Here is a 72,089-nt window from a genome sequence, read left to right on the forward strand (position 1 = left end):
AAATTCTATGGTCGTTATAACGATCTAGTTCGTCAATACAACTTCGCATTTGGGTCAAATGCTGTCTGACGTGTTTCATACCGATTGTTAAGCCGTTCTTGGCACACTGATTTGACTGCGGATAACTCCGTTTACCTGAACAGGATATGGGTCTCACGGCGGGTGTGACCGGTCAACAGGGGATGCTTACTCCTCCTAGGCACCTGATCCCACCTCTGGTGTGTCCAGGGGTCCGTGTTTGCCCAACTATCTATTTTGTATTGCTTGTAGGAGTTATGAGATTGATCACTGTTCGTTATCTTCACTTTGCATCTCTGTATCTTTCACAAACAACTTTTACCGTTGGCATCAAATTTTCTGTATTAAAACCTTTACGATTTCAGCTGGATTAGAACAACTATAAATGACGCAATAACAAAAAGAAATCTGCAAAATGGACGTACATGTGGAATTCGGGACAAGAAGAAAATAGTTCGTAAACACGAGCAGCTTCTTCAAAGGGGCACCTATACACCATGGATGTGTATGTAAATTTACGTTTGTGTAATAATGTAGATTAATATGAAGACATGCATGATTGTAAGGTACCTTAGCTTGTATGTTTCCAATATAAATGTATTCCTGTAGTCAATGTATCCCTTTCCATGTGTACAGGAGCTTCCCACTATGACATCAGTATTTATATCAGGTTGATTTTTACATGTGTTGGTTTCTTTCACGTAAGTATTTCACTATGTATTGACAGTAGAAAGTACATTTAAGATTCGGTTCTTGACTCCCCTGATCCGTATTATTAGACCTTGATTGTCAACAAACCATTTTTTTTTTTTGCTCGCGGGGGTGAATTCTCACATAAATTGAATGCACTTCCGCTTGAAATCGCTACCATTATTATTTTGTAACTGTCATTATTATACCTGACATAATATAGCATAAAAAGGAAGGTCGATTGGGTTATATTGTGTATACTTTATTGAATTATTTGCAGGCTCCATCTCAATATTTGACGGCAATAAAGATGGTAGGTTTTACCAAATAATCATGTTCTTTAAAACATTTCAAAGCCCGAATTTATTTTTTCAGTTAAAACAATTCATATGTTGTAGTGCACTAATGTTCCCATTGATGACACCATTTTGCAGTAAATGTAAAACATGCGTCTTTCAATATTTTACTTGATGTGTTATTCTGTCACAAATACATGCTTTTCTTTTATATATAGATCAATGTCATATGGTGTAAACTTTTTAAAAAAGAACAATTTCAGTTGACACAGTTGAATGTAATTTCATGAAACTTGAGTTAGCATAGAGACAGGCGCTTACTGCTCACAGTTGATTTTGTCTTGACATTCCAGATTGCATTACCCCAGAACATCAAGAACCGGGCGTTCAATGGAACAAGAAAATACTCAGTAAATCACTAAATCTAATCAATCTTCAATTTTAATACATCTTTAAAAGTTGTATAGATACTTTGTTACAGGGACTCTGAGCTCACCTTACAATATTTACAATCAGTTTGAATACGAAAAAATGAATATAACGAACAGTGGTCAACTTAAGAAAATAAATGAAGGGTAGACACGTACACGCCGGAGATAAAGCCTGGTGTCTAAATGAGAGATGAATTACCCTGTCACAGGTTGAACCCGCCTTAAACTATACATCTTGTTCAGGTTAAAGGCAGAATGTGTAGAAATGAATTCAGTATACAGAGATTACCGAACAATTCACATATAACAAATATAATTTGACAACCTTCAGTGTGTACTTGTGTTTACTAATTAAACCATAGTGCGACTATGAAAACGCTGAATTTAAACAAAACTATTGAAACATCAAGTAACAAGTTAACTTCATTGTTAGTAGCTTACCTCAATTTAGAAACTGATCATACGCACAACATGCTCTCATTTTCGGATCAATTAAAGGACATGCACACCATATGCAGGTGATACGGGATATTGATACACAGCTATGAGACGTGGATGGTGAAAACACAACTGTAGTAATGTAAAACTAATACAGTACAATATGAGTGAGATATTGTCGAGAGGGACATTTAACATTATTCAATCAATGAATGAATCAAATTCCACATTAGTAATGCTACTTGAAATCCAAGATAGGATTTTACACAGACATATTCCATATTCAAATACATTGAATATCCCAGAAAATTGAAAAAAATAAATAAATATGAGTTATCGTACTTATGCTGGATTCCTAGACTTTACGAAAAAAATATTTTAGAAACCGGTTGTTAGATCTAGCAAGACTGCCGCCAATTTTCGATGGGTTTTTTCCCCGCCTCATGGATATATTCACTGCTATGTAGGGATAACTTGAAATGTACCGTCTCAACATCTGCGGAAAGAGTATAAATCAAATTTCAGGGTAACATTCACCGAACTTTGAATTTTGAATCATACAACTGTTCCCAACTATTGCTAATACAACCCATCATTGGGTGAAATGCTGCATCACGTCTTTAATGCCGATTGTTAGGCCGTTTATGGCACACTGATTTTTACTATGGATAACTCCGTTTACCTGATCAAGACATAAGACTCACGGCGGATGTGGTCGGGAGACAGGGGATGCTGACTCCTCTTGGGAACCTGATCCCACCACTGGTATACCTAATGGTCCGTCTTTATCCAACTACTCTTTGCATTGCTTATATAAGTCATGTGATTGATCACTGTTGGCTATCTTCATCGTTCACAGTAACAAAATGTATGACTATTCAATATTTCACATTATCACTGTTCACGATAAGGTTAAATTTTTGACATCAATAACAGCTGTATTTGCAATGAAAATAGAACAAAAAATATGTAGATCTTGTCAACATTGCTTTGCTAAACCCAGCTTTCGTTCTACTCAGAGGTACATTGAATTCAATATTGAACACATATATTGAACATATGTTTAAGTTTCCCCAATTACAATGTATACATACTCTTTGGTTATTTAATGAGGGCTCTTTGTTACCTGAAATATCTTCGAATTATCACAAGAAAGAAATTATTCAACAGTTTCTCTAAGAGCAGGATAAGGCTATTCTTGTGGCCTTCAATTTAAAAGTTAGATATAGGGGCGAAGTTTTAGCTATCAATATGTCAATTTCCATCCATACCTCTATTCGAAGTATTGTATGTTTTACATTACGACCCCTGGGTCGAGGCCTCTGCTGGTGGACTGTTGATCCCCAAGGGTCTCTACAGCGCAGTAGCTAAGTACTTCGCTACTAGCTTGGAAATACGGATGCATATTTAATTACTGGGTTAAAAATTAAAAATTAATTTCTAATTTAAGGATTATCTCGCTTATACATAGCTTTATCTTTGGACGAGTTTGGCTCCAGGTTTCGGCACTCTAGTTTTCCTTTTAGCTTGTTACTTCGAATTTCCAAAAAGGTTGGCTTGAGCATCACTGAAGAAACATCATTTGTCGAAATGCACATCTGGTGAATCAACATCGGTACCGTATGTTTTACATTATGACCCCTTGATCAAAATCTCAAAATAGATATAGGGGCGAAGTTTTAGCTATTGATATGTCCATTTACATCCATACCTCTATTCCAAATATTGTATGTTTTACATTACGACCCCTAGGTCGAGGCCTCTGCTGGTGGACTGTTGATCCCCAAGGGTTTATTTCATCTGATGATTAAATGGATATTATATTTAATAAAAATTGTGAACTGTTGGTCCTAAAGGGTATATACAGCCCTGCAGCTAAATACTTAGTTAATAACTTGAAAATACGGATGTATATTTAATTCCTAGGATAATATTTAGAAATTAATTTCAAAATTAAGGCTTATAGGAGTTATGAGATTGATCACTGTTCATTATCTTCACCTTGCATATATGGCTCATGACGCGTTTAGGTGGTCAACAGGGGATGCATGTTCCTCCCAGCCACATGCATTCACCGCTTTTGTGTTCAGGGATTCGTGTTTACACAACTTTGTATTCCTTTTGAGAGTTACGGGATTCATCACTGTTTATTATCTTCACCTTTTCATTAGTCAGATAAGGATGCACATGTAACGGTATATCTATTTTTCAGTTGTGGTTGGAATATATCTTATGTTGGCAATTGTCATCGCTATCGCCGTCAGAATAAACCGGTAAGATTATTTCATCTGATGATTAAATGAATATTGTATTTAATAAAATAGTAAATACAAAATAGTAATGAATGAATGACAACATTGTTTAACGCAGGATGACGAAAAGGCTAGATGTCGAGATCAAACAGATAGAAGCACGGATCCAGCGTGAACTGTTAAATATAACTTGCATGTTGTTGCATCGAGAGTTACAGCGTATGGTTCGACGAAGGCTTCGACAAAGGTCAACCAGATACCAATCTATTGCAGAGGATCACTATGAATTGACCCCGATTGTGAACGATCCATATGAACCTCCTCTTCGAAGATCTGCAACATTAGCAGAAACAGAATACCAATATGTTGCTCCATACGAAACTCCCAAAGAAGGCTGTTTTTGTAGATATTGCTTGGACCAAGCTGCCAATCATCCCCCAAACAGCTTACCAGAAGTAGATGGAGCGCATGGTACAGCAAGAGCATATGACAGTCTGCAAGGAATTTTCGCAGAGAAACCCTTCCTTGACAGAACTACTTCAGAGAAACATTCGCAGTATTCTCTTCTCAATAACCCGCCTGATGTTTACTCGCTAAGCGGCAAAACAAGAGCACTGATCCATAATGATCACTCCCAATCCACAGAACGGCGTCTATCCCGAAGAAGAATGCGCCGTGGAAGAAAATCCGGACTTAACGATTATGATGATGACGGCATTAATGGTAATTGGATAGAACTGGAGCGGATTAAGCAAAGACAAGAAGAAGCCGAAGATGCGGAGTTCATATCGCAATTGCTATCCGATGTGAAGAGAGAACCTATCACTGATGTTTTACCCGGTATCAGCCCATTCAAAATACCAAAAACATTGCCAAATTATAAACGAGAAGAGGCAAAAGAATCCATCGCCCTTTCGGAATTTAGCTTTTTAGAATTAGAAATACAAGAAGTAGATGATGCCATCAATGCCAACTATACTGAGAAAGAGAAACCCAGTTTCAAGAATGAAACATTATCGGATGCCGGAACAACTAAAACCACCAACGATGTACCTAACGAGTTGTTTTCTAGTTCGAATATAAAAAGCAAAGCAGAAGAAAACAATGTGGCACCTACAAAAGGAGTTTGCATTGCAGAGGTGAATTTTGATGTAGGAAACAGCGGCGGCGAGTCGAATTCATCAGACTACTTAAAACCAATGCCACACAAAAACATGGGAGATAATTCAAGCGAAAAGCAAACCAGTTTAACAACTGAGTTTTGCCTTGCAGAAGTAAATTTTGATGTTGAAGATAACGAGGGAGACTCAGAATCAGAGCAATATGGCAAAGAAAACGGTTCAAACGAAAAACAAATCATTGACATCGCTGGATTTTGTATTGCTGAGGTGAACTTTGATGTTCAAAACATCGAAGCACTCAATGTATCACCAAACAATACACAGCCAATGGCGGACAGAGACAACAAGGAAGATAACATGTCAATCGCGTTCTCTACCGGACTATGCATTGCAGAGATAAATTTTGACATTGAAAACACAGAAAAGGTATCTGATTCATCAGACTACCTAGAGCCAATTGAATTAGATTCTGGAACACACACACTGCAAGACGAGAAAACCGACATTGAAACATACGAAACATTGCAAAATGTCACCGACACCATGGTTAACATTCCCAACATTGAGACCGCCAATGAATATTCCATTCAAGGTGAAGATGCTGGTTTCAATATTTGTTTGGCAGATCTGAACAACTTCCAAGATATTTTGTCAGAAGTTGAATATATGGAAGAATCTATATTAGACATCGGGTATTCCTCAAGCAAAGAATACGAACGATTGAGGACGTCTACAGAGATCGTCATGAATGCACCGGAGGAAAAGCACAGGGAAGAAACAACAGTCATGTCTGCTGATACAGGACTCAATGTTTGTTTTGCAGAACTGCAAAATTTTGAACAACTGCTCTTAGAATCTGAGACAGTGGAAGAGACAGCATCGGACAAATCACATGAAAGTCATTATGACACAATTAAGATCGACGTCGACGTCAACCATAGCGATGATTCTGACACCATTTCTGAGTGATCACAGGTAAATGCCATTCGCTTTTGACTTGTGATAAAGAGTTTATTCTTCCTCTCTGCATTGAGTTCTATGTGTAAGATTTAAAATATGATTTCTTGACTATTTACCGAGTTATTCGGCATATAGAAAACCACACAAAACTTGAAACTTAGATATCTACTAATGATTCATTTTAGAGATGACATCCTAATGGCCGGGTATAAAGAGAACCATCTAGCGAATTTTATGAAGATATCCATCAAAAGACATGGTATGCAGAGAAACAGCTTAGACTTTGTATACAGAGAACCAGCCAAGACGTAGTGTAGAAAGAACCAGCTAAGTCTTGGTATACAAAAATGAAAATCAGTGTTTTGTAAAGGCTACATAAATGACAGACATATATTGAACAATTCAGTATGCTTTATGGAAATTCTATATCATTATCACATGTTTGTTTTATTTTGTACTTCTTGTGTCTTGGGTAGTCAACAGCACACTTTTATGTGTGGGTATTTTTCTAATTAGAAAAACGTACTTATTCACACACCGAATGTAGGGTTTTGTTTTGGAAATTTATTGAAAACCAGAAGTTTTCGTTGAAAAAAAAAATGCATTTGATTTTTACAATTCATTGATGTACCTTTTCTGACACGATATAAACGTTTGATTTGTTTACTGTAAATACTTGTATTAAGACATGATTGTACAATCTGTCGACATATGTTTATGCTGTTATACAATTTGCACATATTTTTCACTGGATATATTGATTTCATTTTATGCGTATTTGTGTTGAGCTATATGTATTTATGCAGACTTCTGTCGTTGGTATGGATGAACATCGTATTGTCTCCATAACTAGCAAAAAACAAAAAAAAAAAAAAAAAAAAAGAAGAAAGGACACATTCATTGAAGATGGGAGATGACTTTGTTATTATACTATCATTCTGTAAAAGAAATATGCTCAATATACTAACAAAGCTATTGCTTTTGTGAACGTTTGGCTTTGGGTTTTTGTGTTGGAATTCTTAAGATGACAACCTAAGCAAATATCTCCCATTGATCTAACAATACATTTTACATGTAGTTTGTTTAAAAAAGACCTGTCTGTATACTCACTGTTTGTTGTCCTCCCTTGTTTTTATTATTTACATGTAATAATCTATGCAACTTTGTGTTTTTTCTGCTGTATGTACATTTATGTATGTGCTTCGGATATATATAGTTTCATATTCATGTTTAAAAAGGATGTCAGCCAGTGTGAAGATGTATTACTCCTCGTTAAAGAAATTATATTTAATACACAAGTTTCTGATTAGATATATAACCATGTAGTATGTAGATTCAAAGTTTTTTATCCCCAGGTTTCTGTATTCAAAAGAATGGTTTAAAGTTTTAAATGTAAGTTTATAGGAAAGTTCGCTAAAACATGTATTTTTAATAACCAGAAGGCTACTTTTCCAAAATAAATAAATAAATATGCAAACATCCTATTGCACGGCAAATTCAATAGCACCCTAATCATTTCAACTGGGATTATAGTGGGGGTTACATGACTTAGATCAATATCGAGAATTAATGTTTCACATAAAAATAGTTCAGTTGAGCAATATGGATCACAGATGATATTTCACTTTTCTTCTTGAAAGTATCATGATTACTACTACTACTACTGCAAGTACGACTACTATTATTATTATTACTACTACTACTACTACTACTACAGTTACAACTACTACTACTATCAATATTACTACTACTACTATTAGTATTACTACTATTACACCTACTTCTACTACTACTACTAGTTTTATTATTATTACTACTTTTACAACTACTTCTACTACATTGTACTTCTATTATCATTGTTGTTATATGGATGTAGTATTATCACTGCTATCTTTATCATTACTAATATTATCACTACCCTTATTACCAAGGTTATTATTATCATCATTGCATGTTGTTTTTTCCCATTGCTGTTATTTTTATTATAATCATTATTATCATTGATTGTTATACTATGTTGTTTCTATTAAGATTATTGCATGTTTGAGTATTTTTATTGCATTTATTATTATTATTATTGCTATTAATATATCCGCTATTATTAATATTGTTGCATTTTTATTTTCCATTTAGTATTCGTATTATTATGATTATTATTGATTTTTACTAGTATATTGTTTCTATTATGATTGTTGCATGTTTTAATATTTCCTATTGTAGTTATAATCACTATCCTTATTGATTTTTCTATTATAGTATTGGTTTTATAATTAGCTCATGTTTACTTATTTTTATTGTATTTAATATCATTTTGTTTTTATACTCATTATATTCAATCAAAATCTAATTCAAAAAAATGTCAAATATTTAGCATGGTATATTTAATAAAGGCTTGTCAACGACTGAATCATTGTATTATTTTAAAGCCACATTTTCAAAGAAAGAAAACACGATTCCCACCACCTGGTTACTCCCTGAAAATGTCAAAACCTGGGTCTTAATTGGTTTGTTAATGTCAAAGATCAGTTGTAATTATCTCTCAGCTAGGAATTGAATTCGTTAGCTAAACATTGATCATGATGAGAAATTGGCATTCTAAAGGAAGTTGATTATGAAGGGTACACGAAAAAACAACCTGATGTTTTGGACAAAGTGCAAACGCGAGATGATTCTCATTTGTAAACCCGCGAAAATCATATCTGACTTGGGGGAAGTCATGGTGGCAATGACTTTTTGTGAGGGTTGGAAAATTGCAATGTTACTTTCCCTTGCATACAGTACTTGATATGCGTGATGTGTGTTATAAAGCGTTGCTTATAAACATGTGAACTTTACACTATCTACAATTGACCACACTACTAGTTTACAGACGTCCTCATTAATCGGCTTGATTCACTAAAGGAAATGTTACAGTAAAATGTAACGTTCATTCCATTTCATCAGTGACAGCAATGAAGTTTGTACAACTGCAGACATTTTTTTGCAAGATAAACACTGCTGAAACAGACGTAGGGGGTATCAACGATACATAAGGGAGTGGATATACAGATGTTACCATAATTTATATCTGATGTAGTAAATAAAATACAGAAATAACACAAGAATAAGTCAGTGTAAGTTCACTTGTTACCAGATATGTCAAAGCAACGTCTTTGTCTATGGTTATCCTTCATCGAACCTCTGGATCAGCTCTATCATAATCAAAGTTTCGATCTAGCTATCTCGATCCTATGTCACCTGATTCTTAACTACGGTGTATATCAATTCTAACGATTGAAACAGTTGGTCCAAATTTTCGGTGGCGTAGATGAAATATCCGGAAAGCAACATCGTCTATTACTGGATCTTGACCCGAAATTCCACTTTCTCCAAACGGAATAAGTATCACGGTTTTCATCAGGAAATCAATACACAATACACAGTAACATGATAGAAGATTTATTAGCAAACAGCGATGAGAGTATGGAATGTATTTGTTATGTTATCACTGGTTACACCCGACATAAAACAAGGACGACTGTTATCAGCAGATGTTAAATAGGACGATCCTACACAACGTTTATCACGTGAATACGACGTCACAATAACCGTTAAACATCACATGGACGTCTTTATAATAACCTCTAAGCATCACGTATGTCGTCACAATAACCACGAAAGGTCATATGAACATGACATCAAGATAACATCTAAACGTCATATACTAATGAAGTTAAGTATCCAAGATAATCGGACAGTCATAAATTATCATACATTCGTACATGTATCCAATAAAAGCTATACACATACATGTTTCACGCATTATGGCCATCCATACATGATATGTAATGAATCAATTTTCATACTTCAGACATAATGGGCCATTCTTTTACGTGTATCACAATATATATAGCATTATACATCACTGATCCACATTCATATCACCAATAAAATAAAATAATACATGTCATTTAAATACAAAAAACAACACATACACAACGACAGTATTCTTTCACATCCGATATTCTGCAGGGATTTGAATATAATTCCTGAGTTGTTTATAAGTCAACATCCATGCATCCATACAATACACAAATACTTGATGGGTGTGGTAACATGTTTGTGACATACAAGATATTTCCACATCCGCTAATGATACTATTACAATTTTGTATGCATAGACACGCTTCTCGCAGGGAACAGCGCAGGAGGTCGGGGTTTCAAAAACTGAAGGGTGAATAGGGAAACAGACAATCCATGAAACACGCACCTGTCTATTTAAAAAAATCACAGAATTGAAATACCAATCCTGAATTGAATTAATATAATTCCATAAAAACAACATTAGGGTCAGCAAAACATCATCATAAAATATAGATCACCTGGCAATATCAGTCACACTGCCCTGATGCCTTTGCTAGGTTTGAGAGAAAACTAACATTATCTGACCACTAGATGATTGCACCATTCTGGTTTATAAGACACCAAGTTACTGATATGTAGAGTATTTATAAAATGTTTCTGAAATCATTCTCTTGATAAGTTGGCAATCATAATATATATATTTGTGTTGCACAAAAAACAACGTGTTTCTCATCAACCTCCAGTGTAGTAGAATTATATCATTGTATTGTGTTAATTGTTAAATTGCAGTATGTAGTATATTATAGTAAGCGAATTATCAATAAAACATCAGTAAAACAATCTGTTTCTCTGTAAACTCTTGTACTAAAACTTGAGGCAACATCATCTAAACACTCTTTCTACTCCACACGGAGGCAGGTCAAATGCAGTAATTTCATTAACTTGCGATTAAAGATAGTAAGTGTGGAGCCAGTTATTACACAGATTACTTTCTCATAATAGACGGGTTATTATGATAAACATCAATGTTTAACCTTAACCTCTAGGCACCAAATCTAAGCACATTTCCTATTTTACGAGGAAATAAGTCAGTAGCAACTATTTCTTAAATTTGAGATGAACAAAAATGAAATAGTGTTTTAGTTAGCGGGATCTCAATACCACTTGTCATTGAAACTCCGTCTCTTGTCACCGGGGATAGAAAGGTTGACAATATTTAAAACATATCTCCTTCATCGAGGAATCTTAATGCAAGGTGAAGATAACGAACAGTGATCAATCTCAAAACTCCTACAAGCAATACAAAATAGATAGTTGGGCAAACACGGACCCCTGGACACACCAGAGTCCATTTCAATCATCAACACAGACTTCACATGAAATCCCATTCACAAATTAAAACCTTTCAAGAGTAAATATTTCCTTTAGTTTTTTGGTCATTTGTTGAGACTGTCTCTGAAATAACTTCAACTTAGAATTTTGCAATGTACTACAAAACTCACGAAAACCTAAAAAAAAAATCAAACAGATACATGTGCACCATATTTACATATGAAAACTACATATATCCAAATGTGGTGTTGAAAACATACCTAAAGACTTGGTTTCAGCAAATATAAAATATTGAATGAGCCTACTTTCTATCTCGTTCTCATTCTTACACTATTTGTTTCCCGCGTTAAATTGAGTCCAAAATCTGGCTTGGATTTCATAAAAAAATCTCAAACTTAAGTTTCAGTTTTCTTTTATTTAAGCAGTCAATATTTGAGTAAACTCTCAGACTTTAGTCCAAGTTTCGACTTCAGTTCTTTTCGAGAAATCCTGGCCTGATGTAAGCTCATTTACATGACATAGTCGGATAATGAAGATCACATCTAAACACTCTCTGACACAGTCCTACTCAGATAGCGCAGCTTTCTGTCCAATAAAAAGTTGAAACTCACTTTCACAAGATCCCAAGAATATACATCTTTTATCATACTCAATTTCACAGCATAAAAAGTATGTACATGTGTACAGTTTACTTCACACTCAATTTCACTGGAAAACAAATTTGCACAACTCTTATCACACTCAATTTCACAGGATCACAAGTCTATACAATTTTTATCACACTCAATTTCACGGGATATCATGGTTGTACAGCTTTTGTCACACTAAATATCAAATGATCTCAAGTCTATAAATCTCACTAGCATACTCAATTTCACAGCATTTGAAATCTCTACAGTCTTAACACAATGCATTTCACAGGATATTATGTCTATACAGCCTTTTATCACACCCAGTTTCACAGTATATTCAGTTTACATGGCCGTTTATCACATAAAACAATTACAAAATCACTCCCATTATAAACATTCACCATTTGACCTTGACACTGTATATTTCCATGGGATTCAAGGTAAGGTCACTATCTAGCGATGTGGGGCCTTTGTCGTGTAGTAATGTCAAGGACGTCCGCCGCATCTCCTTCACCCCTAGCGTGTCACTGAACAGATCCCGTAATCTGACCTAGATAAAGTGTTTGAGAGAGCATGTACCTGGGCAGTAGTGTAAGGTATGGTAGATAACTCCTATTGCATGTACTGGAATGTTTACATCACAGGAACCACACTAATGACGCAACTCTCTCTTACTGTTCTATGAATGTAAACTAATAGAAAACGTTTAATAGAGGACCAGTGAACAAATGTATATCACAGGTTTAGAGCCTGCTATCCCACAATCCTCTCCTGTCCTAAACTAGGTATCCCATAATTCTGTATCGTTATACTCATATATACCACTGTCAACGTCTCAAAATAAGCAATGTTTTTCCACATGTAAATACACCTTTTTACGGCTAATAAAACTAAGAACTACTTTATAAAATATCAGGAAAATGTAGGACAAGCAATTATTTGTAGTTTTTCCCCATTACTATGCATTCTCCATGTACCTATGTATAGCCTTGGTGGAATAGAACAACCCCATATCCGCGTTTCGACCCAAATCAATGTTTCTTGTGTCACAAAAAGACTTGACATCTGCTCAGTATTCATCTATTTACGTATATTTTTGTAACTGAAGCGAAACCATACTTTATTTGAGCATATATGCCATTTTACGGGAATAATGTAAAACCTTTGATACGTTGACAGAGGTGTATGCGAGAGCAAAGAACGACAACTCTGGGTAGAGATTGCCCCAGCCCTAAACTAGGTATCCCATAATTCTCTGTATCTAAAGGTGAAGATAATGAACATTGTACTATCTCATAACTCCTATAAGCAATGCAAAATAGATGGTTGGGCAAAAACGGACCCCTGGACACACCAGAGGTGGGATCCGGTGCTTGGGAGGAGTAAGCATTCCCTGTCGACCCGTCACACCCGCCGTGAGCCCTATATGTAAAACTTATACGGTACCAATTTAGATGCACCAGATGGGCATTTCGATGAATGCCTCTTCAGTGATGCTCAACCTAAATTTTTGAATCCTGATCCAGTAAACAACAATATGTGTCCAACAATATCCTACATTGTAAGTATAGCCCAAAACTAAGCATCCCATAATACCCAATATATCTAACTCAAAAATAAGCATCCCATAATACTCTATATCTAAATCAAAACTAAGCATCCCATAATACCCTATATCTAACTCAAAACTAAGCATCCCATAATACTCTATATCTAACTCAAAACTAAGCATCCCATAATACCCTATATCTAACTCAAAACTAAGCATCCCATAATACCCTATATCTAACTCAAAACTAAGCATCCCATGACACCCTATATCTAACTCAAAACTAAGCATCCCATAATACCCTATATCTAACTCAAAACTAAGCATCCCATAATACCCTTTATCTAACTCAAAACTAAGTACCCCATAATACCCTATATCTAACTCAAAACTAAGCATCCGATACAACCCTTTATCTAACCTAGAGCCCATTGCTAAATATCCCACAATTCTTGATGTTCAGTCACTAGTTAGATATCCCACAATCCCCTTGTATATAACTCAAAGCTACGCATTCCGCAATTTTACATACCTAACCTAGAACTCAGTGCTACATCCCCCACAATCCTTGGTGTCCCTCCCTAAGTTAGATATCCCACAATCCTTGGTGTCCCTCCCTAAGTTAGATATCCCACAATCCTTGGTGTCCCTCCCTAAGTTAGATATCCCACAATCCTTGGTGTCCCTCCCTAAGTTAGATATCCCACAATCCTTGGTGTCCATCCCTAAGTTAGATATCCCACAATCCTTGGTGTCCCTCCCTAAGTTAGATATCCCACAATCCTTGGTAGCCATCCCTAAGTTAGATATCCCACAATCATTGGTGTTCCTCCCTAAGTTAGATATCCCACAATCCCCTATATCTAACCCTAGTTTCGGTATTCCGCCTGTCTGTTGTCTACTACATATCCCACAATCACTTACCTTCCCCTGTGTCTCAGTACAAGGTAATCCATGTCTTGAAATCCCACAATCCAGTCCTAGTATGTGTAATAGAAGTGCTGAGTCATCGCTCTGTGTGATTGGTCCATCATAACTCTGCTGTAAGGACCGAAGATTGAGTAAGTGCACATCACACGGTAAAGATCCCGACAGGAAGGAATGCTGGGAAATCAATGGCGGCACACTGACTGAGCTTTTCTAGGGTAGAATCTCAATGTTATCGACTAGGTGCAGTGAGCTTGGAGTGAAAGAAAACCACTTGTTTTGTCCTTGATCTATAAAAGAAAATTAGCAGATGGGTCACACCGTTTACGTGCCTTATGATGCTAAGGGAACATTCTAATTCGTATGTGCACCACTCATTGACTTTACACAAAGGATACAAAAACTTGTCATTAGCTATATTCTGAATATGAATTAACTTCAAACTAACTATACTCAAGTCTACAACAACTATGCATTAACTTTGCACTGACTTCTAACTAACTTTGCATTAATCATACATTAAATTTATACTAACTATATATTAGCTTTATACTAGCAGTACAATAACTTTACATTAACTATGCATTTAATATAATATACTAATTTACACTAACCATGCATTCAATATATACTAACTTAACACTAATTATACACTAATTTTACACTAACTATGTACTTAATATATACTAACTTTACACTAACTATACACTAACTATGCATTAACTACATTCTAACTTTACAGTCTGCCTGTATAAACTTCACATTAGCTTCACACATAATACACAGAAATAGTGATTGGTAAAAGTTGTTTTGTAATAGAACGAAAAAATGCTTTGTCAAAATTTGATCACTTACGGGGGGAGCACTTCGGGACTCAAACATAAGCTTGAATATGTTTGGGGTCAGCGTGTTGTCTCGGACACCCTGACCTAGAACTCTCATGTCGTCCTGATTCAGCGTCCTGTCCAGCATAACCTGGATATCACCTGTCAGCAAGATACATATATATCTATAAATACAAATATATATTCATATCTATATATAAACATAACCTGCATCTCACCTGTCACCAACATACACATATATCTATAAATGCAAACATATACATTCAAATATATTGTGAATATTGGGATGTTTTGTCCTCTGTTGAAGAATATTGAGTTGTGTTGTACTTTGTGGATTGTGAATATTAAGATGTATTGTCCTTTGTGGATTGTGAATATTGAGATGTGTTTTCCTTTGTTTGTGAATATTGAGATGTGTTGTCCCTTATGGATTGTGAATATTGAGATGTGTTGTCCTTGTGGATTGCGGATATTGAGATGTGTTGTCCTTTGTGGATTGTAAATATTGAGATGTGTTGTCCTTTGTGGATTGTGAATATTGAGATGTGTTGTCCTTTGTGGATTGTGAATATTGAGATGTGTTGTCCTTTGTGGATTGTGAATATTGAAATGTGCTGTCCTCTGTTTGTGAATATTGAGATGTGTTGTCCTCTGTTTGTGAATATTGAGATGTGCTGTCCTCTGTTTGTGAATATTGAGATGTGTTGTCCTTTGTGAATTGTGAATATTGTGTTGTGTTGTCCTTTGTGAATTGTGAATATTGAAATGTGTTGTTCTTTGTTTGTGAATATTGATATGTGTTGTCCTTTGTGGATTGTGAATATTTAGTTGTGCTGTAATTTGTGGATTGTGATTAATGAGTTGTGTTGTACTAATTGAATAATGAGATGTGTTGTCCTTTGTGAATTGTGAATATTGAGATGTACTGTCGTCTGTTTGTGAATATTGAGATGTGTTTTCCTTTGTGAATTGTGAATATTGTGATGTGTTGTCCTTTGTGGATTGTGAATATTGTGATGTGTTGTCCTTTGTGGATTGTGAATATTGTGATGTGTTGTCCTTTGTGGATTGTGAATATTGTGATGTGTTGTCCTTTGTGAATTGTGTATAGTGTAATGTGTTGTCCTTTGTGGACTGTGAATATTGTGATGTGTTGTCCTCTGTGGATTGTGAATATTGAGATGTGATGTTCTTTGTGGATTGTGAATATTGTGTTGTGTTGTCCTTTATGAATATTGAGTTGTGTTGGACTTTGTGAATATTGAGATGTCTTGCAATTTTTGGCTGTGAATATTGAGTTGTGCTGTCCTCTGTTTGTGAATATTGAGATGTATTGTCCTTTGTGGATTGTAAATATTGAGTTGTGCTGTACTATGTGAATAGTGTGTTGTGTTGTCCTTTGTGGATTGTGAATATTGAGTTGTGCTGTCCTCTGTTTGTGAATATTGAGATGTGTTGTCCTTTGTGAATTGTGAATATTGTGATGTGTTTTCCTTTGTTGGTTGTGAATATCGAGATGTGTTGTCCTGTACTTATTGTGAATATTGAGATATGTTGTCCTTGTGGATTGCGGATATTAAGATGTGTTGTCCTTAATGAATTGTGAATTTTGAGTTGTGTTGTACTTTGTGAATATTGGGATGTGTTGGAATTGTTGGTTCTGAATATTGAGTTGTGCTGTCCTCTGTTTGTGAATATTGATATGTGTTGTCCTTTGTGGATTGTGAATATTGAGTTGTGCTGTAATTTGTGGATTGTGATTATTGAGTTATGTTGTACTATGTGAATATTGAGATGTGTTGTCCTTTGTCGATTGTGAATATTGAAATGTGTTGTACTTTGTGGATTGTGAATATTGAAATGTGTTGTCCTTTGTGGATTGTGAATATTGAGATGGGTTGTCCTTTTTGGATTGTGAATATTGATATGTGTTGTCCTTTGTTGATTGTGAATATTTAGTTGTGCTGTAATTTGTGTATTGTGATTATTGAGTTGTGTTGTACTAATTGAATAATGAGATGTGTTGTCCTTTGTGAATTGTGAATATTGAGATGCACTGTCGTCTGTTTGTGAATATTGAGATGTGTTGTCCTTTGTGGATTGTGAATATTGAGTTGTGCTGTAATTTGTGGATTGTGATTATTGAGTTATGTTGTACTATGTGAATATTGAGATGTGCTGTCCTTTGTGGATTGTGAATATTGAAATGTGTTGTACTTTGTGGATTGTGAATATTGAAATGTGTTGTCCTTTGTGGATTGTGAATATTGAGATGGGTTGTCCTTTGTGGATTGTGAATATTGATATGTGTTGTCCTTTGTGGATTGTGAATATTGAGTTGTGCTGTAATTTGTGGATTGTGATTATTGAGTTATGTTGTACTATGTGAATATTGAGATGTGTTGTCCTCTGTGGATTGTGAATATTGAAATGTGTTGTACTATGTGAATATTGAGTTGTGCTGTAATTTGTGGATTGTGAATATTGAGTTGTGTTGTACTATGTGAATATTGAGATGTGTTGTCCTTTGTGGATTGTGAATATTGAGATGTGTTGGCCTTTGTGGATTGTGAATATTGAGATGTGTTGTCCTTTGTGGATTGTGAATATTGAGTTGTGCTGTAATTTGTGGATTGTGATTATTGAGTTATGTTGTACTATGTGAATATTGAGATGTGTTGTCCTTTGTGGATTGTGAATATTGAAATGTGTTGTACTTTGTGGATTGTGAATATTGAAATGTGTTGTCCTTTGTGGATTGTGAATATTGAGATGGGTTGTCCTTTGTGGATTGTGAATATTGAGATGTGTTGTCCTTTGTGGATTGTGAATATTGAGATGTGTTGGCCTTTGTGGATTGTGAATATTGAGATGTGTTGTCCTTTGTGGATTGTGAATATTGAGTTGTGCTGTAATTTGTGGATTGTGATTATTGAGTTATGTTTTACTATGTGAATATTGATATGTGTTGTCCTTTCTGGATTGTGAATATTGAAATGTGTTGTACTTTGTGGATTGTGAATATTGAAATGTGTTGTCCTTTGTGGATTGTGAATATTGAGATGGGTTGTCCTTTTTGGATTGTGAATATTGATATGTGTTTTCCTTTGTTGATTGTGAATATTTAGTTGTGCTGTAATTTGTGTATTGTGATTATTGAGTTGTGTTGTACTAATTGAATAATGAGATGTGTTGTCCTTTGTGAATTGTGAATATTGAGATGCACTGTCGTCTGTTTGTGAATATTGAGGTGTGTTGTCCTTTGTGGATTGTGAATATTTAGTTGTGTTGTACTATGTGAATATTGTGTTGTGTTGTCCTTTGTGGATTGTGAATATTGATATGTGTTGTCCTTTGTGGATTGTGAATATTGAGATGTGTTGTCCTTTGTGGATTGTGAATATTGAGTTGTGCTGTAATTTGTGGATTGTGATTATTGAGTTATGTTGTACTATGTGAATATTGAGATGTGTTGTCCTTTGTGGATTGTGAATATTGAAATGTGTTGTACTATGTGAATATTGAGTTGTGCTGTAATTTGTGGATTGTGAACATTGAGTTGTGTTGTACTATGTGAATATTGAGATGTGTTGTCCTTTGTGGATTGTGAATATTGAGATGTGTTGTCCTTTGTGGATTGTGAATATTGAGATGTGTTGTCCTTTGTGGATTGTGAATATTGAGTTGTGCTGTAATTTGTGGATTGTGATTATTGAGTCATGTTGTACTATGTGAATATTGAGATGTGTTGTCCTTTGTGGATTGTGAATATTGAAATGTGTTGTCCTTTGTGAATTGTGAATATTGAGATGTGTTGTCCATTGTGGATTGTGAATATTGAGTTGTGCTGTAATTTGTGGATTGTGATTATTAAGATGTGTTGTACTATGTGAATATTGTGTTGTGTTGTCCTTTTTGAATTGTGAATAGTGTGATGTGTTGTCCTTTGTGGATTGTGAATATTGAGATGTGTTGTCCTTTGTGGATTGTGAATATTGAGTTGTGTTGTCCTTAATGAATTGTGAATTTTGAGTTGTGTTGTACTTTGTGAATATTGGGATGTGTTGGAATTGTTGGTTCTGAATATTGAGTTGTGCTGTCCTCTGTTTGTGAATATTGATATGTGTTGTCCTTTGTGGATTGTGAATATTGAGTTTTGCTGTAATTTGTGGATTGTGATTATTGAGTTATGTTGTACTATGTGAATATTGAGATGTGTTGTCCTTTGTGGATTGTGAATAATGAGATGTGTTGTACTTTGTGGATTGTGAATATTGAGTTGTGCTGTAATTTGTGGATTGTGATTATTGAGTTGTGTTGTACTTTGTGAATATTGGGATGTGTTGCAATTGTTGGTTGTGATTATTGAGTTGTGATGTCCTCTGTTTGTGAATATTGAGATGTGTTGTCCTTTTGGGATTGTGAATATTGAGATGTGTTGTCCTTTGTGGATTGTGAATATTGAAATGTGTTGTACTTTATGGATTGTGAATATTGAAATGTGTTGTCCTTTGTGGATTGTGAATATTGAGATGGGTTGTCCTTTTTGGATTGTGAATATTGATATGTGTTGTCCTTTGTTGATTGTGAATATTTAGTTGTGCTGTAATTTGTGTATTGTGATTATTGAGTTGTGTTGTACTAATTGAATAATGAGATGTGTTGTCCTTTGTGAATTGTGAATATTGAGATGCACTGTCGTCTGTTTGTGAATATTGAGATGTGTTGTCCTTTGTGGATTGTGAATATTGAGTTGTGTTGTACTATGTGAATATTGTGTTGTGTTGTCCTTTGTGGATTGTGAATATTGATATGTGTTGTCCTTTGTGGATTGTGAATATTGAGATGTGTTGTCCTTTGTGGATTGTGAATATTGAGTTGTGCTGTAATTTGTGGATTGTGATTATTGAGTTATGTTGTACTATGTGAATATTGAGATGTGCTGTCCTTTGTGGATTGTGAATATTGAAATGTGTTGTACTTTGTGGATTGTGAATATTGAAATGTGTTGTCCTTTGTGGATTGTGAATATTGAGATGGGTTGTCCTTTGTGGATTGTGAATATTGATATGTGTTGTCCTTTGTGGATTGTGAATATTGAGTTGTGCTGTAATTTGTGGATTGTGATTATTGAGTTATGTTGTACTATGTGAATATTGAGATGTGTTGTCCTCTGTGGATTGTGAATATTGAAATGTGTTGTACTATGTGAATATTGAGTTGTGCTGTAATTTGTGGATTGTGAATATTGAGTTGTGTTGTACTATGTGAATATTGAGATGTGTTGTCCTTTGTGGATTGTGAATATTGAGATGTGTTGGCCTTTGTGGATTGTGAATATTGAGATGTGTTGTCCTTTGTGGATTGTGAATATTGAGTTGTGCTGTAATTTGTGGATTGTGATTATTGAGTTATGTTGTACTATGTGAATATTGAGATGTGTTGTCCTTTGTGGATTGTGAATATTGAAATGTGTTGTACTTTGTGGATTGTGAATATTGAAATGTGTTGTCCTTTGTGGATTGTGAATATTGAGATGGGTTGTCCTTTTTGAATTGTGAATATTGATATGTGTTGTCCTTTGTGGATTGTGAATATTGAAATGTGTTGTCCTTTGTGAATTGTGAATATTGAGATGTGTTGTCCATTGTGGATTGTGAATATTGAGTTGTGCTGTAATTTGTGGATTGTGATTATTGAGTTGTGTTGTACTATGTGAATATTGTGTTGTGTTGTCCTTTGTGAATTGTGAATAGTGTGATGTGTTGTCCTTTGTGGATTGTGAATATTGAGATGTGTTGTCCTTTGTGGATTGTGAATATTGAGTTGTGTTGTCCTTAATGAATTGTGAATTTTGAGTTGTGTTGTACTTTGTGAATATTGGGATGTGTTGGAATTGTTGGTTCTGAATATTGAGTTGTGCTGTCCTCTGTTTGTGAATATTGATATGTGTTGTCCTTTGTGGATTGTGAATATTGAGTTGTGCTGTAATTTGTGGATTGTGATTATTGAGTTATGTTGTACTATGTGAATATTGAGATGTGTTGTCCTTTGTAGATTGTGAATTTTGAGATGTGTTGTACTTTGTGGATTGTGAATATTGAGTGGTGCTGTAATTTGTGGATTGTGATTATTGAGTTGTGTTGTACTTTGTGAATATTGGGATGTGTTGCAATTGTTGGTTGTGATTATTGAGTTGTGATGTCCTCTGTTTGTGAATATTGAGATGTGTTGTCCTTTTTTGATTGTGAATATTGAGATGTGTTGTCCTTTGTGGTTTGTGAATATTGATTTGTGTTGCCCTTTATGGATTGTGAATATTGAGATGTGTTGTCCTTTGTGAATTGTGAATTTTGAGTTGTGTTGTACTATGTGAATATTGAGATGTGTTGTCCTTTGTGGATTGTGAATATTGTGATGTGTTGTTCTCTGTTTGTGAATGTTGAGATTTGTTGTCCTATGTGAATATTGAGATATGTTGCGCTTGTGGATTGCGAATATTGGGATTTGTAGTCTTTTGTTTGTGAATATTGAGATGTGTAGTCCGTTGTGGATTGTGAATATTGAGTTGTGCTGTAATTTGTGGATTGTGATTATTGAGTTATGTTGTACTATGTGAATATTGAGATGTGTTGTCCTTTGTGGATTGTGAATATTGAAATGTGTTGTACTATGTGAATATTGAGTTGTGCTGTAATTTGTGGATTGTGAATATTGAGTTGTGTTGTACTATGTGAATATTGAGATGTGTTGTCCTTTGTGGATTGTGAATATTGAGATGTGCTGTCCTTTGTGGATTGTGAATATTGAGATGTGTTGTCCTTTGTGGATTGTGAATATTGAGTTGTGCTGTAATTTGTGGATTGTGATTATTGAGTTATGTTGTACTATGTGAATATTGAGATGTGTTGTCCTTTGTGGATTGTGAATATTGAAATGTGTTGTACTTTGTGGATTGTGAATATTGAAATGTGTTGTCCTTTGTGGATTGTGAATATTGAGATGGGTTGTCCTTTTTGAATTGTGAATATTGATATGTGTTGTCCTTTGTGGATTGTGAATATTGAAATGTGTTGTCCTTTGTGAATTGTGAATATTGAGATGTGTTGTCCATTGTGGATTGTGAATATTGAGTTGTGCTGTAATTTGTGGATTGTGATTATTGAGTTGTGTTGTACTATGTGAATATTGTGTTGTGTTGTCCTTTGTGAATTGTGAATAGTGTGATGTGTTGTCCTTTGTGGATTGTGAATATTGAGATGTGTTGTCCTTTGTGGATTGTGAATATTGAGTTGTGTTGTCCTTAATGAATTGTGAATTTTGAGTTGTGTTGTACTTTGTGAATATTGGAATGTGTTGGAATTGTTGGTTCTGAATATTGAGTTGTGCTGTCCTCTGTTTGTGAATATTGATATGTGTTGTCCTTTGTGGATTGTGAATATTGAGTTGTGCTGTAATTTGTGGATTGTGATTATTGAGTTATGTTGTACTATGTGAATATTGAGATGTGTTGTCCTTTGTGGATTGTGAATATTGAGATGTATTGTACTTTGTGGATTGTGAATATTGAGTGGTGCTGTAATTTGTGGATTGTGATTATTGAGTTGTGTTGTACTTTGTGAATATTGGGATGTGTTGCAATTGTTGGTTGTGATTATTGAGTTGTGATGTCCTCTGTTTGTGAATATTGAGATGTGTTGTCCTTTTTGAATTGTGAATATTGAGATGTGTTGTCCTTTGTGGTTTGTGAATATTGATTTGTGTTGCCCTTTATGGATTGTGAATATTGAGATGTGTTGTCCTTTGTGAATTGTGAATTTTGAGTTGTGTTGTACTATGTGAATATTGAGATGTGTTGTCCTTTGTGGATTGTGAATATTGTGATGTGTTGTTCTCTGTTTGTGAATGTTGAGATTTGTTGTCCTATGTGAATATTGAGATATGTTGCGCTTGTGGATTGCGAATATTGGGATTTGTAGTATTTTGTTTGTGAATATTGAGATGTGTAGTCCGTTGTGGATTGCGAATATTGAGATATGTTGTCCTTTGTGGATTGTGAATATTGAAATGTGTTGTTCTTTATGAATTGTCAATATTGAGATGTGCTGTCTTTTGTTGGTTGTGAATATCGAGATAGTATATGGATATTACCTGTCTGTAAGCTGACTACCCCCAGCGACTGTGCAGTGAGGACACTGAAGCGAGTTTTGTCATCCTCGATGAATGCCATGGCCGGCATTGGGTACATATAGGCCTGAATGGGCAGCTTGTCAAATGTTTTATGTTTGATCATCTGTATCAAAACCAACAAAGGAATATGAAAAGTGCCTAATTAAGCATGTTTTTATCTGTTCATCTCTGTCTTATATCCTGAAGTATTCATGCTGGGGTTGGTCAATTTCATAATTTGTGTTCATGACTACATGAAAAGTGAAGATAACAAACAGAGATCAATCTCATAACTCATATAATCAATTCAAAATAGAGAGTTGGGCAAACACGGACTCCTAGATATACCAGAGGTAGCATCAGGTACCTAGGAGGAGTAAGCATCCCCTGTCGACCGACAACAGCCTTTGTAATCCCTTTGCATACTATTCATAACCATGCATAAAGTGTCAATTCACAAAACACAGAAGTAGAGATGATGATAAAGATTTAATACAATAGTATATGGACTCACTCTATAGAATGAACACCTTGGTTTTTTTTTTTCGTACGGGTTACAATTCGTTCAAAAACGTATACATGACAAAAACTAAACTTGCTGTGGCCTTCAACTTGGCGCTTTGATATACCAACTAGACGTTTTATCTATAAGCAATACTCATTTTTACTTATATAACATTGTTTTATCTATAAACAATACTTTTTACTTATATAACATTGTTTTATCTATAACTAATACTCATTTTTTACTTATATAACATTGTTTTATCTATAAATAATACTCATTTTTACTTATATAACATTGTTTTATATATAAACAATACTAATTTTTACTTATATAACATTGTTTTATCTACAAACAATACTCATTTTTACTTATTATATAACATTGTTTTATCTATAAACAATACTCATTTTTACTTATATAACATTGTTTTATCTATAAACAATACTCACATTTACTTATATAACATTGTTTTATCTATAAACAATACTCATTTTTACTTATATAACATTGTTTTATCTATAAACAATACTAATGTTTACTTATATAACGTTGTTTTATCTATAAACAATACTGTTTACATATATAACATTGTTTTATTCATGAACATTTCTCCTCTTTATTTATATAACATTGTTTTATCTATAAACAATACTTTTTACTTATATAACATTGTTTTATCTATAAACAATGCTCAGTTTTACTTATATAACATTGTTTTATCTATAAACAATACTCATTTTACTTATATAACGTTGTTTTATCTATAAACAATACTCATTTTTACTTGTATAGCGTTGTTGCTCTGATATATTCCAGTGAACTTGACGTAAGACACGACAGAGTCTTCCATATCTGCTTTACACATAACAGTCTTCGTCATAAAAGGGTTCAGTCGTGTATTCCAACTTATTTCAAGTTCAAGTCTACACCCTGTATTTCCTACAGCTATACTTCTACTATTGCATCTAAACTTTTTAATTATAAACAAAATTTGCAGTGCTTAGATATAGACCATCTTATACGTAATCCACCAACATGTTATTGTTCTTCATCTTCTTTCAACTACAGTCCAGCTGGACATGTCATTACTGCTGATGTTAATATTCTTGAAAATCAGGACCTCAAATCACTTATTCTTAAAGGTCCAACATACAGAGAACCTCGGTTTTTTAATTGGCGACATAACTTCATCTCTATTATGAGTTTTGTCGAAGATTATGCCAGACGATGGGCTAAATATGAAAAACAAGAACTTGATACATTGTCAGAATGGGTTAAAAGCATAAGAGGGATATTAAAATCCCGCATTAGACACATGAAAACAAAAGTACGTACCGTATATCCTTCTGTGTTTAATAAACCAGAAGTGATAAAAGAATTAGATAGGTTACATGAGGAATATGTTTTGGTTCCAGCTGACAAAGCCAGTAACAACAATGTCTTTGTTTGTAAGGCTCATTATTAAAAAAATGTATTTTAAACGAACTTGGCATTAATTCCACTTTTGGTAATCATACTTATACTCCAACTGCCCTTTCAAAAGACGAAATTCTTCAAAACCATGCTTCAGTTTTAGACACATTTAATATTCCAGTCAATGGGTTGAATGAATATGAGTTGCCGTACCTATACTGGATTCCTAAACTACATAAAAACCCTTACAAACAAAGATACATTGCTGAATCCAGTAAGTGCTCTACTAAGCCCCTATCTTTGCTCCTCACGAAAATGTTAACAGCTGTGAAGGAGAAACTTCAAACTTACTGTGCGACTACATATGCGAGAAGTGGTGTTAATCAAATCTGGATTCTAAAAAATTCTAAAGAAATTTTAGTAAACTTGAAATCACAGAATTGCTCCCAAAGCAATAGCATTAAAACCTATGACTTTTGAACACTATACACGACCATTCCTCACGATAAATTAAAGACTAGACTTTTTGACATCATAGACAGTTGCTTTTTCAACAAAAACGGAAAACGGAAACATTCATATCTAGTGATCAGTCATTCAAAAACTTACTTTGTTAAACACCACTCTGATTGCACGCACAAGTACTCTGAAGTTGAAATAAAAAATATGCTAGAGTTCCTCATTGACAATATCTTCGTGGTCTTTGGTGATCAGGTCTTCCAACAGTATGTTGGAATTTCCCTGGGCACGAATTGTGCTCCTTTGTTAGCTGACCTGTTTTTATATTCATATGAAGCAGAATTTATTCAAAAACTTCTACATGAGAAGAAAAAATCTCTCGCTGTGACCTTCAATTCGACTTTTAGATATATCGATGACGTTTTGTCTATTAACAATGATAGCTTTCATTCATATGTCGATTTGATATATCCCTGTGAGCTGGAAATAAAGGACACCACATAGTCGTCCACTTCTGCTTCATACTTAGATATTTTATTGAAAGTAGACATTAACGGCAAACTAACAACTCAAAGGTATGACAAACTGGATTTTTTCAGCTTCTCCATCGTCAACTTCCCACATTTATGTAGCAATATTCCATTATCACCTGCATATGGTGTTTATATATCTCAACTGATTCGATATGCAAGAGCTTGTTTTGGGTATAGTCAGTTTTTAAATTGAGGTAAGCTACTGACAAACAAGTTGATGGTACAGGGATTTCAACAGTCTCGATTGAAGTCAGCATTTCGCAAATTCTATGGTCGTTATAACGATCTAGTTCGTCAACACAACCTCGCATTGGGTCAAATGTTGTCTGACGTGTTTCATACCGATTGTTAAGCCGTTCTTGGCACACTTATTTTGACTGCGGATAACTCCGTTTACCTGATCAGGATATGGGGCTCACGGCGGGTGTGACCGGTCAACAGGGGATGCTTGTTCCTCCTAGGCACCTGATACCACCTCTGGTGTGTCCAGGGGTCCGTGTTTGCCCAACACTCTATTTTGTATTGCTTGTAGGAATTATGAGATTGATCACTGTTCGTCATCTTCACCTTGCATGTTAACGGCAAACTGATCACTCAATTTTATGACAAACAGGATGACTTCAGTTTCTCCATCGTGAACTCCCTGTATTCATGTAGCAATATTCTCTGATCACCCGCGTACAGTGTTTATGTCTCTCAACTTATTTCAAATGCATGATCATGTTCTGCATACTATCAATTTTTAAATTGAAACAAGTTGGTGATCAAATTAATGAGTTAATTAATGTTACAGGATTTTCAATTATCTCTTTTGATGTTACAGGGTTTTAAATTACCTCTCTTAGAGACAGCATTTAAAAAAAAAATCAATGGTTGTTATAACAAACTAATTCACAGATACAACCTGTCAATGCCACGGTTGTTAGAATGAACAGATACAACCAATCTTTGTTATAACGAACTAATTTACAGATACAACCAATATTTGGGCCAAATGCTGTATGATGGGTGTATAACAATTGTTAGGTCGTTCATTGCCAAGATATAGCTTATTTTCCCTGATTAAGATATAGGATTCATTACAAACCTAGTCATAATGATCAGCAATAACTAATAAAGTGATGGTAGGTGATCAATACCTGGAATCCATTGAGATCCGTGAAGAATTATTTGTCAACGTTATGAATGTCAGTAGAGATTTTGACAGCTAGTTCATAGTTCGTCTCCTTTCTGACGTCAACCAGGTTATACATGTCTACCGTCCTCTCATCTGTGCCTGCAATGTAGTCAATATATAATCAGTACTTACAACATAGTGAATATATAATCAGTACCTACAGCATACTGAATATTTAACCAATACCCACAGCATAGTGAATATCTAATCAGTACCTCCAATATAGTGATTATCTAATTAGTAACTACAGCATACTGAACATCTAATCAGTATCTAGAACATAGTGACTATCTAATCAGTACCTAAAACATAGTGATTATCTAATCAGTACCTAAAACATAGTCAATATCTAATCAGTATGTACAACATAGTGAATATCTAATCAGTATGTACAACATAGTGATGATCTAATCAGTACCTAGAACAGAGTAACTATCTAATCAGTACCTACAACATAGTCACTATCTAATCAAAACCTACAACATAATGAATATCTAATCATTACCTACAACATGGTGAATATCTAATCAGTACCTACAACATAGTCAATATATAATCAGTACCTACAACATAGTCAATATCTAATCAGTACCTACAAAATAGTGAATATCTAATCAGTACCTACAACATAGTGATTATCTGATCAGTACCTACAACATAGTGACTATCTAATCAGTACCTACACAATAGTGAATATCTAATCAGTACCTACAACATAGTCAATATCTAATCAGTATTTACAGCATAGTGATTATCTAATCAGTATGTACAACATAGTTATTATCTAATCAATATCTACAGCATAATGATTACCTAATCAGTACCTACAACATAGTAATTATCTAAGCAGTGCCTACAGCATAGTGAATATATAATCAGTACCTACAAAATAGTGAATATCTAATCAGTACCTACAACATGGTGAATATCTAATCAGTACCTACAAGATACTGAATATCTAATCAGTACCTACAAGATAGTGATTATCTATTCAGTACCTACAACATAGTGAATATCTAATCAGTACTTACACCATAGTGAATATCTAATCAGTACCTACAAGATAGTGATTATCTATTCAGTACCTACAACATAGTGAATATCTAATCAGTACCTACAACATAGTCAATATCTAATCAGTACCTACAAAATAGTGAATATCTAATCAGTACCTACAACATAGTCAATATCTAATCAGTACCTACAAAATAGTGAATATCTAATCAGTACCTACAACATAGTGAATATCTAATCAGTACCTACAACATAGTCAATATTTAATCAGTACCTACCTGGTGAGTTTTTAGTTAACTGGAAAGTTTTTAATTACATGGGGAATTTTTAATTACATTGGGGAGTTTTGAGTAACCTGGTGGGTATTTAGAAACTTGATGAGTTTTAAGTTACCCAAAAAATGTAAGTCACCTGAGTCTTTTATTAACTTGGGGAGTTTTTGTTACCTAGAAAGGTTTTCGTAACCTAGGGAGTTTTTAGTCAGTACCTAGAGTTTTCAATTAGCTACATGGGTTTTGTTTCCCTTGAAAATTTAAGATACCTGGAGAGTTTGTAATAAACCGGAAATTTTTTAGTTACCTGGATTGTTTGTGGTTACTAGAAGATGTGTTAGTTACCTGTTGGGGTTTTGGTTACCTGAAAGTGTTTTAGTAACCTGGAGTTTTTGTTACCTTTGGGGATTTAAGTTACCTGGAGTTTTAAGTTACTCGGAGAATTTAAAGTAACCTGTAAAGTGTTTAGTTACATTGAGGATTTTAAATACGTGATTATTTATTAGTTAACTGGAGTTCTTTGCTATATGGAGAGTTTTTAGTCACCTGGATTATATTAGTTAATTTTTTTTTTGGCTATATGGAGATTTTTTAATTATCTGAAGTATGTTGTTTCTCGGATAATTTATAGTAACCTGTGAAATATTTAGTTCCATTGAGTGTATTTATTTACTTGGATTGTATTAGTTAATTGGAGTTTTTGGCTAGATGAAGAGTTTTTTAGATATCCGTTTTTAGGTAATTACAGTTTTAGGGTAGATGAAGAATTCTTAGTTATCCATATTTCGTTTTCGTTCACTGGAGAGTTGTGGAGTCTGACCATTTGTACGTGGATGATTAAGACGGACACTTAATACACGACTTGTCAACACACGACTCTGATGACTGGGTGACTCACTCCCAGACTATGTTAGTACAATCATCAGCATTAACAGTGAGAAGATGCAGTCTGAATCACCGAAATGTATAATCTTAGTATATGACCCGAGTCACTACAATTTGTGGTCTGAATCACTATAATTTGTGGTCTGAGTCACTACAATTTGTGGTCTGATTATCTATAATTTGTTTGTTTTTGAGTTACTTATCCTTGTGGTCTGAATCACTAGTATCTGTTGACTGAGTCACTAGTCTCTGTGGTCTGAGTCATATACTATGTGGTGTGAGTCATACTTTGTGGCCTGAGTCACTACAATTTGTGTTCTGAGTCACTATAATTTGTGGTCTGAGTCGATATAATTTGTGGTCTGAGTCACTACAATTTGTGGTATGAGTCACTACAATTTGTGGTATGAGTCACAATAATTTGTTTGTTTTTGATTTACTTATCGCTGTAGTCTGAATCACTAGTATATGTTGACTGAGTCACTAGTTTCTGTGGTCTGAGTGATTATAATTTGTGGTCTGAGTCACTAGTTGCTGTGGTTTGAGTTACTAGTCTCTGTGGTTTGAGTCACTAGTATATGTTGACTGAGTCACTGTACATTGTGGTCTGAGTCATTATAACTTGTTGTCTGATTCATTGATATTTGTAGTCTGAACTACTTATATCTGTGGTCTGAGTCACTAATATTTGTCAGAGTCAATAATTTCTGTAGTCTGACTCATTGCAATCCATAATTTAAGTCTTTACAATGTGTGTTTTAGTTACTATAGTATGTGGTCGGAATCACTGCAATTTAACATCTTATATATAACATGTGATGTTGCCACAATACGCTTTATTCCAAACATGCTGCGTTAAACATACGCTCTTTTCTAAGATATATATTTAATTCAATTCAAGAGGTCGCACCTGCCATTTGGAGTAATGTCAATTTTTGGGAAGTGTATTTTTGAGTTCTACATTGAAGGTCAATTAGGAAATTAAAAAGAAAAAATCGGGTCCCCATGCTTGTTATTGAGCTACAGTGTTTTAAACATGAACTTCTTGCACTTAAAATATATTTAATTAAACTTGATTTTTTTTCTGCTAGTGTCAACACAACATTAACAACGAAAAATCATTGCATAAAATAGATACATAACCATGTCCTTTAACACTGCAGATGAAAAAAAGAAAGAAATTAATACTAGTTAAGAAATGAATAATTGCCTGTTTGCACTTGATATACGAAAAAAACTTAAAGATATCAAAGTTGAGAGTTAAAAGGACGTATTAGGAGTAATGTCAATTAATATAATTTTACATACTTTTCAAGGTTGGGTCTTCAGGTTTATAATGCCTCTAAAAAGGCAAGGGGTGGTGATCAAATGTTTTTAATTATTAGCCAAAATACTGAATATTTATACATAATTTCAAGTAAATTAATTTTTTTCTTTAAGAATCGGTATTTTGTTTGGAGAAATACATCTACCAAGTTAATAAATTACAACATTTGAACTACGTCCAAATCTCTACCACCTGTATTATAAATTATAGCACTGAAATACACGTAAAGAGGTATAGAAATAGACGACAAATTGGATGAAACAGAAACTGTAAGGGTATGCAGAAGTATAACTTTTTGATTAGTAAATCCTTCCGCCACAAATATATATTCCCTGTCAAACCCTTTCAAAATTTGAATTAAGAAATAATTTTTAACTGGATAGGGTTCAGCAATAGATGTATACTATAGTTGCACCACGGGGTCAGTATTGAACCAGTGAATACTTAGTTGTAGTATTCTGCGTATTTGTACTAAAAAGCTCAGGAGCTAAATTCCTTAAGTGCAAGGAAAATGTGATCAACAAGAGGGTATGACTTCACACTATCAAATAACAGAGCCTGACCTGTCCAGCTGACCATCACACCCGACTGCTGTATGTAAAAGTATTTTGGTGGATCCGTCCGACAAAAATAGGTATACTTCACTCCTCTCCTTCCCTGAGCATCCCCCGACTGTCTGGAAGCTGATCTTCGATTGATGGACCTGTCCATAGGACTTAATCTTCACTATCTGAAGTGATCAAGTTATACACACATATTTATGTATGAAGTCGTCAATATATATATAAATATGTATGTGTAAAGTGGTCACGATAAACGCGAATATTTATGTATGTAGTTGTCAAGATATCAGCAATGATGCATGTCTGAAGTAGCCAAGGTATAAGCAACGGTCCGGGTATGAAATCAAGATATAAACCCATAATTATGACTGGAGTGGTCAACATATTTGACCCCCCCCCCCCTGCACATTTCATGTCTTTATCAATCCTAATACTAAAGCAGTATGGAAGTTGTGATCGAGGCCAAGACATTGGTTTCTGGATTCATTAGACGTTGCTACTAGGTTGTATCCTTGTATCGTTCTTCATGAACCCACGTCTATATCAATTCCTGGTCTACGTATATAACAGATTTGCATATTCAAGATCAGAGATCAAGGTCGTCAACACTAACAACATATTTTTTTTTATAAATATGTGGTTATTCTTCTATCATTCATAATTATGTAAGAAATAATATCAGGACCTTCAGTGATATTGTGCTCCTTCAAAAAATGGCCTTCAAGTGTGTATGATCTAGGGTAAACTCTATAGAATGTTTATCCCAACTGTAAATACATGTATGTAATAAATAAAAACTACAAGTTGTTTCCTTTTCTTTGTGAGAATTGAGACATTTGAAAAGGGATAACACATGTATGTGTCAAAGAAAAACATTCTAACCTTAACATTAACCATTGGAAATGTAATACTCACTTCTCAAACGGCCCCCGAACTGTTGGATGAATTGATAGTGCATACCCACTTTAAGATGGTCCCTCACTGTTATGTTAACTGTAAAACATAAATACTCATTTCCAGAGGGTCACTTCACTGTCATATCAACCGATGGTAATGACAACCGAGAGGTTTTCAACTTCTTTATTTTTAACTCCCCATATTCATGTAGCAATAGTGTGTTATCACCTCCATATGGTGTTTATATATCTCAACTGATTCGATATGCAAGAGCTTCTTTTGTGTATAGTCAGTTTTCAAATCGAAATCAGACATTGGCAAACAGCAGGGGTTCCAAGAGTCTCGTTTAAATTCAGCATTTAGCAAATTATATTGTCGTTATAACGATCTAGCTTACCAACACAACCCACCATTGGGTCAAATGCTGTCTGACGCGTTACATGCCGATAGTTAGGCCGTTCCTGGCATACTGATTGTGACTGTGGATCATTAATTTTATCTGATCAGGATATAGGGTTCATGGCGAATGTGACCGGTCGACAGGGGACGCTAACTATTTCTAGGCACTTGATCCCACTCTGGTGTACCCAGGGGTCCTTGTCGGCCTTACTCTTTGTTTTATATTGCTTATAGGATTCATTCAACTTTCATAGCAAATACGCATTTTTAGATTACCCATCTTAGTTGTATTAAATGGCATAGATACTCACCTTTTTTGAGAAAGTATCTGACTGTTGTATTCAATGACAGTGGATACTTATTTTTCAGACTCTTATTTAAGATGACCTATATTCATTGCTACTGAATACTAACTTTTAAGATGATCCCTCACTGCTGTATTCATTGACAATAAATACTTTCCTGACGTTGCTTCAATTGCCAGAAAGCGAATCGCTTCTGTATTTATTGACAGAGAATAGTTACTTTTCAGACGACCACTTATATTTGTATTTATTGGGAGTAATACCCACTTCACAGATGACCCATCGCTGTTGAAGTGGATTACTTTACAGGGACTGTGATAGGTATTTGTCTTTTCTTTGCGATCTGATAACGTGCAATTCAAGAAATGACACCCCAGCAACGGATGACAACAACAACATCTTTAGAAGAAATATGACTACAACATATTTAGAATGACAACACCATAGTCAAAATGATTGACAGCTACAATATATTTAGAATGAATGACAACTACAACAAATTGAGAATGAATGACTACTACATCAAATTTATAATGAATGACAATTTCAACATCTTTGGAATGAATGAAACCTAAAAGATATTTAGAATGAATAATAGCTGCAAGATATTTAGAATAAAATTCAATTACAGAATATCTAGACTAAATGACAGCTACAAGAGATTTAGAGTGAAGGTGAACTGCAACCAATTTAAAAGGAGTGACATCTACAAGAGCTTTAGAATGGAGGACAGCTACAATGCATGTATCATGACAACAACAGACAATATATGTAGAATGGAGGACCGCCACAACGCATTTATGATGACAACAACAGACTATAGATGTAGAATGAAGGACAGCAACAGCAGAGAGCACCTCAAATGTAGATATATGGCAGAGATTCTTAATATGTCAAAGCGTGTGTTCTTAAGGTCAAATCCGAAAGACCAAAGATTCTCACTTCTAAATGCCGAGCGTTTGAAAAAGCATCAATCCCAACGTCTGTGTTCTCCTTGGATTTGACACGGTCATGATACAAACAGATTCAAACTCAAAACTTCTCAGTTTCGAAGCAAACGTCCTACCACTACAACCCTAGCTCATGTGTGGCTAACTGATATCCTTTGCATATCGATGCAGGTATTCACGTTGATCAAAAATACTCAAATTATATCGTTTAACAATATACAACGAAGAATATACACATAAATTTGACACATGTAATATGTTTTAATAGCACCCGTTGTTAAGTAATCATACCCCTTGTTAGACACTATCACCATGGAACGAATATGTTCAATCTTACAGGGTAATTTAATGTTTCTTGGTCAATCGAATTCAAGTCCTTTACATGAAATTATAATAAACTAATATATGTCCAATTTCCAATGGATTGTTTCACTGTCAGAAAAAAAATGCTTGCTACACGAGACACATTGATACAAAAATGACATTCCACGGCGAGAACATGTGTTACTTACTCCAATATAAGTATTAAATATACTGAAACACGCCCCCTAAAACATTATAAAATACTATTTTTTAACCGTAATCTACCTTGCTTGAAAATAACAAACGTGCAATTTATCAGTTATTATACGTAGTTTCCATGAGCACTAATTACTTAACAATGTTACCAGAGACATTTATTTCCATATGTTGTTACCAAGATGATATACCTTGAACCTCTCATGATACATACTACTTAACTCCGTCAAATATGGGTGGGTCTGAGAGAGCACGACCTTGCCCTGAGCATCGTTGACCTCTACATTAGGGTATTTGATAAGAAGGTTAACCACCTGTAGAGTACAGTAACACGGCACTGAAAATACAAAGACTCAGCACTAAAAACTAATATATATATATATATATATATATATATATATATATATATATATATATATATATATATATATATATATATATATTATGACACCACTGAAAAACAAAACTATGTATTATGACAGAACACAAAAGCAAAATCAGCTATTATGACAGCACTGAAAAACAAACATATCTATTATAATAGCACTGGAAAACAAAGATATTTTACTCCGTCAATACTAAACAAGTGTACCACAAATTCTGTATCATATGCCCGTTGGGAATTCAGTGCAATATATGTATACATTACGCGGATGAGTTAAGACTTTTCTCATTAATACCAGTGCTGTAAAATGTACTTCACCGCACTGGCACATTACATGACATCACAATGAATAAAACACGCCATGATGCATTTGCATTCCTTTTGCGGTTGGAAAGGTCAAAATATGTTTTCGTTATTTACCACCGTAATCAAACGAGAAACCGCAATCATGTAAAAGTTTCTGTCAAATGGGTTATATTAATTGTCGTTGATATTGAAATAGTTCCAATTTCTTTTTATAGAAAATACATGCTAAAGTAATATCCATATTATATTGTGATCTTGATATCGTCTCTAATCTGCACGTATAGTGACTTTCACAATGAACTCATTTGCATAAACAGGGTTTCCGTACATACAAATTTCATCATTGCCACGACACCCCGAGGGTTTTGGGTAAACTATGTTTGATTTATGTGACATGTGAACTTCAGTGCAAAAGGAAAGTTAGGGGAACAAGTTGTGGCTTCATCAGAAAACATGTTTTTTTTTCAGGCTAGATTTAATTTCGTATACGCAAAAATCGCCGCATCTTGCATATCCAATGCAAAAATTAGACATATTACAAGTAACTTGCTCCCATCTCTTTTCAAATTAAGAAATTGATATGTTTTGAAGTTATATTAACTTGCATGAATATCTGGAGATTGTGTCAATGGCACGATTTATACATACACGGTACGGTTTTATCTTGATATTTGATCACGTGATATACAGCTGATGAAGAGACTGTCTGCCTGGTGAGAAATGTATGGGAGGTCAATATGCACTTATTGTTTTTGTATAAACTTGTTGTGTGTACATAATTTGTCAAAACTGTATCTGTGTATAATGCTGTTTTCCTCTGATATATTTGTATGGCCCTACTTAACACAACTACGTATGAGAACAAGTCTTGGGAACAATTTGGCTTACATACAACTAACGGTAGATCAAAGTGCATCACTCAAATTGAAATGTAAACTAATTATGTAATTCGCCGAGGAAGGTTGTGGCACAATTTAAGCAAATACTTGTATATAAAAAACATGCGGAAAACTGTTTGACCTATATATGCCCATAAGATATATAATGGTACACCATCCATCTGACATGCAATGAACTTATATCCTCCTAGAGGAAGCTTGTGACTAATTTTCTGGACAATATATGAATACAAGGTGATGATAACGAACAATAATCAATCTCATAACTCCTATAAGCAATACAACATAGATATTTGGCAAACACGGACCCTGGACACAGCAGAAGTGGGATGAAGTGCCCAGGAGGGGTAAGCATTTCCTGTCGACTGGTCCCACCCGCCGTGAGCCCTATATCCATATCAGGTAAAGGGGGATATCTGTAGTCAAAATCAGTGTGCAAAGAACGGCCCAACGATCGGTATGAAACACGTCAGACAACATATAACTCAATCATTGGTTGGATTGACAAACTAGATCGTTATAACGACCATGTAATATGCGAAATGCTGACTTCCATTTATAACGAAAACATGTTTTTTCTTATTAAGTGATACTACGATATTGATATTTGACCTTTGTAAATAATATGCATCCCCTGCTCGGCATACTGTGTATGGGTATCAAATTTGACGGTCCTAGACCAAACGGTTCAGTCTGGAATAAGAGCTGAAATGTTCCACCGAAATATCGATACTGTTCAACATAAACGTTTGATTCAGTTTTCGATTCATTGCCTCGATTTTTGGTTCGATACCTTTATTACAAACGGGTTCAGTAGACTACATCAATGTCGACCAGTACTAATTATTTTACCTGCACCTCTGTATGAGGGACACAATAGTATCAAATAATGTTCACATTGTTGTTTGCCGTGAACCTGACGAAAACAATGAACGTTAACAGTTTAAAACTACAAAGCCATTGTATACATAAAAAAGACCCAGAAATGTCTCTCTATAAGATGTGTCTGGAATTAACCTGAATTAGCCTTTTAAGAAAGTAAAGTATATACCAGGTATACTATGTCAACAAAATCAGAATGATATTCCTAATTGGATAGCATGATGACATTATGAATAAGATATTTCCCTCTTTTTTTCAAAATAAGCCTAAAAACTGTCAAACATTATACAGAGTATTACTCAGGAAAATGTGTGCGCATTTGCCGAGGAAAATGGAAATATTTATATTGTGTATTATTTTAAGATAAAAAAACATACCTGAATACGAATTTGCTCGACGCATGCACTGCATGTTTTCTGAAAGGAAAACACCTGAATCTGTGGATATTTTCATTGAAAATGGTATTTCTGCTTTTTTATGCCAACTTCTAGCTCTTGCCATATGACACAAATCATTTTGCTGATCAAACGGAGCAAATTTTGAGTTTGCTAATCTATTCCTTATTTGAATGTCATGGTTTGAGTTCGAAGTGAAATCATCGGTATTGTGTACCAACTGACTTTAGAAACTGTACGTACTTTTTACAATTCTAAGTCTTGAATTTTTTTTTTCTTTCCAATACTATTGTTGGTTTATTCTGTAAATTGTATAATATTGCAAATATCGAATCGTGTCATAAGTATTACAATATGTATTGTATCGTGAAGGGGCCCGTCGTTTGAGCACTACCTGAAATGTGTCCTAATAAGATATACTATGACCTTGTCATTTGACCTTGGAGAACAATATCCTATTAACTGATGTTACAATCTTTGCAATTTTACCCTGACCTTGAAAAACATTAGATATATGTCTATCAGCATGGTAAGCAAATGTACCAGGATCTCACAGTTCATTTTATGTTTTACCTACAAGGTCATGACAGACAGGCGACGCCATAACATAATACTTCCCATCTTTGACGGGCATATCAAAACACATATGTTGTGTTATGTCAGCCGTGAAAAATGCAAATTTGTTCTTGTGTCATCACTGAAAAACAAAGATATATATGTTTTACTGTGCCAACATTGACAAAGATAGTTTAATATGTCAGAACTGAAAAAAAAAATACTATCTCGGCAATGAAATAATATACTTTACGATATGTCAGCACTGCCAGACAAAGACGTTGTCTTTGTCAGATTGAAAAAAAAAACACCAAACAAACGTGTTTTTTCTCAGCGAATTGCTCCATAGAAGTCAGAAAAAAAATTTTGAGAGGGATGTTAAACTAAATAAAAACATTCATCTCTATGAGAGTTTAAAAAGAAATATTATCCTCCATAAACATGAAACATATCGACATTTATGTCAGCACTGAAAAATACATTACAATTCATACATCTGACATCATAAATACTAAAGTTTCACAACAACTACTGTAACCCTTTAGTAGCCTCGTTATTTACTGACTTCATACAATAATCCTATGTTAGCATCATTATGTGATTCTTAATTATTGCCATTTAAATTACTGATATTCAACTTCTGGTGTTTAGCTAATGGTATCGTATGGCACATTTAGTATTCAGCATTGGATTACTAATTTCAAGATTGTTGAGATAAACACATTTTCTAGGTTGCCCATAAAAAAAGTCCGTCACCTTAATGTTTTAACAGTGATACAAGTAGAAACAGAAAATCCCGAAAGAATGTTAAACTAGATAAAACCCTTCAAACAGCTCTGTCAGCGATGGAAAACATATGTTTTACTATGTCAACACTGGAAATAAAAAAAAAATGTTTTACGATACCATCACTGAAAAATAAAGACCTTTTAGAAAACCACCACTTAAGAAAACCAGAATCCTGACCTCATAACTAGTAGCAACTTCACTATAACTCCTAAATAACTCTGCAGCAACCTCGGCATTTACTGACTTCAAAAGGTAACTCCATACTCGCTTTGTTATCTGATTCCTAGTTACTGATATCTAAATTACTGGCATTTAGACATGTCCACTACAAACAGTTTAGTTACTGATATGTTCACTACTAGAATCTTAGATAACGATATCTTACAGCGTTGTAACGCATTTAGCTACCATGTTGTAATGTAACAATACCTCGTTTAGGCCTTTAACTCGAGTTAACTAAAAACCTAAAGAACTTATCAAGACCTTATCATGGCCTTATAGTCTGTCCAATTTATATTGGAAATGTGTAGTGGTTTTTTTTTTTCCATTTTGTAGAATCAAATTAAAATACTGGAACTTTTTAAACAAAACAATGCAGATAAAGGATGACTTTAGGGACCTTTGAAGTGGAAATCTATTATCCGTATGAAACAGAATATAACGTTTCAATGGGGAAAGTTAGTTGCTACACATTATTCCATACACCTTATCATGATTTAAAAGAGAAGTGCAGTGCTTTCACGATAAAGAATACATTTTGTTATCTGTAAACATTTTGACTTAAGTTTAATCCATACATTTCACTCTGAATAATACTTAAATTTACCAAAATTCTGAGAAAATTGTTCTACAGATAAAGAACAACTTTTCATTTGACAGAAAACTATAGACATTGTAGTACACGTGTGAAATTATTTATATATGATAAAAACACATGCTTACTCCTCCTTGGCACCTGATCCCACCTCTGGTGTGTCCCGGGGTTTGTGTTTGTCCAACTATCTATTTTGTATTGCTTATAGAAGTTATGAGATTGATCACTGTTCGTTATCTTCACCGTGCATGCATACTGTCATATGCGATGCTATTTCAATTTTTATTTCACTCGTAGTATATATAAATTTTCCTAACATTGAATTTCATTTCACAAACATTTGTGAATTTACCGTGACGTCAAATTGAATTTGGAGTTTCACAAATAATGTATACGTATGATGAAATATAATATCTGTGAACTCGAAATATCATGCAGTGATGGGTCTGATGGTGTTGATTTTACACTTTCTAGCATCAGAGAACGTCAATAAAATATAGGTTTGTGTTAAACATCAAACTCATGAAATTGTTCTTTTTAGTAAAGTATAACTCGAGAAGCAAAATTATTAATTCTCAAAATACATTTTGCGCAATCATTATTGTAACTATCTACAATATGTGCTTTCCAAGTGATTAACATGAATTCTGTATTCGTGTGATCAATTTATAATGCACGAACATCAGTGTTAATAATCTGTTGTTTGGATTTCTGATCAGAAACAAATATACCTCCATGGCCAGAATTTGGCTGTCATGAAAAAATATACGATTTTAATCAACTGCAGCTATTTAATAATTTATGGAGTTTAAGATTTTAGAGATCAAATCTGTTTTTGCCCAACCCCTATTTTGTATTTATTATAGGAGTTACGAGATTGATCGCTGTTCGTTATATCCAGCTTTCGTGCTAACTGTTTTCTTAACGTCACTTTCTTAATAGGTACATTGTAATTTAAATATGGTGACACGGTCTGCGTTTTAATAGTTAACGTATTTCTTTGAATTCAGGGGGTTTAACGACAATAAATACCTAATTTCGGTAATATAAACACATATCGTGAAATTTATTTTCAAATCATCTATCATGATTAAAATAAACCGGTCGATTACAAGACTTTATTTGAAAATGATAAATGTATACAGAACACCTATACGCATTATATTCCTAATTATTTATAATTCTGTCCAACATTGGTATTTAGCTCACTACACAACCCTTTCCTGGAAGGTGAGACGCCATTATCTAGGATATGTTTGACAGGAATTGTATCTCTTGTATCCATTATAACACCTACAGTATCCTCTTTCATGAAATCGTCGCATCAAATAATAAAAAGAATAGCGATTATTTGTTGTGTATATTGCCAAGAGTTTCATGGCCGAGCTGGATTGTCACATGGTTCTCTTTGAAATTCAACAGAAACATCCTTTATGGCGAATCCATAACTAAACTAATGTATGTCTCCGTGATGTAAAACAAGACTAGACTGACTACTAAGTGATTTGACTGTGTATTTTATAGAGTAATTATCGGAATCATGTCTGTCCAGGTGTATGTCGGAGATCAATGATCACCATTTTTACATCATATATCATGTGCACCCGTGGCGGTTTATGGAGTCAATTAATACTTTGAAAAATACATTTGTAATAAAATACCGTGGCAAATGGCGATAACGGATTAGACGTTTTAACGGGATTTCAAGTAATAAGAAAAATGGTCTTACGAAAAGGCGACATTGATATGAATTGAATGGCGATGATTCGAAAGTTAACTCTGTCTACCATCAATTCAAAATTATATGATTATGTGCATTGGTACTCCATATAGCCAATCAAAGAAAGCATATAATGAATAACTTTAACACATCTAGTATATTGACTGTTTTCCCTTCAATTAGCCATGACTGCAAAAGAAGAATTGAACAATTCACAATGACGTAGATACTCAAGGAACACTTCATACAGAAGTACTTACACTAAACATGTAGTTACAATTAGATGACAATATACTCTTCAGATTTATATATCTAGTTCCGGTTGTTCTTTCTTATTAGAATGAAAGGATTTAGTCTACTTTTAAGAACAGTGCGTTTACAGAGCAAAATTAATTGGCGTGTGTTGTATTTATTAGAAATATTGGTTTTGTAATGTGGTCTAGCTAAATGAAGTCACAGTGGTTAGTTCCTGTCTCCGTGGCCAACTCACGCTGTACGAACTTCAGAACGTGGGTGCCTTTTATTTGTACTTTTGGACAATTTAATGAAATACTTGAGCATTATACTTCAATAAACGCCCTCCAGTTGTGCAAAAATATGAATGTAATTGACTGTTACTGTTTATTAATTTAGGAAACTAAGTTATAACTCAATTAAACTACGAATGGGGAATGTAATTTTATCTTCAAAATAAACGCCATACAGCTGTCAAAAATATGAATGCAATTAACTATTACTGTTTATTAATTTAGCAAACTGAGTTATAACTCAATTAAGCTACGAATGGAGAATATAATGTTATCTTCTCCACAAACATGAACAATATTTATAAATTAAGAAGTGTTATTTCCCCCCTCTTCTCGTAAGTTTTCACATGCAGGTTTTTTGGGGTATAACTTGATCAGACACTTGGAATCCTCGAGCATCTTGCCGGGTTCAATTATCTTTTTTTTCAAAAGTTTTTTATTCATTTTGTTTCTGTTTTTATATTATATTTCATTTCCTTGGAGGTACATATTAATTGAACAGAACATAGTTCCTGTCTGGACTCAGGCTATCATAGATAGAAAATTAAGTGGAAACAATCCTAAAATACTTACATTAAACTATCAGGGACTGAGTCACATAGGTATGTTTTATTTTTTTTTATTTATGTGCTACTTTGCCTCCTTGTAAACAGCATTTCATCGATTATCAGCAATAATTCAAGGCAAATATATAGTATATTTTCTTACCAATATGATATGAAAAGGGACTATAAAGAAAAGTGATTAATCTGATAACTCCTATATAAGGAATACAACATAAAGAGTTGGGAAAACACGGACCTTTGTATATATCAGAGGCTGAACCAAATGCCTGAAATGAATAGGGATCCCATGTCGACCCGGCACACTTGTCGTGAGCCCTAGATATTGATAAGGTAAACATATATTTTATTTTTTCCAATGACTAACCTAAAGGAAGTTTATGTTTCAAGATCGTTCCATTACTCTTACTAAAGTTTTATGTATTTGTCAACATCCCTATTTTATAACAATAAAAATCGTAATTATTTTTTTTTTCATCCGACATACTAGGTTTTTTTTTTTATAAATAAATAAACTGATTCATATTCCCTACATATTGCCTGGTAGTCCGATAACAATGTCCCTGATGTGTATAACAGATTGCCAATTTTTGAATGACATCAAGGTGCTGAATCGGTAGGGATACAGGTTCACACACCTACACACCTAATACTTTGAAATATACATTTGTAATAAAACACCGTGGTTAATGGCGGTTTTGTTGTCACTCTCCATACTTCCGGAAATCCTTGGTTATCCTCCTCATCATTTCATATTCCATATTACATTTAATATTCCTTATGAAATTGATGAGATTAATAATATTTTATTATATAATGTTTTTTTATCAAACGTATATATAGATAGATATTGTCAATGACAGAAATACCCATCAACAGCATATGTCTGGAATCTAGTCTGTGTAGATAGTGGTTATACCACACAAGGTAACATAGTTTTACAACGGCCTTATCTTCCGGAAAACATTAGTGGATATATTGTTCTTTGAACTATACTGATATTATAAGGGTCTGCATTGGTTTGTCTCGAGTAAACTATTTATGCTTTCCATGAAGGGTGTCATCTAGCAAGTATTACTGGGTATTTTGTATTAAGATAACGAACCCAGGACACGACATTGTGTTGTCATTTCCTGATCTCATCACTTGTTTACCCCCCCCCCCCCAAAAAAAAAAACATATTTCAAGCTTTATAGTAATAACACATTTCCAAAACGATGCAGCATTTATCAATAGCTATAAATTGTTTCTAAATTTGAACTCCTCCCTTGTTGAGATAGTGTCCCTGTGTGTCATATGTAGTTTAGTATGTGTGTAAATGGAAATATCTTTAAGCAATCGATATATTTCTTAAATATCCACATCAATGTTATATAATATTAATTAAACTGATGTGAATATTAACATTAATAATCTATATCATCAATCAATGGGTTCCTGTTGTGGTCAACTTTAACGCATCAAATAACTTACCTTTATTATCCTTCAATGACTCATATCATCAGAAGCAGTACTGGATAATTCACAACTCACGAACACTTTCAAAGTTATTGTACGAAGCATGTAAAACTGCATTTTAGATTACTGCATCTAGTTCCGGTTTCTCTTCTTTATCATTTGAACGACTGTACACAGGTAGGGTGCATAGTAGAGTAATACACGTATACAACAAGTTTAAGTGTTTTATACTAAGTAATAGTGTTATTCTAACGGTTTACCGTATACTTCTAGAGTACTGCACTGGTCATCATCATTAAGCAACACTCACATGATGTTATTTGCGTGACCAATTGATTTTACACAACCTTCAAAGTGTGGGCACTCTTCTATTTTAATTTCTAATCAGATCAATAAAAACCAGCATGCTGCTCCAATACGAATCGTGTAGCTACCATACAAATACTACTGCACATCCCTCCCACGCGAAATTGAAAAAAAAAATATCTTAAAACAACACATACAGTTGATTAGAACACAAAAACGAACAAGTCGTTACACAATTAGCATTTTCTATTTCTTTTTTGTTCTCATTGCTGCAGGGAGTTTCTAGAATACCATGGTTTTGTCACTCTCACAACATCACAAAAAATATTGGGAGTACTATAAATGTTAAACACTAAGGTAATACAACACACTGTGGTGATACTGTGCAATCTGTCAAGTACTTAGAACTGACTATTCAGTCACATGTCAAGTTTCATGTCAGACATCATCCTGGCACATTTCAGTAGCCATTCCGTCATATTTAATGAATATCTAGTTCCGTTTCAGGAATCCATCCATTTCATTTATTGACCATTCACTTTTCCTTCTACATTCATGTTGTCATGTTTCAATGCTCATTTTGTTATCTCTCCTTTTGAAGAAAAAAAAATATCTATGTACGTATATTTTTATAACTGAAGCGAAACCATACTTTATTTGAGCATATATGCCATTTTACGAGAATAATGTAAAACACTCGAGACGTTGACAGAGGTGTATGTGAGAGCAAAGAACGACAACTCTGGGTAGATATTGTCCCAGCCCTAAACTAGGTATCCCATAATTCTCTGTATCTAAAATTGATCTATGAAAGGTGAAGATAATGAACAGTGTACTATCTCAAAAATCCTATACGCAATGCAAAATAGATAGTTGGGCAACATGGACCCCTGTCGATCGGTCACACCCGCCGTGAGTCCTATATGTAAAACTTATATGGTATCAATTTAGATGCACCAGATGCGCATTTCGACTCAATATATCTAAATCAAAACTAAGTACCACATACAACCCTATATCTAACTCAAAACTAAACATCTGATACAACCCTATATCGAACCTAGAGCCCATTGCTAAATTTCCCACAATTATTGATGTCCAGTCACAAGTTAGATACCCCACAATCCCCTTGTATATAACTCAAAGCTAAGCATCCTGCAATTTTACATACCTAACCTAGAACTCAGTGCTACATCCCCCACAATCCTTGGTGTTCCTCCCTAAGTTAGATATCCCACAATCCTTGGTACCCCCCCCCTAAGTTAAATATCCCACAATCCTTGGTAGCCATTTCTAAGTTAGATATCCCACAATCCTTGGTGTCCCTCCCTAAGTTAGATATCCCACAATCCTTGGTAGCCATATCTAAGTTAGATATCCCACAATCCCCTATATCTAACAATAGTTTCGGTATCCCGCGTGTCTGTTGTCTACTACATATCCCACAATCACTTACCTTCCCCTGTGTATCAGTACAAGGTAATCCATGGCTTGAAATCCCACAATCCAGTCCTAGTCTGTGTAATAGGAGTGCTGAGTCATCACTCCGTGTAATTGGTCCATCATAACTCAGCTGTAAGAACCAAATAACTTAGAACTCAGTGCTACATCCCCCACAATCCTTGGTGTCCATCCCTAAGTTAGATATCTCACAATCCTTGGTGTTCCTCCCTAAGTTAGATATCTCACAATCCTTGGTGTCCATCCCTAAGTTAGATATCTCACAATCCTTGGTGTTCCTCCCTAAGTTAGATATCCCACAATCCCCTATATCTAACAATATTTTCGGTATCCCGTGTGTCTGTTGTCTACTGCATATCCCACAATCACTTACCTTCCCCTGTGTCTCAGTACAAGGTAATCCATGACTTGAAATCCCACAACCCAGTCCTAGTCTGTGTAATAGGAGTGCTGAGTCATCGCTCCGTGTGATTGGTCCATCATAACTCTGCTCTAAGGACCGAAGATTGAGTACGTGCACATCACACGGTAAAGATCCCGACAGGAAGGAATGCTGAGAAACCAATGGCGGCACACTGACTGATCTGTTCTGGGGTAGAATCGGAATGTTATGGACTAGGTGCAGATAGGTCAAGTGAGCTTGGAGTGAAGGAAAACCACTTGTTTTGTCCTTGATCTATAAAAGAAAATTACCAGATAGGTCACAATGTTTACATGCCTTATGGTGCTAAGGGAACATCCTAATTCTTATGTGCACCACTCATTGGCTTTACACAAAGGATACAAAAACTTTTCATTAACTATATTCTGAATATAAATTAACTTCAAACTAACTATACACGAAGTCTACAACAACTATGCATTAACTTTGCACTAACTTCTAACTAACTTTGCATGAATTATACATTAAATTTACACTAACTATATATTAACTTTACACTAACAGTACACTAACTTTAAATTAACTATGCATTTAATATAATATACTATTTTACACTAACTATGTATTCAACAGGGGATGTTTTCTCCTCCTCGGCACCTGATCCCACCTCTGGTGTGTCCAGGGGTCCGTGTTTGCCCAACTATCTATTTTGTATTGCTTGTAGGAGTTATGAGATTGATCAATGTTCGTTATCTTCACCTTGCATACTAACTTAACACTAATTATACACTAATTTTACACTAAATATGCATTTAATATATACTAACTTTACACTAAATATACACTAACTATGCATTAACTACATTCAAACTTTACAGTCTGCCTGTATAAACTTCACATTAGCTTCACACATAATACACAGAAATAGTGATTGGTAAAAGTTGTTTTGTAATAGAACGAAAAGTTGCTTTGTCAAAATTTGATCACTTACCGGGGGAGCACTTCGTGACTCAAACATAAACTTGAATCTGTTTGGGGTCAGCGTGTTATCTCGGACACCCTGACCTAGACCTCTCATGTCGTCCTGATTCAACGTCCTGTCGAGCATAACCTGGATCTCACCAGTCACCAATATCCACATATATCTATAAATACAAACATATACATTCAAATCTATTATGAATATTGGGATGTGTTGTCCTCTGTGAATATTGAGATGTGTTGTTCTCTGTTTGTGAATATTGAGATGTGTTGTCCTTTGTTTGTGAATATTGAGATGTGTTGTCCTTTGTTTGTGAATATTGAGATGTGTTGTCCTCTGTTTGTGAATATTGAGATGTGTTGTCCTTTGTTTGTGAATATTGAGATGTGTTGTCCTTTATGGATTGTGAATACTGAGATGTGTTGTCCTTTGTGGATTGTGAATATTGAGATGTGTTGTCCTTTGTCTGTGCATATTGAGATATGTTGTCATTTATGGATTGTGAATATTGAGATGTGTTGTCCTTTGTGGATTGTGAATATTGAGATGTGATGTCCTTTGTGGATTGTGAATATTGAGATGTGTTGTCCTTTGTCTGTGCATATTGAGATATGTTGTCCTTTATGGATTGTGAATATTGAGATGTGTTGTCCTTTGTGGATTGTGAATATTGAGATGTGATGTCCTTTGTGGATTGTGAATATTGAGATGTTTGTCCTTTGTTTGTGAATATTGAGATGTGTTGTCCTCTGTTTGTGAATATTGAGATGTGTAGTCCTTTGTTTGTGAATATTGAGATGTGTTGTACTTTGTGGATATTGAGATGTGTTGTCCTTTGTGGATTGTAAATATTGAGATGTGGTGTCCTTTGTGGATTGTGAATATTGAGTTGTGCTGTCCTTTATGGATTGTGAATATTGAGATGTGTTGTCCTTTGTTTGTGAATATTGAGATGTGTTGTCCTTTATGGATTGTGAATATTGAGATGTGTTGTCCTTTGTTTGTGAATATTGGGATGCGTTGTCCTTTGTTTGTGAATATTGAGATGTGTTGTCCTCTGCTTGTGAATATTGAGATGTGTTGCCCTTGATGGATTGTGAATATTGAGATGTGTTGTCCTTTATGGATTGTGAATATTGAGATGTGTTGTCCTTTGTTTGTGAATATTGATATGTGTTGTCCTTTTTTGTGGATATTGAGACCTGTAGTCCTCTCTTTGTGAATATTGAGAAGTGTTGTCCTCTGATTGTGAATATTGAGATGTGTTGTCCTTTGTGGATTGTGAATATTGAGATGTGTTGTCCTTTGTGGATTGTGAATATTGAGATGTGTTGTCCTTTGTTTGTGAATGTTGAGATGTGTAGTCCTTTGTTTGTGAATATTGAGATTTGTTGTCCTCTGTTTGTGAATATTGAGATATGTTGTCGTTTGTGGATTGTGAATATTGTGATATGTTGTCCTTTGTGGATTGTGAATATTGAGATGTGTTGTCCTTTGTGGATTGTGAATATTGAGATAGGTTGTCCTTTGTGGATTGTGAATATTGAAATGTGTTGTTCTTTATGGATTGTCAATATTGAGATGTGTTGTCCTTTGTTGGTTGTGAATATCGAGATAGTATTTGTATATTACCTGTCTGTAAGCTGGTTACCCCCAACGACTGTGCAGTGAGAACGCTGAAGCGAGTTTTGTCATCCTCGCTGAATGTCATGGCCGGCATTGGGTACACATTGGCCTGAGTGGGCAGCTTGTCAAATGTTTTATGTTTGATCCTCTGTATCAAAACCAAGAGAGGAATATGAAGAGTGCCTAATCAAACATCTATTTTATCTGTTCATCTCTGTCTTGTATCCTGAACTATTCATGCTGGGGTTGGTCAATTTCATAATTTGTGTTCATGGCTACATGAGAGGTAAAGATAACACATAGAGATCAATCTCTTAACTCCTATAAGGAATTCAAAATACACGATCATGTTCTGCATACGATCAAGTTTTAAATTGAGACGAGTTGGTGATAAAATTAATGAGTTAATTAATGCTACAGAGTTTTCAATTATCTCTTTTGATGTTGCAGGGTTTTAAATTACCTTTCTTAGAGACAGCATTTTAAAAAAAAAATATATGGTTGTTATAACGAACTAAATTACAGATACAACCCGTCAATGCTACGGTTCTCATAATGAACAAATACAACCAATCTTTGTTTTAACGAACTAATTTACAGATACAACCAATCTTTGGGTTAAATGCTGAATGATGGGTGTGTAACAATTGCCAACATATAACTTATTTTCCTTGATCAAGATATAGGATTCACTACGAACCTAGCTATATTGATCAGTAATAACTAATAAAGTGATGGTAGATGATCAATACCTGGAATCCATTGAGATCGGTGAAGAATTCTTTGTCAACGCTATGAATGTCAGTAGAGATTTTGACAGCTAGTTCATAGTTCGTCTCCTTTCTGACGTCGACCTGGTTATACATGTCTACCGTCCTCCCATCTGTGCCTGCAACGTAGTCAATATATAATCAGTACTTACAACATAGTTATTATCTAATCAGTACCTACAGCATACTGGATATCAAATCAATACCCACAACATAGTGAATATCTAATCATTACCTACAACATATTTACTATCTAATCAGTACCTACAACATAGTGAATATATAATCAGTACGTACAACATAGTGAATATCTAATCAGTATGTACAACATAGTGATTATCTAATCAGTACGTACAACATAGTGAATATCTAATCAGTATGTACAACATGGTGATTATCTAATCAGTATGTACAACATAGTGAATATCTAATCAGTACCTACAACATAGTGAATATATAATCAGTACCTACAGCATACTGAATATCTAACCAATATCCACATCATAGTGAATATCTAATCAGTACCTCCAATATAGTGATTATTTAATCAGTACCTACAGCATACTGAACATTGAATCAGTACCTACAACATAGTCAACATCTAATCAGTACCTCAACATAGTGATTATCTAATCAGTACCTACGACATAGTGAATATCTAATCAGTATGTACAACATAGTGATTATCTAATTAGTACCTACAACATAGTGACTATCTAATCAATGTCTACAACATAGTCAATATCTAATCAGTACCTACAACATAATCAATATCTAATCAGTACCTACAACATAGTCAATATCTAATCAGTATGTACAACATAGTGGTTATCTAATCAGTACCTACAACATAGTGACTATCTAATCAATACCTACAACATAGTCAATATCTAATCAGTACCTACAACATAGTCAATATCTAATCAGTACCTACAACATAGTTATTATCTAATCAGTATGTACAACATAGTGATTACCTAATCAGTACCTACAACATAGTGATTATCTAATCAGTACCTACAACATAGTGATTCTCTAATCAGTACCTACAAGATAGTAAATATTTAATCAGTAAGTACAACATAGTGAATATCTAATCAGTACCTACAACTTAGTCAATATATAATCAGTACCTACAGCATAGTGATTATCTAATCAGTACCTACAACATAGTGAATATCTAATCAGTACCTACAAGATAGTGAATATCTAATCAGTACCTACAACATAATCAATATCTAATCAGTACCTACCTGGTGAGTTTTTAGTTACCTGGAAAGTTTTTAATTACATGGGGAATTTTTAATTACATGGGGAGTTTTGAGTAACGTGGTGGGTATTTAGAAACCTGGGGAGTTTTAAGTGACCCAAAAAATTTAAGGCACCTGGCTCTTTTATTAACCTGGAGATTTTTTGTTACCTAGAAAGGTTTTCGTAACCTAGGGAGTTTTTAGTCAGTACCTAGAGTTTTCAATTAGCTACATAGGTTTTATTTCCCTTGAAAATTTAAGATACCTGGATTGTTTGTAGTAAACCGGAGATGTTTTAGTTACCTGGATTGTTTGTGGTTACTAGAAGAGATGTTAGTTACCTGTTGAGTTTTTGGTTACCTGAAAGTGTTTTAGTGACCTGGAGTTTTTGTTACCTTGGGAGTTTTTAGTTATCTGGAGTTTTAAGTTACTCGGAGAATTTAAAGTAACCTGTGAAGTGTTTAGTTACATAGATAATTTTTAGATACCTGGTTATTTATTAGTTAACTGGAGTTTTTGGCAATACGGAGAGTTTTCAGTTATCTAGATTTTATTATCTAATTGGAGTGTTTGGCTAGATGGAGAGTTTTTAGTCACCTTGATTATATTAGTTAATTGTTTGTTTGTTTTTTTGCTATATGGAGAGTTTTTAGTTATCTGAAGTATGTTGTTACTCGGATAATTTATAGTAGCCTGTGAAATATTTAGTTCCATTGAGTGTATTTATTTACCTGGATTGTATTAGTTAATTGGAGTTTTTGGCTACATGGAGATATTTTTAGATATCCGTTTTAGGTAATTACAGTTTTAGGGTAGATGAAGAATTCTTAGTTATTCATATTTTGTTTTAGTTCACTGGAGAGTTGTGGAGTCTGACCACTTGTCGTGGATGATTAAGACGGACACTTAATATACGACTTGTCAGCACACGACTCAGATGACTGGGTGACTGACTCGCAGACTATGTTAATACAATCATAAGCATTAACAGTGAGAATATGGAGTCTGAATCACCGAAATGTATAATCTTAGTATGTGACCCGAGTCACTACAATTTGTGGTCTGAATCACTACAATTTATGGTGTGAGTAGCTATAATTTGTTTGTGTTTGAGTAACTTATCCTTGTGATCTGAATCACTAGTATCTGTTGACTGAGTCACTAGTCGCTGTGGTCTGAGTCATTATACTTTGAGGTCTGAGTCACTGCTATTTGTGTCCTGAGTCACTATAATTTGTTGTCTGAGTCGCTATAATTTGTGGTCTGAGTCACTATAATTTGTGGTCTGAGTCACTACAATTTGTGGTCTGAGTCACTACAATTTGTGATCTGAGTCACAATAATTTGTTTGTTTTTGAGTTACTTATCTCTGTAGTCTGAGTCACTAGTATATGTTGACTGAGTCACTAGTTGATGTGGTCTGAGTGATTATAGTTTGTGGTCTGAGTCCCTAGTCTCTGTGGTCTGAGTTACTAGTCTCTGTGGTCTGAGTCACTAGTATATGTTGACTGAGTCACTGTACTTTGTGGTCTGAGTCATTATAACTTGTGATATGATTCATTGATATTTGTAGTCTGAATTACTTATATCTGTGGTCTGAGTCTCTAATATTTGTGTCAGAGTCAATAATTTCTGTAGTCTGACTCATTGCAATCCATAATTTGAGTCTTTACAATGTGTGTTTTAGTTACTATAGTATGTGGTCGGAATCACTGCAATTTAACATCTTATATATAACATGTGACTTTGCCACAATACGCATTATTCCAAACAAGCTGCACTAAACATACGCTCTTTTCTAAGATATATATTTAATTCAATTCAAGAGGTCGCACCTGCCATTTGGAGTAATGTCAATTTTTGGGAAGTGTATTTTTGAGTTCTACATTCAAGGGCAATTAGGAAATTAAAAAGAAAAACTCGGGTCCCCACGCTTGTTATTGAGCTGCAGTGTTTTAAACATGAACTTCTTGCACTTAAAATTTATTTAATTAAACTTGATTTTTTTCTGCTAGTGTCAACACAACATAAACAATGAAAAGCATTGCATAAAAGAGATACATAACCATGTCCTTTAACACTGCAGATGAAAAAAAGAAAGAAATTAATACTAGTTCAGAAATGAATAATTGCCTGTTTGCACTTGATATACGAAAAAACTTAAAGATATCAAAGTTGACAGTTAAAAGGACATATTAGGAGTAACGTCAATTTGTATAATTTTACATAATTTTTAAGGTCTGGTCTTCAGGTTTATAATGCCTCTAAAAAAGGTAAGGGGTGGCGATCACATTTTTTTTAATTATTAGCCAAAATACTGAATGTTTATACAGAATTTCGAGTAAATTAAAACTTTTCTTTAAGAATCGGTATTTTGTTTGGAGAAATGCATCTACCAAGTTAATAAATTACAACATTTGAACTACGTCCAAGTCTCTACCACCTGTATCATAAATTATAGCACTGAAATACACGTATAGGGGTATAGAAATAGGCCACAAATTGGATTAAACAGAAACTGTAACACCATGCAGAAGTATAACTTTTTGATTAGTAAATCCTTCCGCCACAAAATATATTCCCTGTCAAACCCTTTCAAAATTTGAATTAAGAAATTATTTTTCAACTGGATAGGGTTCAGCAATAGATGTATACTATATTAGCACCATGGGGTCAGTATTGAACCAGTGAATACTTAGTTGTGGTATTCTGCGCAGTTGTACTAAAAAGCTCAGGAGCTAACTTCCTTAAGTGCAAGGAAAATGTGATCAACAAGAGGGTATGACTTCACACTATCAAATAACAGAGCCTGACCTGTCCAGCTGACCATCACACCCGACTACTGTATGTAAAAGTATCTTGGTGGATCCGTCCGACAAAAATAGGTACACTTCACTTATCTCCTTCCCGGATCATCCCCCGACTGTCTGGAAGCTGATCTTCGATTGATGGACCTGTCCATAGGACTTAATCTTTACTATCTGAAGTGGTCAAGTTATGCACACAGATTTATGTATGAAGTCGTCAATATATACAGAAATATGTATGTGTAAAGTGGTCACGATAAACGCGAATATTTATGTATGTAGTTGTCAATATATCAGCAATGATGCATGTCTGAAGTGGCCAAGGTATAAGCAACGGTCCGGGCATGAAATCAAAATATAAACCCATAATTATGACTGGAGTGGTCAACATATTTGACCCCCCCCTGCAAATTCCATGTGTTTATCAATCCTAATTCTAAAGTAGTATGAAATTGGAATCGAGGTCAAAGACATTGGTTTCTGGATTCATTAGACGTTGCTACTAGGTTGTATCCTTGTATCGTTCTTCATGAACGCTCGTCTATATCAATTCCTGGTCTACGTATATAACATATTTGCATATTCAAGGTAAGGGGTCAAGGTCGTCAACACTAACAACATATTTTTTATAAACATGTGGTTTTTCTTATATCATTCATAGCTATGTAAGAAATGATATCGGCACCTTCAGTGATTCTGTGCTCCTTCAAAAAATGGCCTTCATGTGTGTATGATCTAAGGTAAACTCTATAGAATTTTCATCCCAACTGTAAATACATGTATGTAATAAATAAAAACTACAAGTTGTTTCCTTTTCTTTGTGAGAATTGAGACATTTGAAAAATGATAACATATGTATGTGTCAAAGAGAAACATTTTAACCTTAACATTAACCATGGGAAATGTAATACTCACTTCTCAAACGGCCCCCGAACTGTTGGATTAATTGATAGTGCATACCCACTTTAAGATGGTCCCTCACTGTTATGTTAACTGTAAAACATAAATACTCATTTCCAGAGGATCACTTCACTGTCATATCAACCGATAGTAATGGTAACCCATATTCATGCAGCAATAGTCGGTTATCACCTCCATATCGTGTTTATATATCTCAATTGATTCGATATGCAAGAGCTTCTTTTGTGTATTGTCAGTTTTCAAATCGAAATCAGGCATTGGCAAACAAGTTAATGGTGCAGGGGTTCCAAGAGTCTCGTTTAAAATCAGCATTTAACAAATTTTATTGTCGTTATAACGATCTAGCTTACCAACACAACCCACCATTGGGTCAAATGCTGTCTGACGCGTTACATGCCGATAGTTAGGCCGTTCCTGGCATACTGATTGTGAATGTGGATAATTAATTTTATCTGATCAGGATATAGGGTTCATGGCGAATGTGATCGGTCGACAGGGGACGTTAACTATTTCTAGGCACTTGACCCCACTCTGGTGTATCCAGGGCTCTGTGTCGGCCTTACTCTTTGTTTTATATTGCTTATAGGATTTATTCGACTTTCATAGCAAATACGCATTTTTAGATAACCCCTCTTGGTTGTATTAAATGGCGTAGATACTCACCTTTTTTGAGAAAATATCTGACTGTTGTATTCAATGACAGTGGATACTTATTTTTCAGACTCACGTTTAAGATGACCTATATTCATTGATACTAACCTTTAAGATGGTCCCTCACTGCTGTATTCATTGACAATAAATACTTTCCAGACGTTCCTTCAATTGTCAGAAAGCCCATCGTTTCTGCATTTATTGACAGAGAATAGTTACTTTTCAAACGACCACTTATATTTGTATTTATTGGGAGAAATACCCAATTCACAGATGACCCATCGCTGTTGAAGTGGATTACTTTACTGGGACTCTGATAGGTATTTGTCCTTTCTTTTCGATCTGATCACGTGCAATTCAAGAAATGACACCCCAGCAACGGATGACAACTACAACATCTTTAGAAGGAATATGACTACAACATATTTAGAATGACAACAACATAGTCAAAATGAATGACAGCTACAATATATTTAGAATGAATGACAACTACAACAAATTGAGAATGAATGACTACTACATCCAATTTATAATGAATGACAATTTCAACATCTTTAGAATGAATGAAACCTAAAACATATTTAGAATGAATAATAGCTGCAAGATATTTCGAATAAAATCCAATTACAGAATATCTAGAATAAATGACATCTACAAGAAATTTAGGGTGAAGGTGAACTGCAACCAATTTAAAAGGAGTGACATCTACAAGAACTTTACAATGGAGGACCGCCACAACCTATTTATCATGACAAAAACAGACAATATATGTAGAATGAAGGACAGTTACAGCAGAAGGTACCTCAAATGTATACCTATGGAAAAGATTCTTAATATGTCAAAGCGTGTGTTGACACGGGACCTGTTCTTAAGGTCAAATCCGAAAGACCCAAGATTCTCACTTTTAAATGCCGAGCGTTATATTACTTTTCTTTGATATTGAAATAATTCCAATTTCTTTTTTACATAACATACATGCTAAAGTAATGTCCATATTATATTGTGATCTTGATATCGCCTCTAATCTGCACGTATATTGAATTTCACAATGAACTCATTTACATAAACAGGGTTTCCGTACATACAAATTTCATCATTGCCACGACACCCAGAGGTTTTTAAGTAAACTATGTTTGATTTATGTGACATGTGGACTTCAGTGCAAAAGGAAAGTTAGGGGAACAAGTTGTGGCTTCAACAGAAAACATTTTTTTTCAGGCTAGATTCAATTTCGTATATGCACAAATCGTCGCATCTTGCTTATCAAATGCAAAAAATAGACACACTACAAGTAACGCTAAACTTGCTCCCATCACTTTTCAAATTAAGAAATTAATATGTTTTGAAGTTATATTAACTTCAACTTGCATGAATATCTGGAGATGATGCCAATGAAACGATTTATACATAGACGGTACGGTTTTATCTTGATATTTGATCACGTTATATGCAGCTGATGAAGAGACTGTCTGCGTTATAACGACCATATAATATGCGAAATGCTGACTTCAATCTATAACGAAAACGGCTTTTCTATTAAGTGATACTACGATATTGATAGTTGACCTTGGGAAATAATAGGTATCCACTGCTTGGCATATTTTGTATGGGTACCTAATTTGACGGTCCTAGACCCAACGGTTCAGTCTGGAAATAGAGCTGAAATGATTTACCGAAATATCGATACTGTTCAATATAAACGTTCGATACAGTTTTTGATTTATTGCCTCGTTTTTTGGTTCGATACCCTTATTACAAATGGGTTCAGTAAACTACATCAATGTCGACCAGTATTTATTATTTTTACCCGCACCTCTGCGTGAGGGACACAATAGTATTAGATAATGTTCAGATTGTTGTTTGCCGTGAACCTGACGAAAACAATGAACGTTAACAGTTTAAAACTACAAAAACATTGTATACATAAAAAAGGCCCAAATATGTCTCTCTATAAGATGTGTCTGGAATTAACCTTAATTAGTCTTTTAAGAAAGTAAAGTATATCCCAGGTATACTATGTCAACAAAGTCAGAATGATATTCCTAATTGGATAGCATGATGACATCATGAATAAGACAATTCCCTCTTTTTTTTTTCAAAATAAGCCTAAAAACTGTCAAATATTATACAGATTATTGCTCAGGAAAATATGTGCGCATTTGCAGAGGGAAATGGAAATTATTTATATTGTGTATTATTTTAAGATAAAAACATACTTGAATATCAATTTGCTCGACGCATGCACTGTATGTTTTCTGAAAGGAAAACACCTGAATCTGTGGATATTTTCATTGAAAATGGCATTTCTGCTATTTTATGCCAACTTTTAGCTCTTGCCATATGACACAAATCATTTTGCTGATCAAACGGAGCAAATTTTGAGTTTGCTAATCTATTCCGTATTTGAATGCCATGGTTTGATGTCGAGGTGAAATAATCGGTATTGTGTACCAAATGACTTTAGAAACTGTACGTACGTTTTACAATTCTAAGTCTTGAAAATTGTTTTTTTCTCTCCAATACTATTGTTGGTTTTTTCTGTAAATTGTATAATATTACAAATATCGAATCGTGCCATAAGTATTACAATATGTATCGTATCGTGAAGGGGCCCGACGTTTGTGCACTACCTGAAATGTGTCCTAATAAGATATAATATGACGTTGTCATTTGACCTTGGAGAACAATATCCTATTAACTGATGTTACAATCTGTGCAATTTTACCCTTACCTTGAAAAACAATAGATATATGTCTATCAGCATGGTAAGCAAATGTACCAGGTTGTAGGATCCTTGAAATCACAGTTCATTTTATGTTTTACCTACAAGGTCATGACAAGCAGGCGACGCCATAACAAAATACTTCCCATCTTTAACGTCATATCAAAACACATAGGGTGTGTTATTTCAGCCGTGAAAAATGCAAATTTGTTCATATGTCATCACTGAAAAACAAAGATATATATGTTTTACTGTGCCACCATTGACAAAGATAGTTTAATATGTCAGCACTGAAAAAAAATGTTTACTATGTTAGCAATGAAAGAATATTGTTTACGATATGTCAGCACTGCCAAACAAACATCTGTCAGATGAAAAAAACAAAACAAAAACAAACGTGTTTTTCTCAGCGAATTGTTCCATATAAGTGAAACAAGAGGCCCAAGGGCCTAGACTCACTCTTCTAATAAATTGTACAACCCCACCAATTCTATTCTTAGTCTCTTAGTATTCTAAATCTTTAGTTAAATCCTAAGAATTAAAAAAAAGTAGGTCAATGTGACCTACTTTTTGATTTACACTTTTTGAGAAACCAAGAAATATCAACTGACACATTTGATGATTTTAAGCCAATTAGTATCTGAATATTGAAATATAGCTGTCAAATTCCAATCGTAAGTCATGATGACCTACTTTTTTGTCAGCGAACACCGAACATGCAAGACCCATCAACTGAGAAAGTTTGATGACTGTAGGTCAAATAGTATCTGAAATATATAAATATAGCCGTCCAATTCCAAAAGTAGGTCAAGGTGACCTACTTTTTCATCAACACCCTTCAAACATGCAAGACCCAACAACTGACAAAGTTTGATGACTGTAGGTCAAATAGAATCTGAATTATATAAATATAGCCGTCCAATTCCAAAAGTAGGTCAAGGTGACCTACTTTTTTGTCGGCACCCTTTGAACATGCAAGACGAATCAATTGACAAAGTTTGATGACTGTAGGTCAAATAGTATATGAAATATATAAATATAGCCGTCCAATTCCAAAAGTAGGTCAAGTTGACCTACTTTTTGGTCGAAACCCTTCGAACATGCAAGACCCAACAACTGACAAAGTTTGATGACTGTAGGTCAAATAGTATCTGAAATATATAAATATAGCCGCCCATTCCAAAAGTAGGTCAAGGTGACATACTTTTTGGTCGAAACCCTTCAAACATGCAAGACCCATCAACTGACAAAGTTTGATGACTGTAGGTCAAATAGTATCTGAAATATATAAATATAGCCGTCAAATTCCAAAAGTAGGTCAAGGTGACCTACTTTTTTCGTCAACACCATTCGAACATGCAAGACCCAACAACTGACAAAGTTTGATGACTGTAGGTCAAATAGTATCTGAATTATATAAATATAGCCGTCCAATTCCAAAAGTAGGTCAAGGTGACCTACTTTTTGGTCGGCACCCTTTGAACATGCAAGACGCATCAACTGACAAAATTTGATGACTGTAGGTTAAATAGTATCTGAAATATATAAATATAGCTGTCCAATTCTAAAAGTAGGTCAAGGTGACGTACTTTTTGTTCGAAACCCTTCGAACATGCAAGACCCATCAACTGACAAAGTTTGATGACCGTACGTCAAATAGTATCTGAAATATATAAATATAGCCGTCAAATTCCAAAAGTAGGTCAAGGTGATCTACTTTTTGGTCGACACACTCCGTAGACTCAAGATGCATCAACTGTCAAAGTTTGATGATTGTAGGTCAATTAGTGACTGAAATATAGTAATTTAGCTGTCAAATACCAAAAGTAGGTCACGGTGACCTACTTTTTGGTCGACACAAACCGAAGACTGAAGACACACCAACTGACAAAGTTTGATGATCTTAGGTTTTACAGTGCCCAAAATATTCATCTAAAATTGAAAATGTGAAATTTGAATATCTGCAAAATTCAAAAAGTAGGTCACTGTGACCTACTTTTTTTATAAATGTGTTTCAAGCTGTCAAGATGCATCAACTTACAAGATTTGAAGATTCTAAACCTCTCGGTATTTGAAATAACAACTTAAAATATATCTATAAATGATAAGCCATAAAATTCAGAAAGTAGGTCACGGTGACCTATTTTTCAGTTGGCGCATTTCAAGGTCCCATGATCCACCAACTGACAAGTTTTGATGATCATAGGCTTCAAAGTGTCCAAGATATGCATCAAAATTAATTTTAAAATAAATGCCTGCAAAATTCAAAAAGTAGGTCACCGTGTCCTACTTTTGAGACAACTTGACACAAGGTCCTAAGATGCATCAACTGTCAAAATTTGATGACCCTAGTCCTTATAATGACTAAAATATCAAAGATTTAAGGAAATATAAATTTAGGTCAACTTTGAAGTGACCTTGAGACCACGCCCTTTGCACCAGGGTAATGCCCTGAACATTTTTTTTTATCTACAATATATCCTTATCCTTATGTGTAAGTTTAGTGATGATCTGCCCAGTGGTTCTTGAGAAGAAGATTTTTTAGCAACCACTACTTTTGTTTGTATTTTCCTGATTATCTCCCCTTGTTAAAGGGTCTCATTCCTCTATTTAGTATGTGTGAAAGCCCTTGGGCCAATGATACCCTGTAACAAATTTGAAAAAAAAATGGCCAAGGGGTTGTTGAGTTATAGTCCTTTTTCTAAAAAGATTACGCATACCGCACACCACACACCGCACAAATGGCCATAGCTCAGAAGAGCTAAGAAAAACATTGAGAGGAATGTTAAACTAAATAAAAACAGTCATCTCTATGAGAGTTTAAAAAGAAATATTCTCCTCCATAAACATGAAACATATCGACATTTATGTCAGCACTGAAAAATACATAACAATTCATACATCTGACATCATAAATACTAAGAGATTCACAACAACTACTGTAACCCTTCAGTAACCTCATTCTTTACTGACATCATACAATAATCCCATGTTAGCATCATTATGTGATTATTAATCATTGACATTAAATTATTGATATTCAACTTCTGGTGTTTAGCTAATGGTATCGTATAGCACATTTAGTATTCAGTAATGGATTAATAATTGCAAGATTGTTGAGATCAACACATTATCTAGATTGCCCATCAGAAAGAGTCCGTAACCTTAATGTTTTAACAGTGATACAAGTAGAAACAGAAAATCCCGAAGGGATGTTAAACTAGATAAAACCATTCAAACAGCTCTGTCAGCGATGAAAAACATATGTTTTAATATGTCAACACTGGAAATAAAAAAAATGTTTTACGATACCATCACTGAAAAATAAAGAACTTTTAGAAAACCACCACTTAAGAAAACCAGAATCCTGACCTCATAACTAGTAGCAACTTCACTATAACTCCTAAATAGCTCTGCAGCAACCTCGTCATTTACTGACTTCAAAAGGTAACTCCATACTCCCTTTGTTATCTGATTCCTAGTTACTGACATCTAAATTACTGGCATTTAGACATGTCCACTACAAACAGTTTAGTTACTGATATGTTCACTACTAGAATCTTAGGTAACGATATCTTACAGCGTTGTAACGCATTTAGCTACCATGTTGTAATGTAACAATACCTCGTTCAGGCCTTTAACTCGAGTTAACTAAAAACCTAAAGAACTTATCAAGACCTTATCATGGCCTTATATTCTGTCCAATTTATATTGGAAATATGTAGTGATTTTTTTTTTCCATTTTGTAGAATCGAATTAAAATACTGGAACTTTTTAAACAAAACAATGCAGATAAAGAATGACCTTAGGGACCTTTGAAGTGGAATTATATTATCCGTGTGAAACAGAATATAACGTTTCAATGGGGAAAGTTAGTTGCTACACATTATTCCATACACCTTATCAATGATTTAAAAGAGAAATGCAGTGTTTCACGATAAAGAATACATTTTGTTATCTTTAAACATTTTGACTTAAGTATAATCCATACATTTCACTCTGAATAATACTCAAATTTACCAAAATTCTGAGAAAATTGTTCTACAGATAAAGAACAACTTTTCATTTGACAGTAAACTATAGATATTGTAGTACACGTGTGAAATGATTCATATATGATAAGAACACATGCTTACTCCTCCTTGGCACCTGATCCCACCTCTGGTGTGTCCAGGGGTTCGTGTTTGCCCAACTATCTATTTTGTATTGCTTATAGAAGTTATGAGATTGATCACTGTTCGTTATCTTTACCTTGCATGCATATCTGTCATATGTGATGCTATTTCAATTTTTATTTAACTCGTAGTATATATAAATTTTCCTAACATTGAATTTCATTTCACGAACATTTGTGAATTTACCGTGACGTCAAATGGAATTTGGAGTTTCACAAATAATGTATACGTATAATGAAATATAATATCTGTGAACTCGAAATATCATGCAGTGATGGCTCTGATGGTGTTGGTTTTACACTTTCTAGCATCAGAGAACGTCAATAAAATATAGGTTTGTGTTAAACATCAAACTCATGAAATTGTTCTTTCTAGTAAAGTATAACACGAGAAGCAAAATTATTAATTCTCAAAATACATTTCGCGCAATCATTATTGTAACTATCTACAATATGTGCTTTCCAAGTGATTAACCTGAATTATGTATTCGTGTGATCAATTTATAATGTACGAACCTCAGTGGTAATAATCTGTTGTTTGGATTTCTGATCAGAAACAAATATACCTCCATGGCCAGAATTTGGCTGTCATGAAAAAATATACGATTTTAATCAACTGCAGCTATTTAATAATTTATGGAGTTTAAGATTTTAGAGATCAAATCTGTTTTTGTCCAACCCCTATTTTGTATTTATTATAGGAGTTACAAGATTGATCGCTGTTCGTTATATCCAGCTTTCGTGCTAACTGTTTTCTTAACGTCACTTTCTTAATAGGTACATTGTAATTTAAATATGGTGACGCGGTCTGCGTTGTAATAGTTAACGTATTTCTTTGAATTCAGGGGGTTTAACGACAATAAATACCCAATTTCGGTAATATAAACACATATCGTGAAATTTATGTTCAAATCATCTAACATGATTCAAATAAGCAGGTCGATTACAAGACTTCATTTGAAAATGATAAATGTATACAGAACACCTATACGCATTATATTCCTAATTATTTATAATTCTGTCCAATATTGGTATTTAGCTCACTACACAGCCCTTTCCTGGAAGGTGAGACGCCATTATCTAGGATATGTTTGACAGGAATTGTATCTCTTGTATCCATTATAACACCTACAGTCTCCTCTTTCATGAAATCGTCGCATCAAATAATAAAAAGAATAGGGATTATTTGTTGTGTATATTGCCAAGAGTTTCATGGCCGAGCTGGATTGTCACATGGTTCTCTTTGAAATTCAACAGAAGCATCCTTTATGGCGAATCCATAACTAAACTAATGTATGTCTCCGTGATGTAAAACAAGACTAAACTGACTACTAAGTGATTTTACTGTGTCTTTTATAGAGTAATTATCGGAATCATGTCTGTCCAGGTGTATGTCGGAGATCAATGATCACCATTTTTACATCATATATCATGTGCACCCGTGACGGTTTATGGAGTCAATTAATTCTTTGAAAAATACATTTGTAATAAAATACCGTGGTAAATGGCGATAACGGATTAGACGTTTTAACGGGATTTCAAGTAATAAGAAAAACGTTCTTAGGAAAAGGTGACATTGATATGAATTGAATGGCGATGATTCGAAAGTTAACTCTGTCTACCATCAATTCAAAAATATGTGATTATGTGCATTGATACTCCATATAGCAAATCAAAGAAATCATACAATGAATAACTTTAACACATCTAGTATATTGACTGTGTTCCCTTCAATTAGCCATGACTGCAAAAGAAGAATTGAACAATTCACAATGACGTAGATACTCAAGGAACACTTCATACAGAAGTACTTAGACTAAACATGTAGTTACAATTAGATGACAATATACTCTTCAGATTTATATATCTAGTTCCGGTTTTTCTTTCTTATTAGAATGAAAGGATTTAGTCTACTTTTAAGAACAGTGCGTTTACAGAGCAAAATTAATTGGCGTGTGTTGTATTTATTAGAAATATTGGTTTTCTAATGTGGTCTAGCTAAATGAAGTCACAGTGGTTAGTTCCTGTCTCCGTGGCCAAATCACGCTGTACGAACTTCACAACGTGGGTGCCTTTTATTTGTTCTTTTGGACAAGTTAATGAAATACTTGAGCATTATACTTCAGTAAACACCATCCAGTTGTGCAAAAATATGAATGTAATTGACTAGCACTGTTTATTAATTTAGGAAACTAAGTTAGAACGCAATTAAGCTACGAATGGGGAATGTAATTTTATCTTCAAAATAAACGCCATACAGCTGTCAAAAATATGAATGCAATTAACTATTACTGTTTATTAATATAGCAAACTGAGTTATAACTCAATTAAGCTACGAATGGAGAATGTAATGTTATCTTCTCCACAAACATGAACAATATTTATAAATTAAGAATTGTTATTTCCCCCCTTTACTCGTAAGTTTTCAAATGCAGGTTTTTTTTGGTATAACTTGATCAGACACTTGGAATCCTCGAGCATCTTGCCGGGTTCAATTATCTCTTTTTTTTCAAAAGTTTTTTATTCATTTTGTTTCTGTTTTCCTATTTTATTTCATTTCCTTGGAGGTACATATTAATTAAACAGAACAGAGTTCCTGTCTGGACTCAGGCTATCATAGATAAAAAATTAAGTGGAAACAATCCTAAAATACTTACATTAAACTATCAGGGACTGAGTCACATAGGTATGTTTCATTTCTTTTTATTTATGTGCTACTTTGCCTTCTTGTAAAAAGCATTTCATCGATTATCAGCAATAATTCAAGGCAAATATATAGTATATTTTCTTACCAATATGATATGAAAAGGGACTATAAAGAAAGTGATTAATCTGATAACTCCTATACAAGGAATACAACATACAGAGTTCAGAAAACACAGACCTTTGTATATATCAGAGGTTGAACCAAAGGTCTGAAATGAGTAGGTATCCCATGTCGACCCGGCACACTTGCCATGAGCCCTAGATATTGATAAGGTAAACATATATTTTATTTTTTCCAATGACTAACCTAAAGGAAGTTTATGTTTCAAGATCGTTCCATTACTCTTACTAAAGTTGTATGTAATTGTCAACATCCCTATTTTATAACAATAAAAATCGTAATAATTTTTATTTTTATCCGACATATTAGTTTGTTTTTTTTTTTGATAAATAAATAAACTGATTCATATTCCCTACATGTTGCCTGGTGGTCCGATAACAATGTCCCTGATGTGTATAGCAGATTGCCAATTTTTGAATGACATCAAGGTGCTGAATCGGTAGGGATACAGGTTCACACACCTACACACCTAACAGCATGACTCCACCGCTGTGGTCGTCTAGCCGGGAACGTTTACTCTTCCAGGGTATTTGTTGTCACTCTCCAAACACTCTCTTTGAAATTCAACAGAACCATCATTTATGGCGAATTCATGACTAAACTAATGTATGTCTCTATGATGCAAAACAATATTTCACTGTGTATTTTTTAGAGTAATTACCGGGACCCTGTCTGGCCAGGTGTATGTCAGAGATCAATAATGATCATTTTTGCTTTTCTGAATATGTGCACCCGTGGCAGTTTATGGAGCCAATTAATACTTTGAAATATACATTTGTAATAAAACACCGTGGTTAATGGCGACATTTGGTGGTATTTGTTGTCACTCTCCATACTTCCGGAAATCCTTGATTGTCCTCCTCATTTTATATTCCACATTATATTTAGTATTCCTTATGAAATTGATGAGATTAATAATATTTTATATATTTTTTTTATCAAACGTATATATACATAGATATTGTTAATAACAGAAATACCCATCAACAGCATATGCCTGGAATCTAGTTTGTGTAGATAGTGGTTATACCACACAAGGTAACTTTACAAGATAATTTTACAACGGCCTTATCTTCCGGAAAGCATTAGTGGAGTTATTGTTCTCTGAACAATACTGATATTATACGGGTCTGCATTGATTTGTCTCGAGTAAACTATTTATGCTTTCCATGAAGGGTGTCATCTAGCAAGTATTACTGGGTATTTTGTATTAAGATAACGAACCCAGGACACGACATTGTGTTGTCATTTCCTGATCGCATCACTTGTTTACCCCCCCCCCCCTATAACATATTTCAAGCTTTATAGTAAAAACACATTTCCAAAACGATGCAGCATTTATCAATAGCTATAAATTGTTTCTAAATTTGAACTCCTCCCTTGTTGAGATAGTGTCCCTGTGTGTCATATGTAGTTTAGTATGTGTGTAAATGGTAATATCTTTAAGCAATCGATATATTTCTTAAATATCCACATCAATGTTATATAATATGAATTAAACTGATGTGAATCTTAACATTAATAATATATATCATCAATCAATGGTGTTCTGCTGTGGTCAACTTTAACGCATCGAATAACTTACCTTTATTACCCTTCAATGACTCATATTATCAGAAGCAGTATTGGAAAATCCACAACTCACGAACACTTTCAAAGTTATTGTACCAAGCATGTAAAATGCATTTTAGATTACTGCATCTAGTTCCGGTTTTTCTTCTTTATCATTTGAACGAATGTACACTGGTAGGGTGCATAGTAAAGTACTACACGTGTACAGCAAGTTTAAGTGTTGTATGCTAAGGAATAGTGTTATTCGAACAGTTTACCGTATACTTCTAGAGTACTGCACTGGTTATCATCATTAAGCAACACTCACATGATGTTATTTGCGTGACCAATTGATTTTGCACAGCCCTCAAAGTGTGGGCGCTCTTCTATTTTAATTTCTAATCAGATCAATAAAAACCAGCATGATGCTCCAATACGGATCGTGTAGCTACCATACAAATACTACTGCACATCCCTCCCACGCGAAATTGAAAAAAAAATATCTTAAAACAACACATACAGTTGATTAGAACACAAAAACGAACAAGTCGTTACACAATTAGCATTTTCTATTTATTTTTTTGTTGTCATTGCTGCAGGGAGTTTCTAGAATACCATGGTTTTGTCACTCTCACAACATCACAAAAGATATTGGGAGTACTATAAATGTTAAACACTAAGGTAATACAACACACTGTGGTGATAATGTACAATCTGTCAAGTACTTAGAACTGACTATTCAGTCACATGTCAAGTTTCATGTCAGACATCATCCTGGCACATTTCAGTAGCCATTCCGTCATATTTTAATGAATATCTAGTTCCGTTTCAGGAATCCATCCATTTCATTTATTGACCATTCACTTTTCCTTCTACATTCATGTTGTCATGTTTCAATGCTCACTTTGTTATCTCTCCTTTTGAAGAAAAAAAAAATATTTAAAAATTTGAATCACTTCATTCCATTAAGTGCTTGTCTCAGATAAACCATGCAAAACAGTCCAGAAGCACATGTTACCAATCCTTGTGATATTTTACATGGATAATCACCTATGGGTTCTATCTCCATTTACAAAATATTTTAGTGAAATATCCATGCATGTTCTTTTTCTACAGCGCCACCTATTCCAGGCATATTGGTCTCAATTATCAAACCAAAATACAGCTTTTTCAGCTATTTTCGATACCCGAAATAAAGATAACTGAGATAGGCAGTCCAATTCTGGACAGACTTAAAAAAGTACCTCCTTTATGCTATAAATCAAACTAAAAATGAGGTGAACATATTTTATCATAATCGGGTACCGATGTCTTTACTATGGGTACCCCCCCCAAAAAAAAATAGCTGATTCAGCATTGTTTCCTTATGTTCGGAGCCATCAGTCTTCCAAGGTAGGCCAAGTTTAAGGGTTTTGTGTTCATTTAGTAAAAGCTCTGTCATATATGGCCAGCTCATAAAAATATTGAGCTCGGCAAATAATACTGTCCATTTCGTCAAGGGATGCGAAGAGACTACCATTAGGAAATCCACCACAGAATGAATTTCACATACCATACCAACAATTATATCAATACCAAAGGAAAAAACATTCTCATATTAAGAAAATTTTAATAAACACTAATTTTGAAATTGGTAATTCAAAGTATCTTATACAAATGATAGTAATTATACACCAAAACTGTATTAATATGCATAATTTCAAAATAATTCACATGTTTGACCACATAAATCTGATCCCCTGATCGTTAAAGATATTTATGTTACTCCAACTCCTCTAACCAAGTGTCATACAATTGAATAGGGGTTATGTACTAAGATACATCAGCCTGCCTTAGGAAACCTATAGAGAACAGTCTTTTCTAATACCATGTCTGTCTATGAACCAACTGAGAGATATACCAATATGTGCAAAGCAATACGCCAATCTTCTTTCAAGTAGAGTTAAGGTGGCTCACTACAACTTAAAAAGTTTTTCAACTCAGGACAAAAATGGCTTCATCATGAAGGATATGATGCATCATAAGTATATATGTCAAAAAGGCAGACGATATGCAATTTTGTATAAAAATAACATGATTTTAAAAATTAATATCATTAACTATGAAAAACAGCCTATGGCGGATTTGAACTCAGGATCTAAGGTTCACCAGCCCAATGCTTTATTCACTGAACCACAATGATAGACATGCAACCAAATCAATCGATAAAAACAATTTAACAGAACATTCAAATTGCTCACTTGTGATATGAGCCTTGGTATAATGAGCTACCTTAACCCTTTCTTTTTTAAAGACAAGATGACAGCGTCTTTTAAATCGATTTAAATCAAAATGTGTCTTCATTTGATGTAGGCATATGACATATAATTTTGTTCACAATTGGACGGAGAACAATTTTCTAAAAATGCTGTCAGGATATTCCATGACCTTAAAGAAGTCTATAGGGTCAAAGGTCAAATAAGTGCAGATGTTTCAAACATTTTTTTTTCAGAAATATATATATCATGACCCCTCTCACTAGATTAGAACCAAAAATAGGAATTCTAAATGTATGAGCTGACGTGCCTTTTAAAATACTACAACATTACAATCAAATTAATTAATTTTATTGACATATAAATATTTTTGGTTGCTAAGTAACAACACTCGCAGTGCAATTTTGACCAAAATTTGCCTTTCTGCAGCCATTTGATACAATTTAAACATAATAGCATATCATGGTTATTAGTAAATGCCACATTATTTTGAAAATATAATATGTAGGCAGATCTTAATGATTTTAAAAAAAATTAACAAACATTATGAACACATGGGAGATAATTAAGGTCAAAGGTCATAAATTCAAAAGTTGTACGTAATGTACATTGACATCGTTTTTTAACAATATGATGTTCTGTGAATATCTTCCACTAGATAGAATACTGCAACATCAAAAATAAAGATCTTTAACTGTTCATTCAAAATAATTTGATTTTTTTTTACATCAAATATATTTGGTTGCTAAGCAACAACACCGTAACAAATGTTATCATAAAGTACTACCCGTTTTCCTCTCCACGTAGGAATGTTCAAGTACATGTACATGTACTTGCTTTGAATCACTATATCTAACTGCACTTGCATCATGTTTAACAAGAATGTACTTATTATATACAACCTTTTAAAACCTTTGGTGGTTAATTACAGAAGCCATTTAACATATTGAAACAAAAATGTACATGTAGTAAAATATTCCAGTTTTTAAGAACTACACACATTTTATGTGCATTGCATTACATTCACTTGTGATACCTCTGACATCAGAAAACAATATGCATTGATAACACAGTATATTCATAATTTTATCTTTTTACATGACAAATTTGCACAATTTCTAACATCTTCCCCTTCTTTACTGTGCCATTTTTTAAAACAATTTCTGTCATTTGATAAACAAAGAGGAACTTGGCATGATACACAAAATACAGATGTCTTATAACTTGGAACCTTCTTATTCATAAAAATTGCCTCAGCATTACAAAATGTACAGTCTTTCCTTTTATCTAAAAATGCAGGTATACATGCAATAGGACTTTCTTCTGATACACACTTTTCATTTAAAAAATGAGAAATTTACAGCAACTCAAAACTACGAGGACCAAAATCAATGCATGTGCGCGTAAGTAAGACACATTATTTTTGTTGATGCTATTCAAGAGGTATTTGATCGATATACTTACAGTATAAATTTCATATTGTTTCCATCATTTAATATAAAAAAGTTATGGTGATTTGAAAATCGACCAATCAGAATTTAGCACACGTGCATGCACGTGCTGGAAAGTAATTTTGACTATAGATTTGAGTTAAGAACATCAAGATAATTTTTTAACCTAAGTTTCAAAAGATTCTGTTGAAAAACAAAGAAAGTCATGGTCATTCAAAGAAATGAACCTTCAAACGACAATGCACCTGCATGCGCATGTGCATTTGCAATTTTATTACACCGATCTGTAGATATTTGGCACGTAGACAAAAAAGTCACAAGAAGAAGGAATAATAATACTAAGAAACAGAGTAAAACCAATATGTTTCCAAACTCCGTTTGGGGAACATGATATGTTTTTGTATCTTCTATGTTTCGCATGTACATTTATGTGATATCTAGTAATGCAACAATGGGTTTCACCCTATACACAACCTCAAGAGTCGTCCCATCTGAATGCCAGGTTGTCGTTCCGGGTGAAAAGCCACAGTTCTTGGATCCGGTGCCCCTGTGTCCTCTACATTAGCATCCTTCCAATGCATGTCTGGATTTGCCAATGGATCCTCGCTAGCGGAAAATAACTGGGAACTCCCCACTGAGGACTGGGATTCCAATACCCTTTTTAAAGATGAAAAAAATAATTACAATTAAACATTCCTGATCTAAGCTTTAAAGCAATGTAAGCTTCAAGGAAGCAGTGGATAGCTTCGCTTGGAAGTATTGGTCAATTCATTTACAAATAGAGATGTCCAGTGGCGGCTTTAAGGGGGATGCAGCCCCCCCCCCTTAAAATTTTCAAAATTAAGGTAAATCATGGTATTGTGCTCAGAAAAATGTACTAAAGAATGTAAGAAGCAATAATTTCTTCCACTCCCGGAGAAATAAATGACAAAATCTATTGATTTCTTGAATTGCTTTATTGGGAAAAGTTAATTTTTTTCAAAAACTATTAAAATTTGCGTCATTTTATTAATTTCACCTCATAAAAAATGATAGAAAATAGTACAAAAGACTAAATAGGAGATATATTTAGTCAAAATTAGACAAATCTAGGCAAGACGGGGCACTTGCTCATTATCTCATAGCACACTGGTTTTGAATAATCAAACTATGTCTCAGTAAAGGCCTCGGTTCCATAGGACATAATCATTTCAACGATAGGCCTAGAACATTCTAATACTAACAGCACACCTGCCACACCAGCACCAGCAGGTATGGATAACATGTGATTTATTGTCATATATGAATAACTACATGGGTATAAAATGCATGTACTTAGATACAATGTAAAAGGGAACCATGATTTTTCTATTAGCCTTTCGAAAATCGACCCCCCCCCCTCCGCATTTCGTTTTTGCTACAATATGAAAAAAAAATAACTCAAATTATGATATTGAATTGTATCATCACAATATGATTTTTCCTAATTATTCATGTTTGAATTTTTTTGAGGAAATAGAAAGATAGGATGTTGATCAATTTTAGAAAATCAGCACACGAGCGCCCATGAATGCCGGGCCCGGACAAATTTTTCCACCACCTAATTACTGCTACAAAACCCACAGATTTAGCATCACGCTTTATAAAAAACATTAAAAAAGCCAGCTAATATTTTTCGGGGAGCCGGAGCCGGGAGTGGGACATTGTAAACACAAATGTATGTAAAGTTTCCTTACGAGCTTCAACCTGAATTGCCTCCCTTGACCGATACCAAAACATTGGAGATGCACCTCAATCTGCCTTCGCCTTTCTGGAAGAGCAATTGTCTAGAACACTGCATTTGTCCGTGTTCTTTTCCAATATATGCTGCAATGGTCTCTGTTTTTGACATATTTAACTGTCCGGTAACGCATAAAACTCTGGTCCGGTACAGAATCAATAAGGATATTTCGAACCG

The 72,089-nt window shown here is 34.3% G+C and overlaps 3 protein-coding genes and 1 long non-coding RNA gene across 4 annotated transcripts in view; 2 read left to right on the top strand and 2 right to left on the bottom strand.

Annotated features, from left to right (window-relative positions):
* LOC130049273 (uncharacterized) overlaps nucleotides 1-1,404 on the top strand; it is an 8,319-nt gene extending 6,915 nt beyond the window's left edge. The window contains exons 4-6 of the long non-coding RNA XR_008797773.1: nucleotides 384-523; nucleotides 989-1,021; nucleotides 1,358-1,404. This is a non-coding gene — a long non-coding RNA (uncharacterized LOC130049273). The remainder of the gene's footprint in view (nucleotides 1-383; nucleotides 524-988; nucleotides 1,022-1,357) is intronic.
* A 4,105-nt stretch (nucleotides 1,405-5,509) lies between these two features.
* Nucleotides 5,510-6,474, top strand: LOC130049269 (uncharacterized). Its single transcript, XM_056146699.1, has 2 exons — nucleotides 5,510-6,221; nucleotides 6,392-6,474. Exon 1 carries the CDS (start codon nucleotides 5,574-5,576, stop codon nucleotides 6,213-6,215), a length of 642 nt encoding a protein of 213 aa, XP_056002674.1. The 5' UTR covers nucleotides 5,510-5,573; the 3' UTR covers nucleotides 6,216-6,221; nucleotides 6,392-6,474.
* Nucleotides 6,475-12,401: 5,927 nt separating this feature from the next.
* Nucleotides 12,402-24,251, bottom strand: LOC130049271 (alpha-mannosidase 2-like). The gene is made up of 4 exons (XM_056146700.1): nucleotides 23,486-24,251; nucleotides 15,345-15,475; nucleotides 14,487-14,779; nucleotides 12,402-12,563 (listed from the first exon to the last, which is right to left on the bottom strand). Exons 1-3 carry the CDS (start codon nucleotides 23,625-23,627, stop codon nucleotides 14,729-14,731), a joined length of 324 nt encoding a protein of 107 aa, XP_056002675.1. The 5' UTR covers nucleotides 23,628-24,251; the 3' UTR covers nucleotides 12,402-12,563; nucleotides 14,487-14,728.
* A 14,358-nt stretch (nucleotides 24,252-38,609) lies between these two features.
* Nucleotides 38,610-49,640, bottom strand: LOC130049770 (alpha-mannosidase 2-like). Its single transcript, XM_056147768.1, has 6 exons — nucleotides 49,527-49,640; nucleotides 48,807-48,922; nucleotides 47,158-47,311; nucleotides 46,158-46,460; nucleotides 45,780-45,896; nucleotides 38,610-38,615 (listed from the first exon to the last, which is right to left on the bottom strand). The coding sequence occupies exons 1-6, from the start codon at nucleotides 49,638-49,640 to the stop codon at nucleotides 38,610-38,612; spliced, it is 810 nt and encodes a 269-aa protein (XP_056003743.1).
* Nucleotides 49,641-72,089: the final 22,449 nt, after the last annotated feature.

This window comes from Ostrea edulis, chromosome 8 (assembly GCF_947568905.1).
Source record: "Ostrea edulis chromosome 8, xbOstEdul1.1, whole genome shotgun sequence".
Lineage (NCBI taxonomy): Eukaryota > Metazoa > Mollusca > Bivalvia > Ostreida > Ostreidae > Ostrea > Ostrea edulis.

What these genes read in the sequence shown, in the direction of transcription:
- LOC130049271 (XM_056146700.1), bottom strand. Translation starts at nt 23,627, where the DNA reads ATGATCAAACATAAAACATTTGACAAGCTGCCCATTCAGGCCTATATG. An exon ending in GGTAGTCAGCTTACAGACAG is followed by an intron (nt 15,476 to 23,485) that starts GTAATATCCATA and finishes TCTTGCTGACAG; the next exon opens with GTGATATCCAGGTTATGCTG. An exon ending in AGTCCCGAAGTGCTCCCCCC is followed by an intron (nt 14,780 to 15,344) that starts GTAAGTGATCAA and finishes TTTCTTTTATAG; the next exon opens with ATCAAGGACAAAACAAGTGG.
- LOC130049770 (XM_056147768.1), bottom strand. Translation starts at nt 49,640, where the DNA reads ATGTATAACCAGGTCGACGTCAGAAAGGAGACGAACTATGAACTAGCT. An exon ending in AGTCACGAAGTGCTCCCCCG is followed by an intron (nt 46,461 to 47,157) that starts GTAAGTGATCAA and finishes TTTCTTTTATAG; the next exon opens with ATCAAGGACAAAACAAGTGG. An exon ending in GTACTGAGACACAGGGGAAG is followed by an intron (nt 45,897 to 46,157) that starts GTAAGTGATTGT and finishes TGGTTCTTACAG; the next exon opens with CTGAGTTATGATGGACCAAT.
- LOC130049269 (XM_056146699.1), top strand. Translation starts at nt 5,574, where the DNA reads ATGGCGGACAGAGACAACAAGGAAGATAACATGTCAATCGCGTTCTCT.